Source organism: Brachycentrus maculatus, unplaced genomic scaffold (assembly GCF_059751285.1).
Source record: "Brachycentrus maculatus isolate JH-2025_06_01 unplaced genomic scaffold, ASM5975128v1 h1tg000175l, whole genome shotgun sequence".
NCBI classification, from domain to species: domain Eukaryota; kingdom Metazoa; phylum Arthropoda; class Insecta; order Trichoptera; family Brachycentridae; genus Brachycentrus; species Brachycentrus maculatus.
This window is the reverse complement of record NW_028280927.1, coordinates 1,335,615-1,401,264: the sequence shown is the minus strand read 5'-3', so window position 1 is coordinate 1,401,264 and position 65,650 is coordinate 1,335,615. Positions and strand designations below refer to the sequence as shown.

General features: G+C 35.6%; 3 protein-coding genes and 1 long non-coding RNA gene across 12 annotated transcripts; 2 read left to right on the top strand and 2 right to left on the bottom strand.

The window, feature by feature from the left end:
• Window positions 1-14,618: 14,618 nt before the first annotated feature.
• On the bottom strand, window positions 14,619-17,015 carry LOC148308161 (uncharacterized). Its single transcript, XR_015837708.1, has 3 exons — window positions 16,685-17,015; window positions 16,322-16,558; window positions 14,619-14,725 (listed from the first exon to the last, which is right to left on the bottom strand). It is a non-coding gene; the product is annotated as an uncharacterized LOC148308161 (long non-coding RNA).
• Window positions 17,016-17,096: 81 nt separating this feature from the next.
• Window positions 17,097-28,339, top strand: LOC148308160 (zonadhesin-like). Its single transcript, XM_088262224.1, has 4 exons — window positions 17,097-17,112; window positions 17,205-17,378; window positions 26,375-26,539; window positions 28,164-28,339. Exons 1-4 carry the CDS (start codon window positions 17,097-17,099, stop codon window positions 28,337-28,339), a joined length of 531 nt encoding a protein of 176 aa, XP_088118350.1.
• A 1,360-nt stretch (window positions 28,340-29,699) lies between these two features.
• Window positions 29,700-44,870, bottom strand: LOC148308159 (mucin-6-like). Of its 2 annotated transcripts, XM_088262196.1 has the most exons (6): window positions 44,703-44,870; window positions 43,427-43,618; window positions 40,582-40,755; window positions 38,821-38,988; window positions 36,520-36,687; window positions 29,700-29,956 (listed from the first exon to the last, which is right to left on the bottom strand). In XM_088262196.1, exons 1-6 carry the CDS (start codon window positions 44,854-44,856, stop codon window positions 29,769-29,771), a joined length of 1,044 nt encoding a protein of 347 aa, XP_088118322.1. In that variant the 5' UTR covers window positions 44,857-44,870; the 3' UTR covers window positions 29,700-29,768. The 2 variants fall into 2 exon arrangements, with proteins under 2 accessions (XP_088118322.1, XP_088118323.1); XM_088262197.1 differs by lacking the exon at window positions 38,821-38,988 and having other exon boundaries at window positions 44,703-44,860.
• Window positions 44,871-46,050: 1,180 nt separating this feature from the next.
• Window positions 46,051-52,503, top strand: LOC148308158 (uncharacterized). Of its 8 annotated transcripts, none has more exons than XM_088262191.1 (4): window positions 46,051-46,480; window positions 48,360-48,528; window positions 50,312-50,506; window positions 51,886-52,503. In XM_088262191.1, the coding sequence occupies exons 1-2, from the start codon at window positions 46,116-46,118 to the stop codon at window positions 48,421-48,423; spliced, it is 429 nt and encodes a 142-aa protein (XP_088118317.1). In that variant the 5' UTR covers window positions 46,051-46,115; the 3' UTR covers window positions 48,424-48,528; window positions 50,312-50,506; window positions 51,886-52,503. The 8 variants fall into 8 exon arrangements, 5 of the variants coding, with proteins under 5 accessions (XP_088118317.1, XP_088118321.1, XP_088118319.1 ...); XM_088262190.1 differs by having other exon boundaries at window positions 46,052-46,480; window positions 50,333-50,506; XR_015837713.1 differs by having other exon boundaries at window positions 46,057-46,471; window positions 48,313-48,528; window positions 50,333-50,506.
• Window positions 52,504-65,650: the final 13,147 nt, after the last annotated feature.

The window sequence follows — 65,650 nt, the reverse complement described above, 5'->3', positions numbered from 1 at the left end:
CCGCTTCCCCGCAGGGGTAGGCAGAGAGAATCGAACGCCACACCACTCTGTCTTTGCAAACATTCTTTGCCTCTTCTACATTCATGCATCTCCTCATACATACCCGACGATTATTACGACTCCTGACCCGGCCGCTTTCAAGTATTTGACATACCTGATTGTGCCAAGTTTTCCTCGGTCGTCCTCTGCTTCTTTTTCCAACTACATTCGCCTCATAAATTTGTTTAACCGTTCTTTCTTCACTCATACGCTCCACATGTCCAAACCATCTCAACACACCTTTCTTAATTTTATCGATAATGCTTATCTCAGCCTTACATTCTTTCCTTATTTCATCATTCGAACATCTATCAAACATCGTTTTGCCACACATTCGTCTGAGCGATCGCATTTCGACTGCATTCAGTCTGCTTTCATCCTTCTTTTGCCAACTCCATGCTTCGCTTCCATACATAAGGGTTGGAACCAGAACTCCATTGTGTACTGCCAGTTTAGCTTCCGCTGATAGATTTTTATTTGCTAAAACTGATTTTAGTGCACCATTCACTCTGTTCCCAGCACTCACTCTCCTTTCTGTCTTTTTTTTTGAGGATATTCTAGATTTAAGAAATAATTATAAATTACAATTATTAAATTTCATTAAAAAAGGCCCTTCATTATCAAAACCAAGAGAGTATATGTTCCTCATTGGACCTTATGGTAATCTTAAAAGGATCACGCTGATGGATGAGATTCAAATTCTTGCTGCTCTAAACGTTAGTACGCTGTGGAAGTTATTTTTAAAATTTCAATTGAAAACATAATAAATGCCAAAATAGTTATGAATCTTTTATATCGCCCACTCCTTTCAAGAACGTCATAAATCAAAAAAATTGATTTTTCAGGAGAACGTTTTTAAAGTTTAAAAATATAATACAATGTATTAAAAATAAATATCAAGCCACTTTTTGAACTTTTTACTGTGCAACAGATCTTTTTAGGTAAAAGCTGAAGGTTATTTCTCCATTTGAAAAATATTTAGTATATTTGAAAAAACAATTAAACAATACCATTTCTTCAAAATGCAAAAACAACACTTTCTGCCCTGTAGCGGGTAAATATTAAGTTGAAAATATGCCGCTTTTGCTGGGATATAGTACATTTTCTGAGCATTCCGAAAACATGTACAACTGAAAATTGTCGATTTTTGATTTATGACGTTCTTGAAAGGAGTGAGCGATATGATAAAGTTAGATTGGGGAAAATTTCTGTATAGAACGACACATGCAAAACAATGATGTGATGTTACAGGAGATGTTATCTTACCTTGTGCATTTTTAGTGTTGATATTAGCACCTTTGCTAATAAGGTACTTTACTATTTCTCGTTTTTGTCTTACTGTTGCCCAGTAAAGTGGAGTTCTGCCTGGAATTTAAAAACATGTATAGAAAAAACCAGTGATGGGACTCAAAATTTTCAAGAACTGGTTCGCCCTTTAGGAACTACACCTAACCCCCCCCCCCCCTATAAAAAAATGGTGTTTACATTTATTCATTTATTTGTTTTTTATTCTGCACATAAGCAGAACATTCACATACCAACTCAGAATGCTCAAATTAAAATAGTAGGTACAGATTTGAAAGTCGATTAAAAGTAATGTAACAATGGTGCAGTGATTTTCTCTCACAATTTTTTATGCACTAAATGTTTCTATCTCCTTTTGGCCCTGTGGGAGACCGGCAAGATGTCGAAAGGAAAGCATCGTTTACTTGTTCATTTTTTGAAGCGTATATCTTTCACAATATTCTTTTACTAAGTGTAATAACTGAGTGTGTGATTATACTCCAGGATTCGGACGTCGGAAGAGTTTCTGCTTAGTAAAAAGCTTCTTTACATCTCACCAATAGATATCGCTAGTGAAGTTCTAGTGATTCAAGAACAAGGTTTCTATATTGGTTGATATATATAGAACTTCCAAGAATTTGAGTAGTGTGGTTGTCTAAAGTGATCACTTAAACAAGCCTATGACGGTCGTCAGCCTCGTAAATGCCCAGACTTCCATATAATTCTTCATCTTTGATGAGATGTCAAAAAAAAAGCAATAAATTAACTGAATTTTTCCACTACTTTTTCATCTTTCCAATATTTTTTCTCTTTGTGAGGTTCAAATATTTGAACCTCATATAACGTGGCGGATCCAGTAAACCGAGCGTGCTCCGATACATGATCTCAATCGGAATATTGTAACAACAAAGGGTTAAGGACCGGTTAGGCGAACTCTAAAAATTTTAGGCACAAACCGGCTGAATCCCACCACTGGAAAAACATGAAGGGACCAAAATTTGAAAGAATTTAAAAATGATTTATTATTACTTATTTATTTCTATAAGCTGAGGCATGGTAAAGTACCTAAAGTAAATCTTGACCACGACTACTCTGTCAAGAGTCAACGATCGAGAAGTCGTCCTCTGATGAAACCTAATGTCTTAAAATTAATGCATGAAAAAAGAATTATTTTTTTAAATGTTTGTTTTAAGGAATAACCCGCAGAGCCTCTAATAGAGGCTTGTCTGCAGGTAGGATAATAAGGATGGGGAAGGTAAATGTGAAAAATACATCACAAACACCCAGACCAATTGAATATAAATCTTTCTTAAATTTATTTTGCAATTGGCGGGAATCGAACCCGCGACGCCAGTTTCGCAGTGGAGCGTCTAACCAATCCGACGTAATACTTCCATAATATAAGTTCCAAGACCGACTTCACAGAATATTCAACAAATTACAGCTCATGACAGTCAAACAACTGTATGCTAAAACAATCCTTACATAGGCACTTAAGAATTACACAAATAACAAGAAAGCACCTGCCAGCAAAACAACACACAAATCACCAATAATACACTTTATGAAAACATATATAGAACAACATCAAATACACAGAAACACATCAAACAATACCACATTTGGCCAACGGAACCTTGAATATTACACAATAAAGCTATATAACCTGGTTCCATGGTCCATAAAGTAATTAAATAATAAAACTGTCTATAAAAGAGATATTCATAATTAGGAAATGGAGGTCACAAGTTCATCAGTGGTCGGAGCGATGCGGATGCCGTTATGTCGGGAAAGGTGACGGATAACTATACAATTGAGGACAAGGAGAGAGGAAATGAGAATGACGATACAGAAGAAGATATAAAAATTACTAATTTAATAACTCAATGAAAGGGTATTGTAAAATGTGCCCTCAGCACGGGAAAGCCCTGTGAGGACACATTATTGTATTTTGAAATTGTAAATATGTGCATGATAAAAAATGAATACAAATATATTATTTAGAAGTATCAGTCTTTAACTGAAGTACAAATAACGCTAGATATTATTTACCTTCTGTATCTCTACCATTGATATCAGCTCCTTTATTAATAAGGAGTTTAGCTATGTCCAGTTGACCATTTAAGATTGCTGTGTGAAGTGCCGTGCTTTCTGTGAAACAATGTGTTTAGTGTCATTGAAGCATTAATGATAATTAATTCCAATAATATTTGATGCCTAAGCTCTGAAATAATTTTTCCACATTTTTATTATAACTTTAACTTGAAGAGAGTATGAAATTATTATTATTAAACGTCTTATACAGAACAAATATACATTGCCGGGCTTATTACTAAGTAACAATATAATCCAACCAACCAAAAACAGACTAGTGCTACTATTTAAAGTTTGAATCTTTTACGGCTATTTTTAATTAGTTTCCATGTTCTCAAACATGCTCGCTGCACACAAATCACTTCCAATTTGAATGGAGGATTCAGACATAATATGAAAGGGTTAATTTCAATTTTAGTTACGGTTTTCTTTAACAAAGCCTAAAAAACTTAATAAACCGTTTACATATCAAATGAATTATGAATCATATTGAAGTGTCGCTGATAAAGCGTAGAGCACCTATGCAGTCTGCCGAGATTGAGCTAATGTACATCTCAATCTTGTCATGGCAGTGGACAGTAAAGATTTACAATCTGTAATTCACGGTATGATGATTTAGAGATGATTGACCACTAACTCCTCATGGCTTTTTTTCCAACACCGAGGATTTCAGCACCCCAGAAGACCCATGACGACTATTCACTGTACTCAGTGGAACTTTGGGATGCTAGACTGACCTAGGACAAAGCCAAGGAAATGGCGCGTGCTTGGAGACGACTTGTAGTGACCATATGCTTCACCCTGGGAGTGAACACGGAAGAATAAGAAGAATTGTCTAAAGTGGCTTGTAGCCACTGCATAGGAATGACACAGACATCTCACCATTTATAAATCGAGCAAGGTCATGGCCGCCTTCTTCTTCTTCCTTACTCTGTTTAGGTCCCATCTGTAAATAATTCAAATCTGTAATACGGTAGACCATGGGTGGCCAACATTTTAAGTGCCCGGGCCACATATATATATATATATATATATATATATATATATATATATATATATATATATATATATATATATATATATATATATATATATATATATATATATATATATATATATATATATATATATACTTATTTGCATGTTTAGCCTCGTAATGCCGTTTAATGTTATATTTCAAGATGGAAACAGAATCAGTGCATATCAGGCATATTGGCTTTATTTTAAATTCCACAAAAAAATAGTTTATGGTCTATCTGTCTTAAAAAACTTCTCAGTTATTCTGTTACTCTTCACTTCTTTAGCCCAACGTCTTTCTACTTGACGCCATTATGGGTCTTGAAATTGCCAGGATAGTGAAATACTCCATATACGGGATATGATACGAACTACGCACGATGGAATGTTCGTTTGGTGCCTTTGTGTACACTAAAGAGAAAATGTGTGATTTGCTCCGCGGGCCGCAAGTAGGACTGCAGGTTGGCCACCCTTGCGGTAGACATTGAATATAAATAATTTATGAGGACTTATTGTACAGAAGGTAAGTACAAATGTTGACAAGCTTTATAAAGCAATATGTATCTTCCAATTGACCAAAAACGGACTTGTATGAATGGTCAAGATGTGTGCCTTTTAAAGCCGTTTGTAACTAAACTAACTAACTAACCATCACGCCGCTTCTCCGCAGGGGTAGGCAGAGAGAATAGAGCGCCACACCACTCTGTCCTTGCAAACATTCTTCGCCTCTTCCACGTTCATGCATCTCCTCATACATACCCGCCGATTGTTTCGACTCCTAACCTGACCACTTTCAAGTATTTGGCATACCTGATCGTGCCATGTTTTTCTCGGTCTTCCTCTGCTTCTTTTCCCACTAACATTCGCCTCATAAATTTGTTTTACCGTTCTTTCGTCACTCATTCGTTCCACATGTCCAAACCATCTCAACACACCTTTCTTAATTTTATCGATAATGCTTATCTCAGCTTTGCATTCCTTCCTTATTTCACTATTCGCACATCTATCATACATCGTTTTGTCGCATATTCTTCTGAGAGATCGCATTTCGACTGCATTCAGTCTACTCTAAGGTTTGTTTGTCAGTTTGTAAGGATTTCAAAATAAACCCTTTTCTTCTTCATCAAACCTGAGTCTCTTCAATATATTAATTTTACCATTCTTTACTCGCTCATTCTACATGACCAAATCATCTCAATACGCTTTTTCTTATTATATTGATAATGCTTAATGTCTCTGCTAATACACATAAGATACTAAGTTAAACTATAGATGATGCATATATACATTCCTTTTCTCTAAAAGTGGTTTTTTGGATGGGGTTTTGATTATTAATTTACAACAGAAAATTATGTTTCATAAAACAAAATTTTGAAACCACAAATTGATCGCAAGAGGCTTCACAATAGTGATAAAAAGAGCATATAAATTCCTTAAAATGAAAGACGTTTATTGGTTATTGAGTTCAATAGCTCGCTTGATAAGTATTTCTAAGTAATAATCAGAGATAAGGGCCTTGCTGTCTTTGGTTCTAAAAATAAAAGAATAAAAGTATACTTACATTATTTTTAACAATACTAGTAAATATATTTACATTGTTTGAACAATATATATTGCTCACTCCTTTCAAGAACGTCGTAAATCAAAAATTGTAAATTTTCAGTTGTGCGTGTTTTCGGAATGTCTAGAAAATGTACTATATCCCAGCAAAAGCGGCATATTTTTAACCTTATATTTAACCGCTACAGGGCAGGAAGTGTTGTTTTTGCATTTTGAAGAAAAGGCATTGTTTAATTATTTTTTTCAAAAAACTAAATATTTTTCAAATGGAGAAAAAAACTTCAGATTTTACCTAAAAAGTTCTGTTGCACAGTAAAAAGTTCAGTAAGTGGCTTGATATTTATTTTTAATACATTGTATTATATTCTTAAACTTTAAAAACGTTCTCCTGAAAAATCAAGTATTTTGATTTATGACGTTCTTGAAAGGAGTGAGCGATATGTATACCTACATTGTTAAAACATTGTTTCAACAACACTTATACTTATAATTTAAATGTAACTTTGTTTTAAAATCACATTTATTTACATAGATAAATAAAACACGGCATATTCAAATGCGATGTCGGTAAATAACTTTTAGAGATTTAAGATTTTGAACAAATGAAGATTTACAATTTTATTTAATAATGTAATTAAAAAATTAAGAAGCATTGATAATAATCAAAGTAAATAGATCTTAATCTTACCCTATGGTGCATAGGGCACTCCATCGTATTAAAGCCGAATTATCTTGATCGATGATAACATGAAAGTAAGGTGATCAGTCCTGCGCTTCAAGTACCAGTTTTTTATTAAATATTACGGTGAAAAATCACATTTATTTATTTGGCCCCCTTGGGAATCGAACCTGGGAACCAGCATGGTAGCCAAACGTGCTGACCATTACACTACGGAGGCGAACTGTAGGCATTGAAGCATTACACAAGGCAATATAATAACTGTATTTTGAATGCAGTGTCCTATGCATTCATCGATGGGGATGAGGTATAAGGAAGAAAAATGATCCTGGAGAAATAGCTTAATGGGTCTGATAAGATTCTTAATAAAAATATTGAATTACAACTTACAGTAAAGAATCAAACACAACTTCACACACTAAATGAAAATGATGGTATGTTAATAAAAAAAAATTAATGACGATAAAAGTGTTCCTTATCAAGACAACTTCCTTTTAAGTTTGAAGAAACGGTTCCTTAGAAATAGATTAATGCTAAAGATAATTTTCTTAAAGCATTCTTCAATTACTTTAGATAAGCATTTTAATACCATCCATTGTTATCATATGAATGGTTGATTTGCTATCTATATTGCGATATTACGAAGCAAATTATGTAGATGAGTCAGGCTGTAATCCCGTGGTTAGGTTTCGGGACTCTAGATTCAAAAGGGAACTAATGCCAGAGGACACCCACACCGCGAATATCTTTGAGATGAGTAGAAGGATTTTCAATGTATGAGGAGCTCAAGAGGGTGGCACATGACTGACCAGAATGGCAAAGGAGGTGTCATAATATGTTGCTGCAAACCAACCCACAACATTGAGACCATAGAGGAAGAAGATTCGACCACATTTACAACAAGTTGAATGCTATTTTCAAACACAAGCCAGTCAGACTCATCTGAAAATAGTATGGAATTGGAATATTTGTGCATATTGTAAGAATATAAATATTTATTATTATATGAGTCAGGTTGTAATCCTCTAGTTAGTTTTGGGGACTTTCTCTTGCAGGCTCTAGGTCCAACCTCAACTATTTTCAAACACAAACCGATTAGGCTCACCTGAAAATGGCTTGAATTGAATTGTTTAACAAATTTTGGACGGTGTTTTTTACGCCTGTGGACTGCTGGCAACGGGATTTGATAATTATGTACATATAGTTAAGACCTTAACAAAGAGATTGGTACATAATATTTATATAAAAACATTAAATATGTAATTACTTCTTTTCTGAGTTTGATATGAGGCCGGCGCAGAAGGTAAAAATAACCATCCCGTCCTTAACCAGTTATTACCAGCAGGTACATGTATGGCGGTACCCAGCACCCCGCGAATTTTACAACAAAAATAAAATCTTCTAAACATATTGTTTTTGAAAGTGTAATAAAGTTTATTTATAAAACTTACCAAATAAATGAAGAGCGCGCCAGTCGTGCAGTCATTTATCCATAATCATAAAATTAATTGTTCATGGTGCAGGGTTGTTATAAAATTTGTCAAAATGCGAAGTAACGATGTCAAAACACTTTGTTTTCTCTCATAAAATAATTATGATTAATTTTATTCAACAGAAATAATAATCAGAAAATTCGACTGCGAAATACATGAAACACGAAATAACACTACCTACTCTGTAGACGAAAAATTATCGATAGAAATTCGGGGATTATTAGACAACCCTGAGCGCCATCAGTTGTTCCGACGACAAAGCTCTCTTTAATTTACGTTTAAAGTGGTAAAAACAAATTCTGTTTCAATTCTAAGTATGTAAAGATATTCTCAATAGATGTCACTATGTGTTCAATATATTTGTACATTTTAAATAATTGATTTTCTTCAGTAAAAGCCCATTTAAAACGGCGCGTCTTGAGACGTAATTTTTGTACGAGCGGCGCTCCGTTCACAGAAAATTATGCATCTTAAGACCCTTTTGGCAGCTAACCGGCTGAGCATCAATCGACCGAACAGGTAGAAATTAAGGTGTCCGGTGGCAGAATTTCTATTTCAAAATTAAATAAAAAATAAACTACAAATGATATACATTTACCTCGCCACCATCCCTACACTAAAAAAAATATTGTTCGCGAAGTTAATGGCATCCCGATGTCACTTTTCTAGCTAATGGCACGGAACACTGAGGCCAGATTCCAAGAGTGTGTTTGATGCGACGGTCTACATTTAGACAAAATAGTGATCATTGAAATAAATGTTTATCGTTCGCAGTTTATTTTTTATTAAAATTATAAATCCTAATTCTGCCACCGGACACCCTTTACCTTTCCCGTCTATAGTGTGCCGTTAATATAAGTACATAAATATTTATTACTATTTAAGTACAAGTTGTCCGCCTCCGTAGTGTAATGGTCAGCACGCTCGGCTACCGTTCTGGAGGTCCCGGGTTCGATTCCCAAGGGGGGTAAAATTAAATATAAGTGATTTTTTCACTGTAATATTTAGTCAATATTACCATGGGCTGGTACCTGAAGCGGAGGGCTGATCACCTTTCCTTCATGTGTAAACGATCAAGATAACACTGCGTTTATATGACACAGTGCCCTATGCACCATTGGGGTGCGGATAAGGGTTTTATTATTATTATATTTAAGTATATTTATTTGATGGAAAACAGTGGATGGGGACGGCGCAGGATCGGGAGGAGTGGAGGCGGAAGGGGGAGGTCTTTGTCCAGCAGTGGACCTCAACGGGCTGATATGATGATATTTAAGTACAAATATCTACAAGGGGAAACGTGATACGGTTCTTTTTTCCGCACCATTGCGCTAACCCTGTCCCAAAAAATTTAATGCGAGACAGAAAGAGGGAACACACTAGCGCATAAGTACATCAGTTCCGTCCTAAAAGCACCTATTTTGGAAAAAAAATTCGGGTATAAATACAACAAACATTGTTTTCATAATTCTGTAGAAAAAAAGTTGATTTTTTTCTACAGAATTAACTCTGAAAATAACCTGAAAGTAGGGTGGGTAAACAGGATGCTCAATTATAAAACAAAAGAATTTCTGGTTAATTATAATACACATTTTTGAAAAAATAACATTTAAATTATGCTTTATTTTGCTTCTAACCACATAATATCACAATCACGACTCTATTGTTAAATGTTTAATAGTTCATGAAATAGATATAAATTTCCTAGTCACTTTAATGATTTCGTTACTTGTGTTTTGAATGTCGAAATGAAAAGGTTATTTATTGTATTTTTATTAACACTGCCAAGTAACTTAACTCAAAGTAAGTATATAAAAACGTCTGAAAGTATTTGGTCAGATCAAATAGTCTGAGTGTCACTTTAATAACACTGGCCAACAATGATTGTGTAACTGAAATTTTTATGACTGATTTGGACTAAGTTAATCGTTCTTATTCAATGTCTATATGGTGACAAGCTTGTATCACATCAAGTTTTGATGTTACAGTCATATTATTGTTTGAAACGGTAATAGTGGTTGGTATCTAGACATGTTTTAGTATAAGGTCTAAGGGATTAAAAAAAAGTATTGATTATGGAGTAACAGTGGAAATATTTTAACTTATTTATATTGAATAAAATTATATGTTTATATATATTAATACATAAATAATAAGATAAACTTTAGTCAGTATCAGAATTAAAAATATCCATAAATAAAGAATCTGGCGTGCTACATTTTTTTTGCTCGTTTTTTAATTCAGCTATGCAAAGTGCATAAAGGTATTTTCATGCTAGTTACAAAATAAAAGTTGTAAATTGTTGGCCAGTGTAATTGATAACTAAGAATATATATTTTTAAAGAGATAAATTTTGTTTCGGGTGTAAAATAGTAGTAAATGGAGAAATTTTGGAAAAGATATTTGTTTTCTTATATTTGAGGAAGTATTTTTTATATGAAAAAATTGATATAAATATACAAAAAGAGAGTAAATGCTGGAAACAGTGTTAATGGTGCAATGAAATCAGTTAGAGCAAGTAAAAGCCTTAAACCGACAGTATGCAACAGTCCTGGTAACCTGTTATCAACTCAAGTTGGCAAAAGGATGATGAAAATAGACTGAATGCAGTCGAAATGTGATTTTTTAGATAAGTGTGTGGAAAAACAACATAATACAGATGTTCAATGGTGAAATAAGGAAAGAATGCAAGGCTGAGATAAGCTTTATCTATAAAATTAAGAAAGATGTGTTGAGATGGTTTGGAAATGTGGAATGAACTGAGGAAAGAACAGTAAAATTGATGAGGCAAATAAAGTTGAAAACAAGATCAGAGGAAGACTGAGGAAAACTTGACATAATCAAGTATTTTAAATACTTGAAAGTGGTAGGGTCAGGAGTGTGGAAGAGAAGATTCTTTGCAAAGACAGAGTGGTCTGGAGTTCTATTCACTCTGACTACCCCAGCCCAGAAGTGGCGTGATGGTTAGTTAGTAAGTAAGGATGATTCATGATTATAAAGTGCCATTTTCATAAAATACTACCTAAAGGGCGTTCCGCTGTGATATTATATAATATATTGTATATTCTTGGACAAATCAATAATAAAAGTCAAGTCAAAGCTATACTTTCCCATGGGTATAGCGTCAGACTGCCTGGTCATATTTGTCACATCTTGCACATATGGCTCAGGTCCGTTAAGGTCGCATAGTTATGGAACACACTTTTAACATATTTAAATTTTAAAAATATTGTAAAGTAGGTACTAAATATTACGTTTATACTTCCTTTGAAACAAGCAAGTATAAATGAGTTGTTGAGGGGACTGAATCACACTTGCAAATTATACATTCATACTTGAAATTTCATTCCTTTTTAGTATTTTTTTAACTACACAGATTTAAAATAGTCAAGATTACAATACAAGCGTATACTTTCAATTGTCCAATGATACTTTTAAGGCAGTTGACTCATTGTTATCTTATCTATTACTTTTAAATATACGCGTCCAGAGCGTGTTTCGCACGTACACACCTAGCATCTATATTTTAGACCTATCCAAAGTGCTAAATTTTTACTGATTATGCGTACATTTATTTTGAGTAGATTTACTAAAACAAAACAATCTTCACCTTATTTGGTTTTACAATGTTTTACCGGGAAAGGGTTATTATAAGTTTGGTTTGACATTTCCAGAACTTCCATGTACCGGACCAAACGAACGTTATGTCAAGTGCAAGAATCCAAAGCCTACAACTTGCAAGAACTTGAGGCAACAACCTTACACTGTGTTCCCTTTCTGGGATAACTGCTCCCCAGGAAACGATGGATGCGAGTGTCAGCCTTACTATGCTAGAAATGACAAAAATGTGTGTGTTCCTTTAGGATCCTGCTTCAGTAAGTTTAGTAATAAACTATGATCAGATCAATATACTATGGTCAAATCATTGTACTACGGTTAGATAAATATACTATACTTAGATAATTATGCTATGATTAGATCAATAAAGAGGTACAAACATATTACATACCACTCTTACAAATTACTTGTAAAAGCTAGCATATCTTTTTCTTCTGTGCATGTCAAGTCAGGTCACCCTGACATCAACTGTCACTTGACAGTAACTATCCTTGTCTTGGGCAGCTTTAAACATATGAACAATATATGCTAGCTTGTACAAGTATGGATATGCAATAACACATACTAAAACAATATAACTGTAATTAAATTATTATTTTAAAATGAATTGAATTGAACAAAACAAAAGTTCTGCATTGAAGAATCTGGAGGGTTGGTCTGATTACTGATGCGGTGCCCTGTGCACCATTTGGGTGCTGATGAATGATGCTGAGGAATATCTGATTTAACATACCCTAAACACGGAGTTATTTTTAGATTCTCTTCTATAAAATCAATCATTTCAATTATCATTTTTTTATTTTTTATTTATTTATTGAACGGCTGAAGCCTTTAAAGTAATACATATAATACATATATACAGTATCTAATACAAAAAAAAATACACAAATGAATACACTAATAGAGAAACAAAAAATTTGTAACAAATAGTCTTATAACATAAAATCATAATTAAAAAAATAACAAGTAGTAAGCACTACTAAATACACGTCTCCTTCAAACACTATCGGTGAGCAGTAAGAGAGAGTGAAACACAACGTTTAAATTTATCCATTATAACATGGAGAAGAAATGCTGAGAAAGTACAGATTTCAAGGAGGATAATAATATATTGAATAAATCTATACTTTCAAAAGCATTGGCTAACATGTGAAGCCGCGGAATCGGAGAGAACATGGCATAGTTTGCATTACGTACAAATACTGCGAATACAGATTTTTGCCTAGTACCTCTTTGGCGCACGCTAAGCTTTATTTGGTTTAGGAGATCAGGGCTGTTCAAAAAATTGTTAATAATTTTATATAACAGAACCAGATCAGTGATTTCCCTTCTATCACTTAGATTTATCAATTTAAGCCGCTTCATTATGCAATTATAATCTAACTCAACAATGGGTACATTTAGTTTAAAATTAATATATCTAAGGAACTTGTGTTGCACTCTCTCTATGCTGTCAGCGTGTATAGCATAATGAGGAGACCAGACTGTGGAGCCGATTTTTGATTTTCATATAATATCAACTGGAGTTTTTTGAAATAAACAAATAAGTAAATTAGTGACAGTTTACAACCATTATGAGCATGGATGATTTTAGAAAATTGGTGACAATGCCGATAAAACTAGTCAATGCAAATAGATGGCGACATATGAACGCCTGAAACACAAGAATTACTCAATGAATTTTTCTCATGATGTGTTATTATTGGCTAATAAATTAATATGAATAATCACAGACTATTGGTGCAATTCTTATTGAAATCAGTAGATAAATAAGGGAGAAATGAAGGTTTAAATTTTAGATATTTGAATAAAACGAAAAACGGACACCGCTATATGTCATCAAATTTTACGTCATTGTTTGTGTTATGGGGCGTATCCTTTGTGTATCTGCTTTATAGAGCTGCAATAATAGTAGTGTGGATTCGTTTCTGTGACGTCATTTGTTGCCAACTTATGAAAACAACGTTTTTACGAAACCAAATTTTGCAAAAGAAAATTATGAATGAAAATATTTATTATATCGGCTGTTCTAAACATAAAACGAGTGTAAAACAATCCTCTATAGGATGAGTCTGTTAAATTAGATATTCCTTCCTTAAGAAAAATGATCCAATCTCAACTAAATTTATGGGTATGGTTTACTTCTGCCAAATGCACAAATGCGATAGAGGCATGATTTATGTCATTGACATGATTTATGTCCCAAATCAACACATGATTTTGGCTTGACAACAGTATGCTTTATTTCTAAGGTCCTCCATCTTGCGGGGTGAACTCGGCTTGGAAATGGTGCCCGAGCATCTGTGTGTATGACCACACTTGCGACTCCTACATGTCAGGGCAGGTGGAGACTTGTTCGTGGCCTCCCCCGCTCCCCGATGGGGTGGTATGCTTTGCCCGCTGTGTATGCTCACCGGGCTACATTCATGTTGATGGGGCCTGCAAGTTGCCAGAAAAATGTATGTACTCCTATCATTACACACTTACATTATTTTGTAATTTTTATATTCAATGATAATACTTCGACGGTCTTGATGGATTTAGAAAAATGTAAGAAATTTTAAAAAAATTAACACGAAGGATTTGAATGAGTGCATTTGCGGACGTTTGTAGCAGATAGGAGTTGGGAAGAAGGGTCAAGAAACATAACAGTCTGTGCGAGAAAGTCCAGCATGTCATAAAGCTTAGCATTCAAACACAACTACTCTGGCAAGAGTGAACATTCGAGAAGAACTGTAGTTACGATACAAAATAAGTTCTGTACTTTCTCATTCTTTAATTACTTACTTCAGCCTTCTACTTTTGTCCAGTACTGAACAAAGGCCTCCGTCTTGGACTTCCACAGTTCTCTGTTGGAGGCAAATCTCTTCCAGTGCAGGCCCGCCACTTTTATAATGTCATCGGACCATCTTGGGGCCAATAGATGGCGACACATGAATGCCTGAAACACAAAAAGTGTTTAGGCCCCACGGTTCTGCGTCTTTTGCATAAAGTCAATAATAAAGAAGACTGATCTATCCGTATTCTGCTTGTATAGGCTGTTTGGAAAACTCTCATCCGGTGGATGCCTCGGCACCATGTGACACGTCCTGTTCCGGAGACGTCTCTTGGGAGTGCCTTTTCATCTCTCCTAGGCCGATGCAGCTCATGTGCAGGTGCAAGCCTGGCTTCTTCAGGGAGAATGGAGAGTGCATTCCGAAGAGTGATTGCCGTGAGTTTAGTGTGTAAAGTGTTATTAGTGCATATGTATATAGAATTAAACATCCTGGTCTTAAGAGATTATTTGATGACATGTTTAAGTACATTACCACAGTGTTATGCGGTATGATGGTGGAAGATTATCAGTAAAAGATCGCTATTTCTTTGACTGTGGTTTATTCTATGTTTAAGTTACTACGTAGTTCTAAGTGAGTGACTGCTTTTATGTAGAGACTAATCTAGAATGCCACATGCCAGACAATGCGGGTACATACATGACTACGGGATGTTGTTGTCACAAACATATCCACATTCCTTACAATTAGCATGATGGGAAAAATTAAGTGTGGAAAGAAGAAAGCCGTGCCTCTGAAATATAAGAGAAATACTTTATAAACTATTTCTTTCTTTCGATCACACAGTCTGCGCTAAGAGACGTAGCAAGGAAATACAATTTTTTTGGTATATAACAAATTCTATTTTACATGTTCTTGTGTAGTATGTATATATATCGACCGACCCTTTCCAGGTCAAATATTGTAAATGTTTGATATGTAAGTTCGTTTTGTTTCGGTTAACCTGCTCAAAATAATTAAATGCAAAATTTGGAAATAACTGTAGATTTGGAAATATCCAAGTCATGCATTCTAGAATACACTATACATATTTTTTAAAAGCAGATTTTTAAACAAAACGATCTTTACCTAATGCACTTTTATAATGTTTAACCGAGAGAGGGTTGTCATGAGTTTGGTTTATATATTTCCAGAACCTCAATGTGTGGGACCGAATGAACATTACGTCAATTGCAAGAATCCAAATCCTACAACTTGCGAGAATTTGAGGCAAAAACCTTACACTGTGTTCCCTTTCTGGGATAACTGCTCCCCAGGAAATGAGGGCTGCGAGTGTCAGCCCTACTATGCCAGAAATGCCAAAAATATTTGCATTCCTTTAGAAGACTGCTTCAGTAAGTTCAGTAATATGCTATGATCATTTTAATATGGATAGATTAATATACTACGACCAATATCAATACACAATACTTGGGTCAGATCAATATACTATACTGGGACCAATAATGAGATCTAACCATATAACCACTCTCCCCCAAGGAACTCGTTTAAATTCCCAGTACTTTGTGTGTAAAATATGTAGAAGCTTGTACAAATAAATATGTGCAATTCTGAGTGTCCTAATTGCTCCTATTTTTCCTTCCCTCTAATACTTGTTTTAATGTATTAAAAAAATATATATTGCCAGATACATTAATAGGTTTGGTTCACGTTTGTCAATCACTAAAGTGTGAAGGACACCCCTCTCAAATATGATTTATGACCTGAATCTGCAGTTGATTTTGGTTTGAAAACAGTGTGGTTTATTTCCAAGGTCCTCCATCTTGCGGGCTGAACTCGGCTTGGAATTGGTGCCCGAGCATCTGTGTGTATGACCACACTTGCGAATCCTACATGTCAGGGCAGGTAGAGACTTGCCCGTGGCCTCCCCCGCTCCCCGATGGGGTGGTATGCTTTGCCCGCTGTGTATGCTCACCGGGCTACATTCATGTTGATGGGGCCTGCAAGTTGCCAGAAAAATGTAAGTACTCATATTATCAAACAGTTATTTCATTTTTATAATTACACATTATTTTTATTCTCGTTTGATGATAATACTTTGACAGTCATGATGAATGTTAATTTACCTTGCTTTTTATGTACATCATCATCAATTAGTGGATTTTTGTTTCTTCTAGCTAAAAAAATGTTTTATTTTAATCTGTGTTGGGAAAAGGAAGGATAAACTAGTGTGGGGTCAATCAGGAACTTCTCAGCACTTGCTTATTGCTGGTAGAAAACCACTTAAAAGGAGAAGCCGGACTGTTGGCTTTCATCAACAGGCCTTCCATTCCGCTAGAAGAGGGTTCGGCATTTTGTGTCCTAGCTTTATGGTACCAATGTCCTTTGCTATTTTTAACATGTATGATACGAGAGTTCCTTATAAACTAACACAGAGCCGATATCGGATAGGTCCTCACCCAGGCTCCTGCAACGCGCCTCCAGCTGTTGTCTTTGAAAGCTGTTATTATTTGAACAAGACTACTCTGGAAAGGGTTAATGGCTCAGAAGAACTGTAATCTATGTTCGGTGCTGTATTTTCTCATTTTTGAATTGTTTTAAGGTAATTTTGTAGAAACATGATCTGTTCTTATTCCCCTCATATAGGCTGTTTAGAAAACTCTCATCTGGTGGATGCTCCGGCACCATGTGATAAGACCTGTTCCGGAGAGGTTTCCCAGGAGTGCCCGTTCACCCCTCCGCAGTGGATGCAGCTTGTGTGCAGATGCAAGCCCGGCTTCGTCAGGGAGAGAGGAGAGTGCATTTTGAAGACTGATTGCCGTGAGTTTTAAGTGCAAAATATTGTAAAACTTCTTGGTCTCATTTAAAAAATATATATATAAAAAAATGTACTTATTATTTTAAATATGTTTCTATGTGTCACCTACTTTCAAAAGCCGCCAGATCCATATAAGTCGATTTTACAAAAAATGCTAAATTCTCCGGGTAACGTTTATGTTTCAAAGATTTTTCTATCTTTAGATAAAATATTATGAAATAGAGAATTTTCCCATTTTTAATTTTTTTTTCAGTATCAAAATAAAACACGAGACACAAACCAATAATGACGTCATCTTAATTTTTGACCTATCCCCGCTCTCTGATTGGCCGATACGGGTCAGAAAGCAAGTTCCATGAATATAGCGGCATTTGAAATACAATGCTGTTTTTAAGTATTTTTTAGCAGGGTTTTCAAGTATTTAAATATTTTAAACAATAAAACCCACAATTGGCATTTTGATAGAGTATTTATCTTAAAATCTTATAAAATTGGATCTGGCGGATTTTGAAAGTAAGCGACATCTATTAGCTAGGCTAGGACTATTGTGAAAAATAGTAAGCACTGGCCGTCATTATCTATAACAAAATGTCAATATATAGTTCACTTCATCACACTGATCTTAGCACGTTGTGGATATGTAGATCTAATGAACAGTTCCCAAGATGTCGAGACTTATATCCGGCAACTTGTGATTCCATCCTGTCTGTATACATAATGCCGCTATGTGAGGATATAGGGATTGTTTCACGAGGGCTACAGCTGTAAGGATACGTGCGAGATAGTAACAGAGTGTGTGTTCGGGTGGAGAATTGTCGTAAGTGTATCTTATCATTTCCACTTCTTATTCACTATGGGTTTTGAACACAGTTGAAGACAAGGGCAATCTGTATCTTTTTATATGGGAAAGCTATAGGTAAAGCTAATAACTATATGGATATGTACTGTATGAGGTACACCATATATAATGATTAAAAAGAGTTCTTTAGAGTGGTATTAACATGTAGAGCAAATGGATAACGAGAGAATGACACAGAAAGTATATTTGGCAAATGTGAGTGGGAGAACAGAAGGAGGATAGCTGAAAAAACTTGGCAAGATTAGATCAAACAGAACCTATCTGATTGACCAGTTGTATGGATGTGAAGAAAGCTAAGTATGTGCATGTCAGGACAGAACTTTTGTCACAAAAGTGCGAGAAGAGATATTAGATTACTATCTGTGCGGAGCCACTAATGGACCGCACACGAGACTGGTGTGTCAGTGGGGATATAACTATGTCAGACCACAGATACATCAGATTCAATGTTCTTTCTAATAAAGAAAGAGAAATTGAAACTTACCGGAACCCCAAGGCCACTAACTGGGACGGCTAAAGGCACCAGTTAGAGGAAAACATAATATATATATAACCATATCCGCTCCCTAGGTGGAGCATATGGAGTCCACAAACTGTCTCCAGGCTTTTCTGTCGGCTGCCAGCTCCCTTGCATCCTCCCAAGTCAGATCCGCGTCCCGAAGTTCTGACGAGAACTGCCGACGAATTGTCAGCAGTGGTCGTCCTGGGCGGCGCGAACCTGATGCCTTGTAAAAGAAAAGGAAAACATAATAATAATAATAAAACCCTTATCCGCACCCAATGGTGCATAGGGCACTGCTATATATAAACGCAGTGTTATCTTGATGACACAGTAATAATTAGGAATATAATAAATTCAGAAATAAGAAAAATAAAAAGGGACTACTGGACAAAATTCGAAAGACATGGAAAATGATCTATATGGAGCTCAGAAAAAAGTATGGAAAATGCTCAGAAATAAAAAGAAACCAATAAGCGAATATGTACAAACAAAAAAAATATCCTTGGAGGAATGGGAGAACTATTTCCAAAAGCTTTATCAAACAGATGGAGAAAATCAATCAGAATTCACAAGTGTTAACGAAGTGAGTGAAATTGAGTTAGGGGAAATTATGGCAGCAATAAAAAAACTTAAAAACCGAAAGGCAACCGGAGTTGACGATATTAACAATGAACTGTTGAAATACGCAGGGGAAATTTTGAGTCGAGAACTACATAAACTGTTCAAAAAGATACTAGCAATATCTCTTTTACCAGCCGATTGGAAGACTAGTATCACAACCCCTATATTAAAAAAAGGACAGAAAAGTAACCTGGATAACTACAGAGGAATATCATTGATATGTTTAACTCTTAAACTTTTCACACAGATCCTAACTAGAAGTGACCATACAAAATAGCGAAGAGCAACAAGGTTTCCGAAAAAATCGTTCCACCACAGATGCAGTATTTATAGTGAGGCAAATAAAAGAAAAAGCTATTGAATATAATAGGCCGGCATTCGTATGCTTTATTGACCTCACTAAGGCGTTTGGCCGAGCCAGACTTAATGATATAACGCAAATACTGGCTGAAAAAGGAGCGCTCCCAGAAATAGTCAACATAATCAGGCACAACTCAACTCACAGACTCAACTCAAACACCAGCATCAGAGTAGATGGTAAACTCTCAAATCCTATAAGAGTCGGTACTGGCATCAGGCAGGGCGACAGTCTTTTCATTCCATTCCTCTTCAATCTTATCATGGATGGGATTGTGGAGGATATTAAGATACAGTTTCTCCAGGGTATGCTTGGCTACAATAGTTTAGAGACCAAAAGGAATGTGTATTTGATTACGCATTTTTATCGATTGTTGCGCGGTATGATCGATAATCCTGAAATTATCCAGAGCATTGGTCTGTATGTTCCCGGTAGTTACCTAAGACAGCGTCGGCATAGATTGTTTCACATTCCTATACACAGGACCAACCTGCCAATGGTTATGCCTGTAGGAAGAGCTACCGCTATGTTGAACAATATCACATTGGATATTGATCTGTTCCATGTGTCCGAAGGAGTTTTCCGAAGTGGGATTCTTCTACACCTTTAAGTCTTATTGCTTACTTTTATTATAATATATACGCCTTGAATATTGTTTGTAATGTATATATTATTTTTTTATTAAATAAATTGAATTGAATTGAAAATTGAATTGAATTAAAGGACTACATAAAGGATACAGGCTGGGAGAGAAAACCATTGATGTTGTCTGCTATGCGGATGACGCTGTTGTATTCGCTGAGACTGAAGGGGACCTGCAACTACTCTTGCACGCATTCCACCTTGCTAGTCAAATGTTCAATATGGCTATATCCGCTACAAAGACCAAGAGCATGGTGTTCTCTCAGAACCCAGTGGGATGTAGCGTGACTGTGGATGGCGTCTTGGTAGAGCAGGTGGAAAAGTTTAAATACCTGGGTGTGGACCTGTGTGGTCAAACGGATCTGCGATGCGAAGTGATGGGGCAAGTGAACAAAGCCGCAGCCATCTCAGGATGCCTGAAAAATGCTATATGGAAAACCCTGAGATGAAGATCGGCAGCAAAATCAAGTTCTACAAAACTTGTGTCCGACCCATCATGACGTATGGAATCGAAAGTAGAGCGGACACCGTTGCCACAAAAAACGCGCTTAGAGTGTCAGAAATGAAGACTCTAAGAAGCATATCAGGCAAGAGTCTCCGAGATAGAATAAGAAATGCTAGGATCAGGGAAATATGAGAGATCGAAGATGTCGTTAGGTGGGGAAGGCAACAAAGGAGACAATGGTATGCGCGTGTGAGGAGAATGGAACCATCCAGACTCCCCCACATCGCACTGTACGGCCAACCCCATGGTAGACGACTCCCGGGCAGACCACCAAAGAGATGGGTCGATAGCTGGGAATCGACATCGCAGGAGGCTAATCCCTCTTAAAAACAGGCCGCAAGGCCTACAATAAGAAGAAGAAGGAGAAGCATGTCTACTCACAACGGGTGCTATGTCCTCTACACCCACAAATGCCTTAGAGGCGATATTGAGCCTGAGACCCTTACACATACACGTGCAAATGGAGGCTCGCATGGCATTGCTAAGGGCGGGAATGGATGGCAGGAGAAACTGGCGCTCCAGCGAAATAAGAGGATTACACTCAGATCTACACAAACTTCACATCATGGATATGCCATCAGATGCCATGAATGTGGGTTACTGCTTTGTCAAACACTACACAACAGACATACTCGAAAGGGAGACATGGCGAGAGAATGATCCCTACTCCTTTCGAAGTGGAGACATCGTATGGTATACGGATGGATGAAAAAAGACGGTCCGACAGGCTCTGGAATCTTTGGCGTCCACCCCAAACTGAAGAAATCAACTTGTCTGGGAGAATATGTCACTGTTTTTCAGGCTGAAATGAGTGCAATCATGGAGTGCGCCCGCATGGACCTATACCGATCATACTATAACAAATCTACATCCTACATCCTAGATCTACATCCTCTTGGACAGCCAGGCGGCGCTTAAGCCCCTAGGCTCCGCTTAGATAAGATCTAAACTAACCCATGAATGCATACAGGTTCTAAACCGTCTGGGCGAGAAAAACGCGGTAAGGTTGGTTTGGGTACCCGGACATTGTGGTGTTATGGGCAACGAAGCTGCCGATAAACTTGCAAGAACTGGTGCTGAGGCCACCAATGGGCCCTGAGCCCATATGCGGACTAACACTCAGCACTGTCAAGTTTAGCCTAAAAAACTGGGCCATGGACAAGTGCCAAAAAATCTGGTCCAACAGCTCAAGGATGAAACACGCAAAGGAACTGATCATGGGGTACTCGCGGAAATTCACCCCAGAAGCTCTAAAGCTTAGCAAAAATCAAATAAAGATCCTAACCAGGACCTTGACAGGACACTGCAGACTGAGGAAACACATGACAAAAATAGGACTACATGACTAGATACTATGGAGGATAACGAAACACCAATCCACATTTACTCGCTCGCAAACGAAGTCACATCCTTGGAGGACCATTACTGGACTTTGAGAAGGTGAAGCTCCTACCACCAAGACAGGTTGTGAGTTACATGACACATGTAGGTCTTGAGAGTGAGCTGTGATACAGAGGGAGGTCACAATATACCTAATATGGTCGCAGTGACATAAGGGATGCAAGATCCCTTGACCTCACAAAAAAAAAATTCAGGACAGTGACGTTCCTTTCTCTTTAAAATGGTGTGATAGTAGTAGTTGTATGTAACTTAATAGAGGCATATACAATCTTAGCATCAAGACTCAATTGACTTGAAATGAAATCGAAACCTATAAAAGCAATTCGCTTGCTTCGTGTGCCAGAGGGTCCAGTAAAAGCTATGCTGGATGGTGTAGTACGCTTTGTAAAATACGACACCAGGGCACCTTTAAGACCTCTGCATCCTGGGGGAGTCAACTGATTGATGCTTCACCCTGAGGTCTCTATCTCTTCAATCTACCCACAATAGTAAATTAGAGCTTCAAGTTCAGTGAGAGAACTTTCCAGGAGAAGGACCTATATTCTGGAATGTCCTCCCGCCAGCAATCTCAAAGATGAACAACAACAAAAATCCCAATATTGAAGTAGTATACAATTCTGCAACCCTGGTCATAACATTTTAATGTATTTTTGTTGTAAAATTTTCATGAAAATGGCGCTACAAAAATTATCACAGCAAAGAGTCGCTCGCCAATTTTAGTACTATAAATTACAAACTAGTTAGATCACTTTATCCATAGCCATTTCTGTATTAATCTTGAGGAAAAAGCGTTTGGTTACAGTGAAGTTTATGTTTTAAAAGAAATGTCATTTGAGGCGGGCGACATTAGATTGCATCAAAAGAATGATGACATAAAAACGTCGATAATATTTTTGTATTATAGTGATATTTATTCGCTATACAAAAAAGCAAGACAAAAAATTTGACATTTAATATGCGTTTTTTGTATATAAAGTTGAATTTTATTTTATTTTGCTTTGCGGGTGCAAAGCGTCCATTTAAGATGCTTGTCTGCAGGAAGGATAGTAAGGATAGTTAAGTTAAATGTGAAAAATACATCTCAAACACCTAGACTAATTGAAAATAGATCTTTCTTGAATGTATTTTGCAATTGGCGGGAATCGAACCCGCGACGCCAGTTTCGCAGTCGAGCATCTACCCAACTACGCCACGGCGCTTGTCAGTGACTGTAACCGAAATGAACAAAAATGTGCACTATACCGTGACATAAGGTTTCTGAAAAGATAATGTGCTCACATTGCTGCAATATAAAGTGTCTGAAATGCACAAAAATCTGGAGAGGGGCATTTAACAACATCATAAACTCAATAAAAGTAGTACAAAGAACAATTATTAAAGTAATATTGAAACAACGATCAACATTCTCAATACAAACCCTTTTTTGCTAATACATAGAATAATAGATTTATATTATCCACTAACACTTCGTGATGGAATTGCATTTTTAATATATTATTAGATTAAAACCAATATTTTTAGCTTTTCCACATTTTTTATTTGACCAGTGACCGGGTTTCGTCGTTACCGACATCATCAGACTGATAAGAACTGACAGAATATAAATTTCTCAGTAGGTACATAGAATAAAATATATCTACAAAAAACAATTATAGTAAATAAATCCCTTACCGCACCCCAATGGTGCATAGGGCACTGCTTCATATAAACGCGGTGTTATCTCGATCGATTACACATGAAGGAAAGGTGATCAGCCCTCCACTTCAGGTACCAGTCCAGTGTAATATTGAATAAATATTAGAGTGAAAAAATCACTTATATTTATTAAACCCCCCTGGGAATCAAACCCGGGACCTCCAGAACGGTAGCCGAGCATGCTGACCATTACACTACGGAGGCGGACTGGATAAAAACAATTATACGACTTCTTAATGAAAACCATCATCAAAACTAGAAACAAACATACCGCAATGATATGAAAATAATTTTAAAATACCCAAACGTAACATAAAACTAACTAACTAACCATCACGCCGCTTCTCCGCAGGGGTAGGCAGAGAGAATAGAGCGCCACACCACTCTGTCCTTGCAAACATTCTTCGCCTCTTCCACGTTCATGCATCTCCTCATACATACCCGCCGATTGTTACGACTCCTAACCTGACCACTTTCAAGTATTTGGCATACCTGATCGTGCCATGTTTTTCTCGGTCTTCCTCTGCTTCTTTTCCCGCTAACATTCGCCTCATAAATTTGTTTTACCGTTCTTTCCTCACTCATTCGTTCTACATGTCCAAACCATCTCAACACACCTTTCTTAATTTTATCGATAATGCTTATCTCAGCTTTGCATTCCTTCCTTATTTCACTATTCGCACATCTATCATACATCTTAACATAAAACAGTAACATAAAACAGTATCAACAAAATCACATATACTTAAATTCTAAATTAAAAATATAAACAGAGTAATAAACAGACATATACTAGTAATAAACAGAGTATACAGAGTAATAAACAGACATATACTAGTAATAAACAGAGTATACAATAGAAAACTAAACAAGATAACTCCTTCGTACCGCATAAAAATATATGTTCCTCAGTAATATTTAAAAAAAAAGTGAAATATAATACTATCAACAACAACAAAAAAGAAGAAAAAAGTCACTCTCCAATCACAAGAGCTCAGTCTCTTTTTTAGAGAGGCTCAGCGCAAATAAAATAATGAGATTGTATTAAGTAGAAATTTATAGAAATTGTATAAAAAAATATAAGTATATTAAATAAAATAAAATAAAAAAATCTTCGCACAGTAAACAATGTGTTATATTATTTTTTGACATCTCATCAAAGATGAAGAAGAATATGGAAGTCTGGGCATTTACGGGGCTGACGACCGTCATCGGCTGGTTTAAGTGATCAATTTACACACGTGTAACATTCACGAATTCTACCCATTATTGACAACCACACTACTAAATTGGTTCATATATAAAGAACTTCCAAGAATTTGAGTAGTGTGGTTGTCAATAATGGGTAGAATTGGTGAATGTTACACGTGTGTAAATTGATCACTTAAACCAGCCGATGACGGTCGTCAGCCCCGTAAATGCCCAGACTTCCATATTCTTCTTCATCTTTGATGAGATGTCAAAAAATAATATGAAAATAACTCCTGTAATTGGAGATAATCCAGATTTTGTGAACAAGTATTTGGACACACTCAAAATGTTGTAAACAATGTGTTAATATACCTTTTTGCATACATCTCTTCTTTTTCTAATGTCAATATATTCAGTTTTAGACAGTTATTAAAAGTTTTTAATTTGAGTTTTACTTAGTAAATACCATTATTTCTTAAAATTTATTGTGATACGTGTTTCGATGCATTCTACATCATTGTCAAACACGAAAATGATGCGAAATTCCTTCCAAACAAGTGTCAATAGATTTTAAGAAACAGTGGTATCTACTGAGTAAAACTTAATAAAAAATGGATACATTTTACCAAAAAGTGACTGCTGAATCAATTCTTTTAAAAAAAAATGAATAACCCGCAAAGCCTCTATTAGAGGCTTGTCTGCAGGTAGGATAATAAGGATAAGGAAAGTAAATGTGAAAAATACACTTCAAACACCCAGACCAATTGAAAATAAATATTTCTTGAATTTATTTTGCACTTGGTGGGAATCGAACCCGCGATACCAGTTTTGCAGTCGAGCGTCTACCCAGCTACGCCATGGCACCTGTCTTATTAACTTGTTAACTGGGCAGTCCGCTGTCCAATTACGCAACTTGTAACGGGCGCGGATACTGATTCACTCCGTGTCTTAAATTCATGTCGAGACATGTATGGACGACTAATACCTTTGTTGTTCAATAAATATACATAATATAATATATATAATATAATAAACATATATTTCAAGGACGTATTCATATGTCTTTCCCGTACCCGATATTGTTTGCGTTGGACGTATTTATGCGTCCCGCCCGGTTAACAGGTTAATAAAGTTATTATAAGATATGCAGTGATTTTACAATGCAGTTACTGTTGCTAGGTCTATAGTTAGGTCTGGTTTAACTTGTAATTATTTTCTGTACAGCTAAATGTCAAGAAGCAGGTATGGAGTATAACGCCTGTGGATCCGCATGTCCACCCTCTTGTGACGTGAGGGAACCAGTATGTCCCCCCGTCTGCGTGCCGGGCTGCTACTGCAAGCCAGGATCAGTTATGCACAAAGGAAAGTGCAGGAAAGTGGAGAATTGTCGTGAGTTTTGCACATTTAAAAAAATAAATCATATAATCCATCGATAAAATTTTCCAATCAACACATTGTTTGCGGGAAACACTTAAAGGCATATTTTTTATGTATTTTTTTCAAGGAATAACCCGCAAAGCCTCTATTAGTCTTCTCTGCAGGTAGGATAGTAAGGATAGAGAAGGCATAGTTAAAAATACATCACAAACACCCAGAACAATTGAAAATAAATCTTTCTTGAATTCATTTTGCACTTGGCGGGAATCGAACCCGCGATGCCAGTTTCGCAGTTGAGCAGCTACCTAACTACGCCACGGCGCCTGTCCGGTATTGTACATAATGTTGGCAGAAACCGGAAGACGCTTATAAGTTTTCTATTTGCTTACTTTTGGTAGAGTGCGAGAGATACACCAAAAATATTGTACAGATCGGAATTGGGTTTGTGGTTACTTGTGGTTAGTATACTGAGGGTCGGATGGCAGACTGTCCAAGTATAATTAGGGATGAAGTTGATAAAAAACCACCTGACAACAATGTGTTAACAACCTATTTCATTTCATTCAAACCCTTATCCACACCCTAATGGCGCATATGGAACTGCATCATATAAACACAGTGTTATCTTGATCATTAACACATAAAGGTTAGGTGATCAGCCCTTCGCTTCAGGTACCAGACCAGAGTAATATTATAACCACGTCTTTCACTAGGGCCCAAAAAACTCTATTTTATCGCTACAAAATGAACGACCAAAATCTGATGCGAGCGTCGAATGTTAGGGATCTGGGCGTTAGGTTTGTGAGCACCCTGACATTTCACCATCACATAGAGGCAGTCAGTGGTAATGCATTGAAAATGCTAGGATTTGTTCTGCGTACTGCCAGGGTTTTCGAAAATACCCGCGTGCTGAGAACTCTTTATAACTCCTTGGTGCGAAGTACTCGAGACTGGGTCGATGATTTGGGGGCCACACGAGCTTAAGTACTCTCTTATGGTAGAGAAAGTCCAAAAGAAGTTTTTGAGGTATCTCTACATGAGAGAGTACGGCTATAGTCCTTGGCTCTACCCGACCGAGTTTCTCCAGGGTATGCTTGGCTACAACAGTTTAGAGACTAGAAGGAATGTGTATTTGATTACGCATTTTTATCGATTGTTGCGCGATTATCCTGAAATTATCCGGAACATTGGTCTGTATGTTACCGATAGTTACCTAAGACAGCGTCGGCATAGATTGTTTCACATTCCTATACACAGGACCAACCTGCCGATGGTTATACCTGTAGGAAGAGCTACCGCTATGTTGAACAATATCTTATTGGATACTGATCTGTTCCATGTGTCTGAAGGAGTTTTCCGAAGTGGGATTATTCTACACTTTTAGCAATAGTTCTTGCATATTTTCGATTTTTGTATGTATTTTAATGTATACGCTTCAAATTTTTTAGTTTGTAATGTATATGTTAATTGAATATAAATGAATTGAAATTGAATATAAAATAAATTTGATTTTCTTGGGAATCAAACCCGGGATCTCCAGTATGGTAGCCTAGCGCGCTAACCACGACACTATGGAGGCGTATACCCTATTAACCTGTATGTAATTTGCTGATTTTCATTATGATGTAATTTTCAGCAAATTTCTGCTCCGACCCCAATATGGAGTTCCTGAATTGCGGTTCTGCTTGCCCTCCGACCTGTAAAGACAGGTATCCACTCTGCGTGGAGACTTGTGTTAAAGGGTGCTTCTGCAAAAAGGGGTATCTCCCCGACAGCCAATGCAAGTGCGTTTTACCCAAAGACTGCTCTTAAATGCTACACCACAATTACAAATTTGCCACCAGCAGTGTGACTATTATGTAAAATTAATCTATGAAAAATTAAATTAAACATTATTACCAACCTTGGTTTTTTATTATTTTGTACACTTGGGTCTGTTTTTATGCGATTTTTCCTTTCTCTTATTTTTGTATGTAGTTCAAGTCTTTTTTTATGTGAATTGGCATCAAAAAATAAAAAAATTAGACTAGTGCAGGTTACAACCGTTAAAGTGTGATTGTGTCACTGGCACAAAGTTAAGCTCAAATCTTACATCTTATTCAAGAGATGCTTTATTGGAAAAAAACAAAAAAAGCACTTGTAATTCGGATTGAAGATTTATCTCAAAAAACGATTTCCCATATATCGCTCACTCCTTTCAAGAACGTCATAAATCAAAAAACTTGATTTTTCAGGAGAACGTTTTTAAAGTTTAAAAATATAACACAATGTATTAAAAATAAATTTCAAGCCACTTATTGAACTTTTTACTGTGCAACACATCTTTTTAGGTAAACCTGAAGGTTTTTTCTCCATTTGAAAAATATTTAGTTTATTTAAAAAAATTATTGAACAATACCTTTTCTTCAAAATACAAAAAACACATCTTTCTGCCCTGTAGCGGGTAAATATTAAGTTAAAAATATGCCTCTTTTGCTCGGATATAGAACATTTTTTGGGCATTCCGAAAACATGCACAACTGAAAATTGACGATTTTTGATTTATGACGTTCTTGAAAGGAGTGGGCGATATATGTTTTCTTATTATTTACACAAATACTTTAATTTCATACTATTTCTGTGAGCCTAAGCGGCTCATTATTAGAAATAGGTATGAAATTGTGTTAGAGTGAAATACCTACATATTTTAATCATCGTCCCTCCTTAAAACAGTCACCTCTGATTCTATGAAAATAAGCGTCCTTCCTTTATATAAATCTATTGTGACACGTGTTTTGATGCACACTGCTAAATTTTTTAACACAGTATGTAAAGTTAAGTCTAAATTTAAGAGTTGTGTCTATGGGACGTCGAAGGATGAAGAGGGGGTAGGAACTGATTTTTTTTAATCAGTGGGAATATGGAAAGTAGGGGGCAGGCTTTAGTCATTGTAATATTGTTTAGGTTTGATTATTGGTCATATTTTAAAGAATATTTATTGTTTTAAAATGTCGCAGTTTATGACTTTTTGTATTAATAATTTTTTAGTATTATTGTTATATGTCTGATTATTATCTATTAACTGAGTAGAGAACTCTTAAGAAAAATTAAGAAAAAGTTTTGTTTAACAAGTGAAATTTAATTAAAAATGGAAAGAGATATTACCACTAAGTGACTGCCAAATAAACCAATAAAATCATTGTATTTTTATTTAGTAACACACATAAACTAATACAATGCATTTACATGTGTATATTAATAATTACAGGTTTTTTGGGCATTTGGAAGGCAATACACATTTGCCTTTATTGTCGAGTAAATAACCTTTCTTGCAGAAGCATCCTGCCTTGCACATTTTATTACACCGACGTTTCTTCTCCCTGCAAGATGGTGGACATGATGACCCGCACTCGAGGTACTCCATGTGTGGCTGCTTGCACAAAGGCTTGGCTGTAATCATGTTGAATTGCATTTATTTTTTACAATTAATTTTTAATAATTAAACCTTATCCACTCCCTAAGTGGAGCGTGTGGAGTTCACAAACTGTCTCCAGGCTTTTCTGTCGGCTGCCAGCTCTTTGCATCCTCCCAAGTCAGATCTGCATCAGCAGTGTTGTCGCAATTGTCAGCAGTGGTCGTCCTAGGCTGGATGTCTTTTAAAAGAGGCAAGCTTGATTAAGGCTCTCAGGAGACATGCGGAGTACATGGCCAAGCCAACTGAATCGCCTTTTCTTGACGACAGTTGTGACAAAGATTTGCTGGGTCCTACGTCTTATCTCTTCATTTCTCACAAATCCTGAAATTCTCCGCAGCCACCTATTCTCAAAGCTCAGTACACTGCTGCTCTGGGCCCTTGTAAGGTACCATGTTTCACAGCCGTATAAGATAACAGGAGCAATGCAGGCATTGTATAGTTGGCATTTGGTCTTCACTGAGTAAAACCGAGTATTTTTACAAAGTCATCAATATCTTTAAAATCATTAAAACAAACAGTTCTACATAAATTCACTTTAGTAGCTTAAATTGCTTGGTATTCCTCCTTAGGATTTTGGGCTTAGGGATGGGTATAGAGCATGGGGGGGTTAGCCTGTAAGTGAAGGTGGTTTGCTAATAGGGCTGGAGTCCCCTAGTAGGGTTACTAACATTCCTGCTGTTGTTACCCTGGTTATAAGAACATGGTGGTAAAATGTACACATTAATTAGTATTGACTTAGATGCCCCGCTGAAAGTGATAGGGACTTTGAAAGCATTAGCAATAATTTTTGTCTTTTATCGCAAAAAAAATTGGCGTGATTGATTTAACACCTATAAAGAGGTAATCCTTCCTTTCTTGTGATGTGTAACTAGTACACATTACTTGTAATATCTTTAATATCCCGATAAATGTAATTAATACTAGGTTCAGATTTTAGGTATTCCTCTATAATATATTTACACATTGAATATTTTTTTGGTAAAAAATTACCACTTACAAATCCGGCACATCATAGAGATATTTTGCGACAATTTGGGAAAAAATTGTTCGATAAAATCAAATATGTGTCAATGAAAGACATAGGTATATTCATCCTAAAAAAAATGCTTTCACATCTCGATGCGACGCTATTCACATCTCACTCTTACGAGTTGTGTTTCTATGTAGTGATGAGCAGAGTCGAGACTTGCATGCGCTACGCGTGTATGTAACATGCGCTGCAGTCAGCAGTAGCTTTTGGGCAGCCAACTGAGGTGGTTTCCTCGCTCGTTTGTGAACATAAGTCAATGATTTTTTTTATGTTTTGCATAAGTCAATGATTTTCATGTTTTCAGCAATCAATAAACATTACATTTGACTTTAAATAAAATAAATTTAGCCAATTATTTATAAACAGCTACGCAAGGATCAAATCAGATGGCGAACTCACAAGTTCAGTTCTCACTCCAGTCGGAATCAGACAAGGAGACAGCCTCAGCCCATTTCTTTTCAATTTGATTATGGATAAATTGATAGAAGAGCTACCGACTGGGCGGGAAAAGAACCAGCAATGTCTGTTACGCTGATGATGCCGTCATTATAGAAGAATCCGAAGACGACCTCCAAAGAATGTTTCTCAACTTCCACTTGACATCGGAAAAGTTCAACATGATGATATCCATTGACAAGACTAAAAACATTACCATATCAAAGAGTCCAGTTAGATGCAAATTAGTTGTAAATAACAGAATTGTTGAAGAGGTGATGAAATTCAAGTATCTTGGAGTAGCTACGGTGACCTCTATGGTGAGACCCAGAAACAAATTAATAAGGCTGCAGTTATATCCGGATGCCTCAGAAACTCGGTGTGGAGGAACAAACACATGAGAATAGAAAGTAAAATGAAAATAAACAAAACATGTGTTTGACCAATAGCCACTTATGGGATTGAGGCAAGAGCAGATACTTCTAGAAAAAAATCTCGACTTCGAACCTCTGAGATGAAGAGTCTCCAATCCATAACCGGAAACACATTGCGAGACCGAGTAAGAAATACCGACATCCGGAGCATGTGTAAGACGGAGGATATCATGAGGTGGGGACAACAACGAAGGCGATACTGGAATGATCATGTAAACAGAATATCAGATGACAAACTTCCACATATCGCCCTTCAAGGAATTCCTGAAGGACGCAGACCCCCAGGCAGACCTCCAAAAAGGTGGAAAGACAGCTGAGAATCAACATCCGAAGAGCCACAAGCGGAGGCTCAAACAGATCCTTAGGATCTAGAAAAAGATGAAGAAGAAGAAGATTTATAAACAAGAGCAGAGAGATAGTTGCTGACTGATATCAAGGTCCGGAAGGTGTCTAATCTAGGGCATGTGCTGAGAGGAGAGAAGTACGAGCTATTGCACCTAATCATAAAAGGCAAAATAGAGGGTCGATGAGGTGTGGGCAGAAGACAGATCTCCTGTGATACTCTTAAGTGATAGTCGACATAGGGGGACCTGACATGACACGAACAGAAGAAGAGATCTATAAATGCTATTTTTTTCATTTTTACATTTGTATTGATTTTTTAAGTACAGGAGATTTTTTAAGCACCATAGAAGCTCTAAAGCTTAGCAAGAAACAAATAAGAATCCAAACCAGGACCTTGACAGGACACAGCAGACTGAGGGAACACATGTCAAAAATCGGACTACATGACTCTTCAGTTCGCAGATTTTGTATGGAGGATAACAAAACACCAATCCATGGCGTATCCTTGGAGGACCACTTCTACACTCCGAGAAGGTGAAGCTTGTGACCAAGACAGGTTGTGAGCTACATGACTCACGTAGGTCTTGAGAGTGAGCTATGATGCAGAGAGAGGTCATAATAGACCTAATATGGTACAGAGAGAGGTCTATGTTCAGAGAGAGGTCATAATAGACCTAATATGGTACAGAGAGAGGTCTATGTTCAGAGAGAGGTCATAATAGACCTAATATGGTACAGAGAGAGGTCTATGTTCAGAGAGAGGTCATGATAGACCTAATATGGTACAGAGAGAGGTCTATGATACAGAGAGAGGTCATAAAAGACCTAATATGACAGTGACATATGATACATATATTTATAGATGGCGTTCACAGCACGTATTATTTTACCGTCCCGCAAAATCAATACATAAAAGTGATTTTTACGAGTAACAAAAACAATTCCACTAAAATGAACAACCAGACGTCGCGATGTTCTTGTGGAATTGTGGTGAATGAGGTTCTAGCCTTTATCCAGCAAAAGATGGATGTTATGGACGAAGTCAGTTTGGGCCAACTATGTGAATTCTTCAAGGAAGACGAAATAGATGCCGCAAAGGCAATCTTAATAACCTACGTGCCTGCTGCACAAACCAGAAGAGTGGGCGAAGGTAAAAAGAAACGTAATATTAACGATAATATTAAAATTTTGAGAGAGACAGACCCAGATACTCTGCTAAAATTTGCTGTGCTAAACATCAATAGATTGCCTCCCATCACGTTTGACTATATTGATGTTAGTTCTCTACTGAGAGAGTTGACATATCTAAAGAACGAAATCCATAAGTTGAACATTGAAACGCCAAAGAATTCGGAATCGATCCAATCTCTAAAATGTGAAGTAGCAGAAATTGAACAATGTTGATTAACAATGTAAAATTTGCAACGATAATGAAATTTTTCTCCTACAGAAACCTGGTTGATGAAGGACGATCTTAACTTCCTGAATAGTATCCACAAGGAGTTTTTGGCCACTGGAACATCAGCAATGAACTCATCCGAGGAAATAATTCAGGGAAGACCACATGGAGGCGTAGCTATACTGGTAAGGAAACAAATTGCTAATGTAAATATTATCGAATGTGGTGACGATCGGATGGCGGCAATAACCATACAACATAGCCATGGAGTCAATCTTTTAGTAAACGTCTACACGCCTGTTTTTATGGACATCTTGAGCCAAGTTACAGCCATCGTAGATGAAACTCAAGTGAATGAGTTAATTTTTATGGGAGATTTCAATGCGCCCATACACAGTAAGTTTATGGAGGAATTAGATGCCTTTTCCAAGGAAAACGAGTATAGTATTTATGACATGAAAAACTCGACATCAGCTCCTTTACGTTCTTCAGTGAGGCTCATAATACTACCTCTTGGTTGGATCATTGCATAATATCCAGTACGCTCGAACAGCGGATCACACATATCTATATTGACGACAGCCAACAGATGTCCGACCATTTTCCACTACATATACAAGTGGAAATGAAATGTAAATATACATCCAAAAGCAATACTCAAGTAAATGACGAAAAAATTCATTGGAACAAATACATTCAAATACAACTGAAGAAATACCACGATAAGACAGAGTCGCTCTTGAAGAAAATAAAAATTCCTTATGATGCTTTAACATGTAAACAGTGTATAAATCCACATCATAAATTCATTATTAAAGAATTTTACGAAAGTTCGAAAAAAGAGTTAAAAGCTATGCGAAATGCCACATAACTCGCATTTAAAGTGAATGCAGGGGGGCCCAAAAGCGGAAAACAAAAGACAGGAAACATTTCAGGATGGAATGAGCAAGTAAAACAAAGCCATATAAATGCCTTCAAAGCGTAGCTTATATGTAGAGGGAAAACCATCTACAGGACCAGTTGCCCAGAAGAGAGCGGAAACGCGAAGTATTTTCAAAACAAATCTACGTACGGTGGAGAATAATAGAAAACAGATACAAGCTGATATATTGGCAAAGAATATGCTAACTGCTGATTTCAAAATGTTTTGGAAACAAACAAATAAAATGAGATCGTCCAAAGACAAGACCCACAGAAATTGATAATATAATGAGTGATGATAATATAACAAACTGATAATATAACAAACTATGGAAAGCCCACTTTAGTTCAATGTATGAGAAAACAGGAAGTGCTGAAAATTGTAATATTTACAATAATAATGATAACAATATGCATGCACTGAGTCCTTGCATTATGCAAGTGAAGGAATAAAGCCGCCAGAGGAGACGAGATTTGTGCTGAGTACCTTAGATGCTAGCGCGAGAATACATGTACTGTGGACGCTAGCTTTCACAGCAATGTTCCGGCACTCGTTCCTACCCGAGTCTCTGTGTACGTCAATAATTATACCTATTGTAAAAAACCCTATGGGAAATTTAACAGAAAAAGAAAATTACAGGCCAATAGCAATTTCCACCATGCAAAAACGGCAAAAACCATAGAAAACATTATGATTGAGAAAGCTGTGGAAAACCTAAAAACGACCGACACCCAATTTGGTTTTAAAAGAGGATCGGGAACGGACACAGGTATCTTCGCTGTTAAAAATAATATAAATATATATGTGCGCCAAAATACGCCAGTATATGCCTGTTTTCTGGACCTCAGAAAAGCATATGATACAGTAGTACATCACACTTTGGAAGAAAAAATACAAAAGTCAATTGAATGTCCCACGACTAAATGTATTTTAAAAAATTGGAACGAAAATCTCATATATAGAGTAAAATGGGGGACTGAAACCTCAACTCCGTTTAAAGCTCAGCGAGGATTGAAACAAGGAATTAAATCCCCTAACCTATTTAACCTTTACGTGGATGCATTACATGATAGGTTAAATCAAGAGAATGCGGGATGCTCCATAGGAGGGGGGAGAGTGAATACCATCTCATACGCCGACGATATGGTCCTGATGGCACCATCAATAGCTGGCCTACGTAAACTAATTGCCGTTTGTGAATGTTATGCCATAGAAAACGGCCTAGAGTACAATGCCTAAAAATATGAGCTTGTGGTGTTTAAATCCAAAAATTACTCATTGAAGGTACCGCCCATATTTCAAAATGGACAAGAAGTTAAGCGGGTAAAGAGCTTCAAGTATTTAGGACATATCCTATAGGAGAATTGTGTGGATGATGAGGAATCGTGCTCATTGCGTGCGGTCCAATATGCTGACACGCCGCTTTGCCCACTGCTCCGCGCAGGTAAAAAATAGACTTAATCAAGTTTTGTGTACGCAGCAGTACGGCAGCAAGCTGTGGTGTAAGGTTACACAACAAAACTTAAAGAACATGAAAATATGCAATAATAACGGTTACAGAGCTTTAATGAAGTTACCCCGACACATATTACAGCGCATGTTTGCCACAGCATGCCTACCACATTGGGATGGCCTATTCCGGGAGAGGCTGATGAAGAGCTCCAACCTGATCATAAAGCGGCTTGTGGAGCACAAATCTCTCGAAATTTTCCTTTCGCCGTTTCTTTTCATTATTTTTAATTTTATTTGTTTATTATATTTATTTCATTTAAAAAAAAATGCTGTAAAACATATATGGCTGACTAAGTATTGCACCCACCACTTAGTCAAGCTGGAGTAAAGAATTATTATAATTATTATTATAAGGAATGCAAGATCTCTTGACCTTATAATAATTTTAAAAAGGGGACTGTTAAGATATAAGTTACAATAATAAGAATAAAAGGAAGCTTATGAACTGGTGTATATCTTACGGCACTTGTTGGGACTGATGCACTTTCCTTCGTGGAGAAGGAATCCCTTTTTGCAGAAGCAACCAGACTTGCACATCTTGTTACATCCGGGGGACCTGTTTTCACACGTGGCAGGACACCAAGACCCGCACTGATTGAATTCTTCATTCTCTTTTTTACATTTCATAGCTGTAAATAAAAGAAAAATGTCAGACCAAAACTTGCACAATGTGATAATTTTATAGATTTGTGAACAAAGCTTTAGACACACTCCAAATATTGTGAAACTGAAATATTGTATAATCCCTTTCACATGCTGGTATCGATTCAATTAATTAGGAAGTATGGCTGATTGTGGCGTCATCTGTTGCAAAATTCGTAAAGGGTACATATATATATTTAGCTTACTATATTTGAGCTATAAACATACTACATACTACTAAAAAAACGCGCTTGGAGTGTCAGAAATGAAGACTCTAAGAAGCATATCAGGCAAGAGTCTTCGAGATAGAATGAAATGCCAGGATCAGGGAAATATGCGAGTTCGAAGATGTCGTTTGATGAGGAAGGCAACGAAGGAGACAATGGTATGCGCATGTGATGAGAATGGAACCATCCAGACTCCCCCACATCGCACTGTACGGCCAACCCCATGGTGACGATTCCCGGGCAGACCACCAAAGAGATGGGTCGATAGCTAGGAATCGACATGGCAGGAGGCTAATCCTTATTAAAAACAGGCCGCAAGGCCTACAATAAGAAGAAGAAGAAGACATATTACCTTGATCAAAAAATTCCCAGAATCACCACCGTGTGGCGTTCTCAGTCACCCGATTTGAGTTTTCTTTTTTTCTTAGGTTGCCACATCTGTCATTAATATTATAGCTTGACATTTGTAAAAGTGACACCATATTGAATACATCTGCGATTGTGCGTGTTTTAGATTTTTAGCAATTTGTATTAAAATTTTGCGGTTTTAGTGGTGCGACGACATTGAAAATGCTAGAACAGTGTTTCGACAACGATATTCTGAAGAAAACGAACGTTTCAGAAGTGGCCATGAGTCCGTCAATAATGATGGACGCAATGGCAAGCCTTCGACATCAAAAAACGACGAAAACATTAACAAAATAAAAGAATGGATGACCGTAAGCGGCAAATTGACAATTAGAAAGATAGCAGAGGAGTTAGGCATCGGCTTTGGATTTGCTCAAGACGTTTGGGTGAAGCAATTTGCCAAAAATACCAGATTTGTGGGCAAACAGCTCGTGGATCATGCACCGCGATAACGCACCGTCACACAATGCCATCGTTATCAGTGACTATATGGCTAAAATCGGAACAAATACTGGCAACAAAAAAATAACTTGGCTCCCTGCGACTTTTTCCTATTCAGTCGACTCGAGAAACCGCTCCCGGAACGCGTTACAGCATCCGAGATGACATCATGGAAAAATCGAAGATGGCTCTGATGGTCATGCCGAAAACCGATTATAAAAAATGTTTCGAGGATTGATCAAGCGCTGGCATAAGTAAGTCGATGGGGAGTACTTTGAAGGGGACAATATCGATTTTGATGAATAATCTTGTATTTTTTATTTTCTGAAAATATTCCAGGAACTCTTTGATCAAGGTGGTATAAGTGGACAAACCCAGATTTGTAAACAAAGACTTAGACTAACTAAAAATATTGTGTATGATATTGTTAGTTAGTTAGCATACATTCTTCTTCAAACCCGATAGTGCATAGGGCACTGCATCATATAAATGCGGTGTTATTTTGATCATTAACACATGAAGGAAAGGTGATCAGCCCTCCGCTTCAGGTACCAGTCCTGGGTAATATTAAATAAATATTAGAGTGAAAAAATCACTTATATTTATCTGACCCCCCTCCCTGGGAATCGAACCTGGGACCTCAAGTATGGTAGCCGAGCGTACTGAGGGGGACAATATTTTTTAATAGGTTTATTAAAATTGATAAATAGGACCAATTTACAACATTTTGAGTGTGTCCAAATACTTGTTCACAAAATCTGGATTATCTCCAATTACAGGAGTTATTTTCATTTTTTTTTTTTTTTTTTGACATCTCATCAAAGATGAAGAAGAATATGGAAGTCTGGGCATTTACGGGGCTGACGACCGTCATCGGCGTAAATGCCCAGACTTCCATATTCTTCTTCATCTTTGATGAGATGTCAAAAAAAAAAAAAATAAATAATAGGATCAATTTAAAAGTGAACCATGCAGTACACCAGAATTGTAATCTGTTTTGTTCAGAGAAAGATATAGATTTGGCAAGTAAGCAATCACACTTACGACATTTATCGACAGAGATGCATTTCCCCGCATGGAGTACGTAGCCCTTCTTACAGTAGCAACCTGGTCGGCACATGTCCTTACACCGAGGTTTTCTGTCCTCACAAGTGCCCCGACACACGGACCCACACACTTGGAACTCTTCATTAGGTTTGTTGCATTTTACAGCTAAAAATATTTACAACATTTTGAGTGTGTCCAAATACTATTTTTAATACTAGTATTTGGACACACTCAAAATGTTGTAAATAAATTATCTGGTCTAATTATAAGCTTAAATAATAAAAATGAAAATGGTATTTTCTGGCGTTTCTTATGTGTGTGATTATAATCCAGGATTCGGACCTCACATACTAATATAAGAGTTTCTGCTTAGTAAAAAGCTTCTTTACATCTCACCAATAGATGTCTCTAGTGAAGTTCTAGTGATTCACGAACAAGGTTTCTAAATTGGTTCATGTATAAAGAACTTCCAAGAATTTGAGTAGTGTGGTTGTCAATAATGGGTAGAATTGGTGAATGTTACACGTGTGTAAAGTGATCACTTAAATCAGCCGATGACGGTCGTCAGCCCCGTAAATGCCCAGACTTCCATATTCTTCTTCATCTTTGATGAGATGTCAAAAAATAATATAAAAATATTTACATTTTTTTTATCACATTTTCAGTTTAATAATAATAATATTTGGCAAAGCACTATTTTACAACAAATCATCTGAAGGGTGCATTACATGCACTATTCAGATGATTTGTTACATCACTTAGATGAATGTGCGGCAAAATGATGTATGATAGATGCTCGAATGGCGAAATAAGGAAAAAATGCAAAACTGAGATAAGCATTATCGATAAAATTAAGAAAGGTGTGTTGAGATTGTTTGGACATGTGGAACGAATGAGTGAGGAAAGAATCGTAAAACAAATTAATAAAGCGAATGCAGTTGGAAAAAGGAGCAGAGTAAGACCGAGAAGGCAAAATCAGGTATGTCAAATACTTGAAAGCCGCCAGGTCAGGGGTCAAAATAATCGGCAGTTATGTATGAAGAGATGCAAGAATGTGGAAGAGGTGAAGAATGTTTGCAAAGACAGGGTGGTATGGCATTCTATTCTCTCTACCTACCCCTGCGGGAAAGCGGCGTAATTGTTAGTTAGTTTTCTTTTTCTTCCTCTAACCTTTATCCGCACCCTATGATGCATAGGGCACTGCGTCATATTGACAAAGTGTTTTCTTGATCGTTACTTACATGAAGGCAAGGTGATCACTCCTCCGCTTCACCAGCCCAGGGTAGTATTAAATATATATTGGAGTGTAAAATCACTAATTATTGAGTGGTTGGTTGGAAGATATTGCTTTTTAGCAATACGCCCGCCAATGTACTTATTTATTTTTTGTGCATGAAGTTTAAATAAATACATTTTTATTTTCACCCCCCCCTGGGAATTGAACCCGGGACCTCAAGCACGCACAGAGAATTACTTAGGGTAGGCAGTTGAGGTGGGTAGTAAGGTAAGTTAGGCACTACTTACTTGGGTAAGCAGTAGAGGTAGGTAGTAAAGTAAGCTAGGTAGTACTTAGTGATGTAGGGTATGTGCTGATTGCGTTTTTTGTCATGTGGGTAAGTTAGGATAGGCACTGCTTTTCTGCCTATATGAAAGGCACGCCCATGCCAGCACGGTAGCTAAACACGCTAACCATTACACCACGGAGGCGGACCAAGTGAAAACAGTTACTAATTTATAAAACTAATTTAAAATACTTACGGCACTGATCCTTGGGAATGCATGTCTTACTGGCATCCAAGAGGAATCCGTCCTTACAAATGCAACCTATAGCTAATCCCTCTACATTGCACGGTGTCTGTCCAGTCGGGAACTCACAAGTGGGAGGGCATCCCGGAGGCGCTATCGTGAAAACAGCGTTAGGATCCGTACAAGCTGAAAATATGGTAATTATTAAAAAAAAAGTCAATATTTTTAAAATACCACTTAATGAGTTTTATTCAATTACACACGACTAGTTTCGAAAACTACAGATGTTTTTATCTACAGGTTAAAAGTTAAACTAATGAGGAAAACATATTTAGTCATATATAGACGTTGGTAGAGTAATAAATAGAGGGAGGGTTAAGAAATGGGATTTTTGTAAAAGGAAACATAGACAATAATGGTGAAAAAGCATATTATTAATTATCGTTTTATCAGAATTTTTTTTTATGTATTTCTTAATTTTCTAAATTGTTCATGACTTGACCTATGTCTGTAACTGAGTGTAATAATTTAAGTGTATGTGAGTTAAATATAATAAACTAAAAATTATAATAAAACCCTTATCCGCACCCCAATGATGCATAGGGCACTGCGTCATATAAACGCAGTGTTATCTTGATCGTTTACACATGAAGAAAAGGTGATCAGCCCTCCGCTTCAGGTACCAGTCCAGGGTAATAATATTGAATAAATATTACAGTGAAAAAAACACTTATATTTATTTTACCCCCTTGGAAATCGAACCCGAGACCTCCAGAACGGTAGCCGAGCGTGCTGACCATTACAATACGGAGTTAAATAAAGTAAACAAAATAAACACATTAGTTACGAAAGTTGGTTTTAGAAATATGTTTTGACATGGGCGATATTAGATCGCATCGAAAGAATGGTGAAAGAAAAGAATCAATAATATTTTTGCATTGTCTGCTAGACAGCAAAGCAAACGTGACAAGAAATTATTTGTTTAAAGGTGGAGACTGACTGGAGCATTTCGTCCTAACATAACGTAGTAACATTGCTCGCGGAGAGCATCCGAAACTATGGATGGAGAGCTCGGCTCGCTGTACTGACTGCCTGATGCTCGCATCGTAACATGTTACGTTACGACGAAATGCTCCAGTCAGTCTCCACCTTAAGACGTGTTTTTTGTATATGATGTTGAAGGTGACTGAAATCCTCAAAAATGCATACCCTGCCGTAACATAAGGTTTCTGAAACGCACAAATATGTGCACGCCACAAACAATATGTTAAAAAAACATGCAGAATTGATTTTGTCAATAATACCATGCAAATGATATCTCTCTCAGAAAAGTGCGTCAAGTTGTGTCGGGTTGTGGTTCCACGGTTAGTGTCCTTGACTCTTGAGTCAGACTTTCTGGTTTTGAACCCACTCTACCACAATTTGATACCTATTTTAAATAATGAGCCGCTTAGGCTCACAGAAATAGTATGAAATTGAGGTCTTTTTGTAAAAAATAAAAAAAATAAAAATATATGTGTCCTTTACGTACGACTGAATTTCAAGCTGGATTTACATTGAGTCAAGTTCCTGACGTCATTACTGGCGCTGAGAATTGACTTAAACTATTCTCAATATTATTAATATGCTTTTAAGCATTTACTTTGTAAGTAATAAGTAAAAATGACTTACACTGTTTACACAGTCGAGAATATTGAAGACAGCACTGACGCGACAGTGCTGTACTGACGTGAAAACAATTTATACGATAGCAGTACCGAATCAGCACTGATTTGCCTTAAGTTTGAAGTCAGTTACTGTCTCAATGCATCCTGTCTTTAAGTCCGTTAGAAACACTGACTGCGGTTCCCAGTTTCAAGTGCGTTTCATTTACAAACAAGATAGTTAAAAGACGTTGTTCAACAGTCAGTTAAGCTCTACGAATTTTCATGAATTCATACTTAATAAAACACTTACACTTATAGGCCCAAGAAACGCCGCTTGAGGTCCGCTCCTGCAATTGCTTATGTGATATTTGTAATCAAATTGTCACTAGAAACTTATTATGAACGCTGATAAAATAATGTTTAAAGCCATTATTTTTATTGGGCTATGTAGTTTTTATCATGTATCTTTTTAAATACAATTTCTTTTGGTCAGTTTTACTGATTTAGATCCCCAAAACAAATAACTAAATACATTATAAGGCCGCCGAAACAAATAATTAAACTGTCATAAAATAAAATTGAAATAATAAAAAAACTCAGGAATGGCGCCAACAGCAGTGGCAGAAAAGATGTTGCCATATGAATAAATATTGCATAAATTTATTTGGGATGCCATAATAATAAAATAATGTTGCCAAAATTAAATTTTGTACAAAGAAAACTTTGGAGCTTGCTGTAGTTCAAAAACTAGCATTGGGCGCATAAATACGTATATAATACAATGTGAAAATTATAATTATATTATTTTTGGTTTTTTAACTCAATAAATTTAATATATACTAGTGTGTTTAAAAAAAATAGTCCAGTCCACACACTACACAATATAATCGGCAGTAAAAGGTAAATATATGTACTTCTAGCATTACCATACTAAGAAACACATAATTTAGGTACCTACCTTGTAAATCAAGCTGTAAAAAAGATTAGACAATTTTTCTATATTTTATAATAAATATTATTGTAATCTCATTGCTGAAAAAAATCTTGAACATCAGATCCTTTGTTTTATTAATTCCGTTTGTGAGGATATGAATTAATGTATAACCGATGGAATGTTCGGTGATCTGTTCTTAATAAACGGATCCACTGATGCAGATCTTTTGAATGACCGGTTCTTTTAATGTCTTTGATGAGATATTTATCTAACTTACGGCAGTTCTCTCTTTTGGTGCACTCGTTGTTCTGGTTCCTTACGTAACCAGAGATGCAGTCGCAGCCACCTGGGCACGGGAAGAAGGGGAGGCAGGCGATGGGAGGACCGGTACTCATAATGGAGTCACAAGAATCGGGGCAGGGGTTCTTACAAGAACTGTACACCTCGTTAGGACCAGGACAACTGTAATCTATTAATGGCAACATTGAATGGTAGCATAGATCACATAGAATAGCATTTAGAGAAGAAACTATAAAAGCATTTACGTATTTACATCAACCTATTTGTTGATTCAGTGAGTACAATTGCCAGTAATAAATATAAGTATGTAAGAACAGAAAGTCCTCTACTTACGTGATTAATTCGTATAAGTCGAAAAATCGTGTAAGTCGAAAAATAAATAGTTGCGATTTTTTTAGATATAAGTATGGTACGTAATAATATACGCTAGTTTCAAAGGATATGGTACATATCGCTCACTCCTTTCAACAACGTCATTTATAAAAAAAAGGTTTTTCAGGCGATCGTTTTTAAAGTTTAAAAATATTATAAAATGTATTAAAAATAAATTACTAGCCACTTATTGAACTTTTTACTGTGCAACAGATCTTTTAAAGTAAAACCTGAATGTTTTTACACCATTTGAAAAATATTTAGTACATTTAAAAAAATAATTAAACAATACCTTTACATCAAAATACAAAAACAACACTTTCTGCCCTGTAGCGGGTAAATATTATGTTAAAAATGTGTCGCTTTTGCTGGGTATAGTGCATTTTCTGGGCATTCCGAAAACATGCACAACTGGAAATTGACGATTTCTCCTTTCAACAACGTCATATATCTAATATATGACGTTGTTGAAAGGAGTGAGCGATATGTGAAAACAGAATAGATCTACAAGCATATATTAAATAAAAATATATTTTTAGAAGTTATTAATTAGATACGTACATAATTATTTATGTATCCAAAAAATACATAGTTACATTTATGTTCACACTACTGGTTTATTGTTTATATTCCTCTATTTTTGGTAATTGTCGTAGTTTGCATTGGCACTGTTTTTTACATAGTGTTTTAATTAAGTATCCTACCTTCAGACAAGCCTTTAAACATTAAAGGCTTTGTGGGTTAATTCTTTAAAAAAAATCTTTTTAAAAATGAAAACATGGAAACTAAATGTTTTTCAAGTCTCTTACATTTTTAAATTTAAAAGTACGAAGTCGAAATTGCGTAAGTAGAGGATTTACTGTACATGGATTGGATCTTACCACATTCAGTCCTGGGGATACATGCGCCATTCTCTCTGACATATTCGGGTTTGCAAATGCAAGTATTGGCTTTAGCATCACAATTTTCTGTGCAGTCTGGTAGCGGGGTTAGGTGACAAGATGGTTCACAAGGGGCTGGACACGGTACCATCATAGTATTGGCTTCCGTGCAACCTTAAATTATAAGCATAATAACATTTTGAGTGTGTCCAAATACTTGTTCACAAAATCTGGATTATCTCCAATTACAGGAGTTATTTTCATATTATTTTTGACATCTCATCAAAGATGAAGAAGAATATGGAAGTCTGGGCATTTACGGGGCTGACGACCGTCATAGGCTTGTTTAAGTGATCATAGCCATATTCTTCTTCATCTTTGATGAGATGTCAAAAATAATAAGCATAATATATTGCTTTCTATAAATATTTAAATACAACTTTATAAACATTAACCAACTGTTGGGTATGTTAGTATATGTGGAGGTCCTCACCAAAACGTAACATTTGCGAGTGTTTTTGCCTAGAATTTTCACTCATGAATTACATGAAATTATAGTAACTTTAAACATAAAGAGTAAATCCACTCACGAGTAGGCATAGGCTATGAAACTTATAAAGTTGAAGCCTGAGTAGGGACATGATAAACGGTGTTGCATAAGCTGTAGCTAGATTTCAGAGTCACTTGGACGTTAGGTAATTAAAAAAAAGTAACATTTCCATTATAAATGATTTTAAGTAATCAGGAATTCTAGCTTGGTGCGATTTAATGATTTCGTATTGGTTTAACACTGGATTAGTCACGTTTTGTCGAAAATTTAATTCAGATTTCGATAGAGTACAGTAAACAGAACAGCCTTTTGTCCGCCTCCGTGGTGTAACGGTCAGCGTGTTTAGCTACCGTGCTGGATGGAGGTCCCGGGTTCGATTCCCAGGGGGGGGTGAAAATAAAAATATTAGTGATTTAACACTGTAATATTTATTTAATATTACCCTGGACTGGTTCCTGAAGCGCAAGAGTAATCACCTTGCCTTCATGTAAGTAATGATCAAGATAACACTGCGTCAATTCGATGCAGTGCCCTATGCACCATCAGGTGCGGATAAGGGTTATAAGTAAGTAAGTAAACAGAACAGATTTGCATTTAAATGATTTTTTTGTACATTTTGGAAATGTAACTTTTTATGAGGTCTTCCACATATATTCTTTTACAGAGATTAAAAAAATACTACAATGGAAGATTATAATATCGCTAGAAATAAGCGCCCACATTTGCTTCCGCACTGGATTTATTTTTCAGGTATACGATGTAAAAAATATTGTGTTATCTTCTTCATACAAGTGTAGTGGTCAGCAAGCCAGTCAACCCTACTGATAATAAGAGCGAATTCTCAGAAGTCAATCACTGCAACTATGCAGAACAAAGGAGGCACTGACCGGGAACAATGGAGTGCACACGTCCCATTGCAATTTGTTTTGACTAGCATTTCAAGACAAAGGAACAAAGAGTTCCCAAACCATATAAAAGGGGAACAGCCTCGGCCTCCCCATCTCACTCCTCCACCGGGAGCTCGTCGAGTACCATCTCACCCCTACACTGGGAACTTAGCCGGTACCACCATACAACCGACGCCCGTCTACCGACGTCGTCACGAGAACACCGCATCAAGACCTCGCTACGATCTCCAGTCCAGCACCCTCGTCAACACCACGAAGACACTCCGTCCGTTGATCAGACCGTCGTTCCTTCTCACCACCTCCCCAAACAAGTATTTCACGTGCGTTTATCTCTTTTTTTTAGAACAATGTTTTATGTTGCTCAAAAAAATACAAAAAAAACATTGTGCACTAAAATAATTGGTTAATCCCGAAGAAAGGTCGAAAGGTATCTTCAAGTTTTTACGTCGGTACGATTATTATTATACTTGAAAATAATCCAAACTAAACAAACTGAAGCTAAACTGGCAGTGCACAACGGAGTCCTGGTTCCAACTCTAATGTATGGAAGTGAAACATGGAGTTGGCAAAAGAAAGATGAAAGTAGACTGAATGCAGTCGAAATGCGATCTCTCAGAAGAATGTGCGACAAAACGATGTATGATAGATGTGTGAATAGTGAAATAAGGAATGAATGCAAAGCTGAGATAAGCATTATCGATAAAATTAAGAAAGGTGTGTTGAGATGGTTTGGACACGTAGAACGAATGAGTGAGGAAAGAACGGTAAAACAAATTTATGAGGCGAATGTTAGTGGGAAAAGAAGCAGAGGAAGACCGAGAAAAACATGGCACGATCAGGTATGCCAAATACTTGAAAGTGGTCAGGTTAGGAGTCGTAACAATCGGCGGGTATGTATGAGGAGATGCATGAACGTGGAAGAGGCGAAAAATGTTTGCAAGGACAGAGTGGTGTGGCGCTCTATTCTCTCTGCCTACCCCTGCGGGGAAGCGGCGTGATGGTTAGTTAGTTAGTTAGAAAATAATCCAGTGCGGTAGCAAATGCAGGCGCCTATTTCTTAAGACATTATATTCGCATCTCAGGTTTCAAAACGTACCCATCTCTTCGTCAGGACAATCACCACACCTGCATGTATGTGACACTACCATAACATTATTCACAAACATACATTATAGGGAGATATGGAAAATTCCTCTGTTTGATTTGAATATGGTTGAAAATTAAAACTTGTCACTTTACACTTTCATCTTTCACCTTACATTTTGACATCCTTTTGTCAAACACTCTTAGAGCATATTGGTTTTCGGCCTGACTAACAACGCGTGCGATGAATATTTTAATTTTTATGTAGGTGTTGGTGTGTGAATAGTATTATGGTATGGTGTTTAGTGTTACTTGCATGCTGTAATGATTATCTTGACAAAGAGATGGGTACCGTAGAACGGGGCTTCTTGAACTTTGATGTGTTACTTGAGCCCAGTACAAAAAAAATCTGTATTTGGTCTACAATAATGAACGTATAAGTGTCACATATCAGGGAAACAATGAATCATGTCGGTACGTTCATTATTGTAGACCAAATACAGATCTAATTTTTTTGTACTGGGCTCAAGTAACACATTAAACAAGTAGCCCCGTTCTACGGTACGTCTCGAAACCAGCAGACTAACATCTCAGTAAGTGGTTATATCGCTCACACCTTTCAAGAACGTCATAAATAAAAAAAACTTGATTTTTCAGGAGAACGTTTCTAAAGTTTAAAAATATAATTCAATGTTTTAAAAATAAATATCAAGCCACTTATTGAACTTTTTACTGTGCAACAGATCTTTTTAGGTAAAACCTGAAGGTTTTTTCTCCATTTGAAAAATATAAAGTATATTTAAAAAAAATAATACAACAATACCCTTTCTTCAAAATGGAAAAACAACACTTTCTGCCCTGTAGCGGGTAAATATTAAGTTAAAAATATGCCTTTTTTGCTGGGATACAGTACATTTTCTGGGCATTCCGAAAACATGCACAACTGAAAATTGACGATTTTTGATTTATGACGTTCTTGAAAGGAGTGAGCGATATACCAAACATTTTGTTATACTATTTTTATTCAAACTTTTAATGAACATAAAAGAAAATCAAAACATAATTGCAGTATTACAATTATCTGATGGCTGACATGTCCCGTTAATCCTTACAAAGTTGGGAGCACATTTGCATGCAGGGATGCAACTCATGCCTGGTGACAAAGCACACGGTTTCATGATGCCGGTCATGTATGAAGGGCAGTCCCATTCTTCTCGACAGTCATGGGGGGAGCAGTCAACGAGGATCTCATTTTCTCCACATATGGGCACTGCAAAAGAAAGAGGTATCTATAGTGAACTTTGATTGTAAATGTTTGCATGTGCCATTATAGTGGCTATGCGCTTTTTTTTTATTTTTAGATGGGGGTTGCATTTTTTTTTGAATTACCTAACGTCCAAGTGACTCTGAAATCTAGCTACGGCTTATGCAACACCGTTTATCATGTCCCTACTCAGACTTCAACTTTATAAGTTTCATAGCCTATGCCTACTTGTGAGTGGATTTACTCTTTATGTTTAAAGTTACTATAATTTCATGTAATTCATGAGTGAAAATTCTAGGCAAAAACACTCGCTGGGGGTTGCATTTATTATGTACAAGGTTTATAGATCATTTACTGGATTTTTGTTTCTTCCAGCTAATTTAATATGTTTTTATTTGAATCTGTGTTGGGAACAGGAGGGATAATCTAGTGTGGGCCAAACAGGAACTTCTCAGCATTTGCTCATTGCTGAGAGGAAACTACGTAAAACTCCTCAGGAGAAGTCGGATTGTTGACTGTCATCAGCAGACCTTCCGTTCCACTAGAAGAGGGTTCGGCATTTTGTGTCCTACTTTGGCTATGCGCTACCACCACACTATGGAGGCGGACAAACATATTCTACTCTTATATCTACGAATCTTATCACAACTGTAATCATCATAAATCGGATAGCATTAAATATAAACTATGTTGGCCCATCCGTTAAAACAAGGTTTCCCCAAAAAACCTTTTAATTCCTTGCGACAAAGATTTTTAATTTCCTGTCCGTAACCATTAAGAATTCCAGTAGTGATCGTGTCTTTAAAAACAGTGTCCGTCGATGGTTGCTTCTCGTTGGAAGGGACAAGGTAGAAAGTGAATTAATTAAAGTCCAGGTGTAATTATTTTATCGTAAGAACTTTATACTGTAAATTGTTATTGTATCTATTGTATGTAATGTATATTATCTAATAATAATATATATTTTTTGTAATAACATGCAAGTATTTCGACTCAACACAGGCCATGCCTAAAGAGCCGTAATACACATAGTAAAAAAAATGTATGTATCTATGAAATAAATAAATTAAATAAAAAATAAAAGAGATCTTCCTCGAAAGACATCTTGAGGAAGACTAGAGAATTCATGGTTGCTACAGAAATATAACATGTTTCCAAGGCATGGCCTAGGTGACGTTGTCGATATTAGAAGGACCTACAACTTGAGGATTAGGAGAGCTGACCCCAACAGTCTGCAAAGACGATAAGTTGCGATGGAGTCATGAAGAAGAGGATCCACGAATCTAATCACCCTGCTTTCATATACCAGTATATAATTACAATTCAGTCAAAATATTGTCAATATACTCGTACTCGTGTGTATATTATAGGTATTTTATTTATTGTTTCGGCATTAACTTTGTGGTAAGACATGTTACAATGATTAAAGAAAACACTTCGTTTTTACCACTTGAGTTTTATTATAAACTACATGTTTCAGAAGTTAAACTTCCATCATTCAGGTCTGTATAATAACATATTTATTATATATGTTATTATACAGACCTGAATGATGGAAGTTTAACTTCTGTAACATGTAGTCTAAAATAAAACTCAAGTGGTAAAAAACGAAGTGTTTTCTTTAATCATTATATTATAGGTGTTTCAATTTGAGACGAGGCATCTATCTGCATCCGTCTGAGCATCCTAGGGCTTATAACCGGGCTTTTGTTTTTCTAATATTCATTAACGGCATTATAGCGAAACAGTGTAAATAGGGGTGGCGTTAAGCGGGGTATAATTGTACATGTATTCATACTTACAGCAAGATTCTCTTGGCACACAGATGTTTGCGTCATTCCTCACGTATCCTGGAAGGCAGTTGCAGCCGGGAGTGCAAGGCTCGCGGGTGCATGGCTCTCGAGGGTACGGGCTAGTAATGAGGGTGCATGTTTCCATGCAAGTTTCCCTGCACGTTGAAAAAACTTCATTCGGTCCGGTACAGGAGACTGGAATAAAAGTATGCATACTGTAGACACCCTTGCGAGTGTTGTAAAAATACTACTGACCCTAATATGCTATCAATGATGCATAAGACACTGGATCTAATCAATGCAATACTACTACTGGTGCTACTACTAGCATTTCTCCGAAGGGTTAGACAGAGAGGATGGAACGCCACTCTCTTCTGTCCTGATATGCACTCCTCGCCTCCTTCACATCCATACATCAAGTCATGCATGCCCTCCGATTACGCAGACTTTTGACACCACCAAATTTTAGGTTCTGATTGATCAGTATTATTATAATTAATAAGTATGTATACTGTAGACACCCTTGCGAGTGTTGTAAATAGTGTGGGTCTGAAAGATATTTTTTTAAAGCGGTTGTCGTAAATAGTGAAGATCTGAAGGTTGTTCTTTGAGGCGGTTGTAATAAATAGTGTTGCTCTGAAGGTTGGTCTTTAGGCGGTTGTAGTAAATAGTGTAGGTCTGAAGGTTGTTCTTTAAGGCAGTTGTAGTACATAGTGTAGGTCTGAAGGTTGTTCTTTAAGGCGGTTGCCGTAAATAGTGTAGGTTAGAAGGTTGTTCTTTGGCCGTTGTTGTAAATAGTGAAGGTATGAAGTGTGTTCTTTAAGGCGATTGTCGTAAATAGTGTATGTTAGAAGGTGTTTTTTTGGCGGTTGTTGTAAATAGCGAGGGTCTGAAGGTTGTTCTTTAAGGCGGTTGTTGTAAATAGTGAATGTTTAAACCTTGTTCTTTAAGATGATTGTCGTATAAGGTAGGTAAATTTAATATTCTTAAGTATACTTATAATCAAACAACATGGTTCCTGAGTCATGAAAGTGTGGTGGCAATATCTGGATGTAACCAATATTTAACACTCTTCTTATCATTTATCGTTCTCTTGGTATAGTAATACCACTAAAAAACTCTACTACGAGGGTCACAACCCTCAGTAATGAGGAGTAAGACAGAGAAAAATATATTACCATACCACAAAGTTAACAATGCTTTTGATATACAAAATCGGTAGTGTAAAGGTAAAGGGGTATATCAGTCAAATTTTTCATTTTCTAAGTTTGTTCCACAAAATGTCTAAAATAGTGTATTCCATAATCTGGAAAAAAGATATAGCTGTAGTTGCAATACTTATTTAGTTTTATTGAGATATGTTTATATAAAAATACATAAAACAAATGAGTTATTTAATTTCACAAGTTGGTTTTTGCTCTCCTGTAAAATTTGGTCCGAGACAGATATATCCCTTTGCCTTTACACTACCGATTTTGTATATTAAAAGAATTGTTAACTTTGTGGTGTGGTAATATCTTCTTCTCTGTCACACTCCTCATTACTGAGGGTTGTGACCCTTATCGAAGTAATAACTCTTCTCCAGTTATCTCTTGACTGCACTGCACGTAGCGCTTCAACCACCGAGGTGCCTGCTGCTGTCTTAACTTGATCGGTCCAATATTTTAATAATAATGTAGCGGCCAATAAACCGCTAAACATTAGTAAATTCTCAGAATGCAATCACTGCAACTATGCAAAACAAAAGAGGCAGTGACCGGGAACAATGGATTGCACACGTCCCATTGCAATTCGTTTTGACTAACATGTCAATGGACTTTGATCATCAACCAAGACAAAGGAACAAAGAGTTCTCAAACCATATAAAAGGTGAACAGCCTCTGCCCCCATATCTCATTCCTCCGCCGGGAGCGCGACTACGAAGATCGACATCTCATTCCTCCACCTGGAGCGCGACTACGAAGTTCCACATCTCATTCCTCCGCCGGTAACCCGACAAGTAACACCGACGCCGTCACGAGACCACCGCATCAAGACCTCGTTACGATCTCCAGTCCAGCACCCTCATCAACATCACGAAGATACTCCGGCCAGCCCGACAGCCCATCTACGCCGCTACAACACCCCTACGACGCAGCCACGTCATCGCTACACAGCACCACCTCATGTAGCCTCTCTCGACCAATAAATACCTACTCAATAAGACCGTCTTCTTCGTCTTCACCACATACCCCAAAATAATAATAATTTTTTTTAATTACCAGTAGGTGTGAACCAGGATCAACACGAAATGGATAGTAAAATGGCTATTGGTATACTCACCACATTCTTCCATTCTGACGCATTTCCCAGTATTTTTGTCTCTAACATATTCAGGAGTGCAGGCGCACCAATATGCTGATGGATTACTGCATACAGCACTGCAATGCTGGACCCCATCGCAGCTTGTCTCACATGCCGCTGATAAACAACTAATCATTCGGGTGTTGGGTTCCGCACACGCTATGAAGAAAAAAAATGTTTTTGGTTCAACAGACCAGCATTTACCGTTAACAGTCCAAAAACTATATTTCGTATCTCATCGATTGAATTTACTTGCAAGAATAAAGGGAAGATATGTGTCTAAAACTGAATATATAGGCCTAAAAAAATTAGGTTATGTATTAGAAAATGTACATTAACACATTGTTCACGGCGTGAACATATTATATTTGTGCGTTTCAGAAACCATATGTTGCGGCGTTGTGCACATTTTTGTACATTTCAGTGCACTTTCAACATATCGCTCACTCCTTTCAACAACGTCATATATAAAAAATCTTCAATTTTCAGTTGTGCATGTTTTCGGAATGCCCAGAAAATGTACTATATCCCAGCAAAAGCGGCATATTTTAAACTTAATATTTGCCCGCTACAGAGCAGAATGTATTGTTTTTGCATTTTGAAGAAAAGTTATGTTTTAATTTTTTTTAATGTACTATACCATATATTTTTCAAATGGAGAAAAAACCTTCAGGTTTTACCTAAAAATATCTGTTGCACAATAAAAAATTCAATAAGTGGCTTGGTATTTATTTTTAATACATTGTATTATATTTTTAAACTTTAAAAACGTTCTCCTGAAAAATCAATTTTTTTGATTTATGACGTTCTTGAAAGGAGTGAGCGATTTGTGCGTTTCTGAAACCATATGTGGCGGCGTTTGCACATTTTTGTACATTTCAGTGCACTTTCAATATAAACAATTACCACATCTTACAAGTCTAATTTCTTGTCATGTTTGCTTTAAAGTGTAGCGAATAGGTGTCGCTATAATACAAAAATATTATAGATTTTTTCATGTGATTTTCTTTCATTGCGATCTTATATCGCCCGCGTCAAAATGCATTTGCAACATGACCAAATTCAGGGTAAAAATGGCAAAAACTGCTTCTTTAAAAAGTATGACCTCCTAGTTATAAAAAAAGTTTCAATTTTCAATCATAAGCGCATGAGAATTGTACAATGTCACATATTTTTAGAGCTTCTCTATGGTGTCAAGCTATCACAAAGAAGATTGAAGTATGTAAGTAGTGGAATGCTAGACGATGTATTTAGATGTAAAACCTTCTTTAAGCAACTATGTAGAAACTGCTGGAATGCGAATGCTTAGATGGTCAGCTGGAGTGTCCCTTAAAGACAATATAAAAAGTTCACGTATTCGTGGGTGTAACAGATATCAACAGTACGGTAGAGGAAAGGCAATTAAGATGTTTTGGGCACATAGGATGCAGAGAACCTGATCATATTGTAAACCAGGCTATCACCGTGGATCCTTCTCAAATAACATCTAGAGGATGACCAAAGAACTCTTAGATACTGAGTAAAGAAACGCATCTTATGAGCAGCAACAAGTGGTGGTTTGTAAGCGCGCCATAATCTGTGATTCACCTCCACAACATGATTCGAAGGCATGGCCTAGGTGACGTTGCCCAAGATAGAAGGACTTACAACCTAAGGACAAAGAGAGCTGACTCCAACAGTCTATGAAGACGATAAGTTGGGATGCAGTCAGGAATATGAAGAAGAAGCCACCCTTCGGTTCACATTACATAGACCGAGTTTTCGGGATTCTACTGACTTGAGAGTTTGGTTTTACTGTAGCGCTGAGCCGCTGTTAAGAGCTGTTGGAGAAAAAAAAGTTTGACATGACCTTGATGTGGCACAAAGAGAAGAAAATATACTCACTGCATTCCTTTTGCAAGATGCAATTTCCAGAAATGTTGTCTCTCACGTATCCAGGTTTACAAGTGCACCAGTGTCCATAGCATTCCGCCTCACAATACTGCGTACCATCGCAGTATGTATCACATGTCATTGTATTACAGCTGATTGCTCGTGAGTTAGAATCCGGACAGCCTAATGAAAAAATGTTATTTTTTATCATTTATATTTGCAATGTTCCATGTCTGTTTGCTGTGCTGGTCGGCGTATACGGCGGCATACTTCCTACCGGAAGATGTTATATTTTGCAAAAAATACATCTTCCGGTAGGAAGATTAATTTCGTGCCACCCGTATATCATCGGATGAACTATCAGAAAACCGTCTGTGGTTTTGTTTTATGTTTTACTTTATAGCAAGGTACACTGTATTGTTGGGTAATATATGCAAAATTAAACACAGTTATTGGATTGAATTCTAGTTTTATTTACTGCCACTGGCAGTGTTTAATAATGTCTCAATAAGACGAAACGCGTCACATATAATATATGTAAATGAAATTAGAACTCAATCCTATAACCGTGTTTAATTTTGGATATATCGCTCACTCCTTTCAATAACGTCATAAATAAAAAATCGTCAATTTTCAGTTGTGCATGTTTTCGGAATGCCCAGAAAATGTACTATATCCCAGCAAAAGAGGCATATTTTTAACTTAATATTTTCCCGCTACAGGGCAGAAAGTGTTGTTTTTACATTTTTAAGAAAAGGTATGGTTTAATTATTTATTTTTTTAAATATATTAAATATTTTTCAAATGGAGAAAAAACTTTCAGGTTCTACCTAAAAAGATCTGTTGCACAGTAAAAAGTTCAATAAGTAGCTTGATATTTATTTTTAATACATTGTGTTATATTTTTAAACTTTAAAAACGTTCTCCTGAAGAATCAAGTTTTTTGATATTTGACGTTCTTGAAAGGAGTGGGCGATATACTACCCAACAATTCAATATGTAATTCTACCAACTGTCTGCAGCTACAATAAATAAGGTACACTGTCATTTTGTACCTGATTCCAATGTCGTAATTCTGGTTGACTGTCTAAGGTCGTTCATTTTCAAGACCACTTACATATTTTAAAATTGTGTCACTAGATTTCTACTCACATGCATCATAAGGGACACATTGATTGATTTCGTTTCTCAGGAAGCCAGGTTTACACTCGCAACGCGGAAAGCACTCATGCGTATGGAACCAATCTACAGTATCTACTCAATGAATTAGGGCCACGCAGAATTTCGAGCAATTTCTCAATTCAAACAGGAATAACTCAGAGAAAACCTTGAATAAAACAACATTGAATTTTATTTACACATGAACACTTTATTACGCTTAAATTATGCATATATTTTCATATAAATATAGTTAGTATTTAGTATTTCCACCTTTGGCAGAAATAACTGCCTCAATTCTTTTTGGCATACTTAAAATGCACTGTTTTATCATGTTTTTTATTTCTTCGTCTTCTGACCAAATTTTTTGAATATTTTTTTTAGACAGTCTACTGTCGGATTTGGAAATGAGTATACCTTATTTTTTAACATGCTCCATACGTATTTTATAGGATTAAGGTCCGGAGAATTTCCAGGCCAGGGGAGCAAAGGCAGATTTTTGTTAGATAAAAATTTTATTATTGATTTAGCCCGGTGGCAAGGTGCCCCATCCTGCATGAAGGTGTATGGACCTTCTGTTGGGTCGAGTGTATGGTAGAAGGGCAATAAAATTCGTTTGAGGACCTGCTTATAGGAATTTTGGTTCATTGTTCCTTCCACGAAAAACAACGGCCCAGGTAAATTGTTAATAATACATGACCATATCATTGTTGCAGGGGGGTGTTTGATAACTTTTACCACACAGGCCTCATTGTAACGTTCCATTGGTGTTCTCTTGACGAATCGACGGCTCTCTGTCACGGCTTCTAACCGGCACTCATCACTAAAGATGACCTGAAAAATAATGAAAATTTAAGTTTAATTCAAATATATAAGTTTATTTACTAAAATGATATGTTGAAAATTCAATTTAAATAAATACCCTTTTCCAATCATCTACCGAGTAATTTCGATGTAGCCTGGCCCATTTTAATCGATCCGCTTTCATTCGTGGTGTCAATTTTGGTACTTTTACAGGGCGCCTGCATTTCAGATTTACTTCGTAAAGACGTCGCCTCAGTGTTGATACCGATATATTTATACCCTCTTCTTCCAATTTTATTTTTAATGTTTTTGCTGATGCACTACGGTTTTCTAAGGCACTTTGAACGATTTTTCGATCAGTCCTCGGTGTTGTTTTTCTAATCCTACGACAGTTTTTTCACCGATTGCTGGTGGCGGGTGACTGATTTCTTATTGATTTTGAAATTCTGTCCACTGTTTGACGAGAAACGTTTTCTTTTTTTGAAATTTCTCTATTAGATAGTATTCCTAATTTCAGTATCACTATAACACTAGACTTTTTTTCCTCAGAAATGTCTTTACTTTTTCCCATTTTGTCCTTTTCAAAAAAAACACTTGTGTTTACAAAAAAAAATTATACTTTATGAACTAAAATTAAAAATTTAGTTTTTTTCACAAGACACGATAACTATATAACCTCTCTGAACAAAACAACAACCAGAACTCAAGAAACTTCACTAATAAATGAGATAGGACTATTTTTTGAACTTTCAACTATCTGTCTACCTGTGCTAATTAGGGACCTTTCTCAGAAAAAGGGTTTGAAATTTTGTAAAGGCTTAAATAATCCAGGTATATTTTACATATTATTGAAGGTAACATACATGATATTAGATGTCAATAGAAAACTTAAAGTATTTATGTAAAATAAATATAATAATCCAAAAGATTTCAGAGTATTCAAAAAAATAATGGGTGGCCCTAATTCATTGAGTAGATACTGTATATTTGGCGGTGGCCCACACGGTATTTCCCATCCCTTCATATACGAGAGACAATCCTTATCAATATTACAGTAATGCGGGCATCTGTTCCACTTTTCATTTTTTCCGCATCTTTGGGCTACTGAAAAAAATCAATTCATCATTTTTAGGGCTCCCAAGGTTAAGAAAGAAGAGATAATAAAGAAGAGTGTGAATAAATTATGACTTGTATATGTGAATAATCTATGTGTCGGGTTGTGGTCCCGTGGTTAGTGTCATGGATTCTTAAGTCAGAGTTTCTCGGTTCGAACCCACTCTACCAAAATTTGATACCTATTTCTAATAGTGAGCCGCTTAGGCGCACAGAAACAGTATGAAAATGAAATAATTGTGTAAATAATAAATAAAAAAACGCTGGTCAAATTAAAAAAAGTGGAAAAGCTAAAAATATTGGTTTTAATCTAATAATAAATTAAAAATGCAATTCCATCACGAAGTGTCAGTGGATAATATAAATCTATTAAAAAAAACACAATTATTTATCTTTTTTTAAGTGATAAAAACGATTTAACATTAGAATATACATAGGTATAGTAAATGCAGGCAGATGCACATGCAGAAAAAGCTAAACTGGCAGTACACATAGGCGTCATGGTTTCTACCCTAATTTAAGATTTAGTTGGCAAAAGAAGGTTGAAATTAAACTAAACGCAGTCGAAGTGTAATATAGTCAACAGTCCACCTTCTCCTGAGGAGTTTAACGTGGTTTCCTCCCAGCAATGAGCAAATGCTGAGAAGTTCCTGATTGGCCCACACTAGATTATCCCTCCTGTTCCCGACACAGAGTCAAATAAAACATTTTCTTTGTCATCTCATCAAAGATGAAGAAGAATATGGAAATCTGGGCATTTACGGGGCTGACGACCGTCATAGTCTGGTTTAAGTGATCACTTTACACACGTGTAACATTCAATAATTCTACCCATTATTGACAACCACACTACTTAAATTCTTGGAAGTTCTATATAAATGAACCAATTTTGAAACATTGCTCTTGAATCACTAGAACTTCACTAAAGACATCCATTGGTGAGATGAAAGGATATTTTACAGCCCCGTAAATGCCCAGACTTCCATATTCTTCTTCATCTTTGATGAGATGTAAAAAAAAGCGAAAATAACTCCTGTAATTGGAGATAATCCAGATTTTGTGAACTAGTATTTGGATACACTCAAAATGTTGTTAACATATTTTTTTGGTTAGAAGAAACAAAAATCCACTAAATGAACTAATAAACCTTGTACATAATCAGCAAGGTAAAAAATAAATTCAATTCCCATTAAAAAAATAAAGTCGAAATACAATATGTTCGTGTGGTAAAACGATGTATTAAAGATGTTTAAATGGTGAAATAGGGAAATGATGCAAGTCTGAGATATGCATTATCGATAAAATTAAGAATGATGCGTTGGGATGGTTTGGGCATGTGAATCGAATGAGTGAAGATAGAACAATAAACGATTTATGAGACGATCGTATTTAAAAATAGAAGTAGAGAAAGACCGAAGAAAACTTGGCATAATCAAGTCTTTCAAATACTTGAATATGAATGGAATATTCGCAATTATGAGGAGATGCATGAATGTGGAAGAGGCGAATATTTTTGAAAAGACAGATTAGTGTAGAGTCAATACTCTCTGCCTACCTCAGAATTTGTGAAACAAAATTTTGGACACATTTAAAATATTGCGAATAAATAACTGGTAAAATTACAAGTTTGATAAAAGTTTCAAAGATTTAAGGTTAACGTCTGTAACGGTAAGAGCGCTTGTGCAGTACACGGAATTTTACCGTCCGGCAGTCCGGTTTTAAAAATAAAACGACTACGACAGTTTAGCGTGATCGAATTTACGCACAACATGTTCACGCACCGATCCGAAGAAAGAAAGACAAAAGCACAAGCCAATCCAAGCCAATCATCGTTTTAAAACGTTAACTGAAGTGCCGGACGGTAAAATTCCGTGTCCTTAGGGCGTTTGTGCACTACACGGACTTTTACGTGAACACGATGCGCGTAAATTCGATCACGCTAAACTGTCGTAGTCGCTTATATTCTTCAAAACCGGACTGCCGAACGGTCAAATTCCGGGTAGTGCACAAGCCCCCTAAGAACCGGTTTAACAGAAAATTTCCCCTAAGAACCGGTTTAAACGAAATAAAATTTAACATGGGCAACCCTGGACAAAATGAACGATACATAACATAATGTGAAATAGTAAAAAATAATATTCGTCGGTCACGAAAAGACATAAAAGAAGATATCCTTAGGTCCGTGTCATTGCATTTTTATTATTTCATTATGATTCGTGAAATTTTATTTCGATAAACAAACAATATCGCGATTGTATTTTTATAAAATATAATAGATTTTTCGAATTTTTTTTTAAATAATAGATTAACTTTAAGGTTTAAGGGGATACAACGCAACACATAACTCAACCACCGGCCGACCGCCGTAGACGTGACACGTGTTTCCGTGCTCAATTTTTTTAAATAATTTATTTTGGATAGTTTTTTGTTTTTTATAACAAATGTAGAAAACATTTTTTCATTTATTTTTTTAAATTATACCTTTTAATGACTCTTTTAAACAATGTAATTATGTCCAAGAAAAACTATTTTTTTCAGTGCAAAATCGGTGTTTTGAGAAAAAAATCAATTGCGTAAAATGTCACCTGGATTTAGAGAAAATTAAGTTGCGATTTAACGAATACTGGGTCTTTTGAGGACGCTTAAGAGGTGTCCTGAATCAGTGTTTATATTTTTTTCATTATTATAAATTGATATATTAACTGTCTTTGAATATGTGGTATTGTAAAGTAAAAAACATGACTGTACAATACCAAAATGCAATTCCAATAGAATTTAAGTATTTGGGAACCATGTACTTCATCAACCTTCCTACAGACATAAAAAAATTGATGACTAAAAATGATAAAAAATATTTAAATGAATAAATATATTTAAAAATAAATAATCAAATATATATTTATATATATATACATATATATATATATATATATATATATATATATATATATATATATATATATATATATATATATATATATATATATATATATATATATATATATATACATATATATATATTTATGTATATGTATATATATATATATATATATATATATATATATATATATATATATATATATATATATATATATATATATTTATATATGTATATAAATATATATATATATATATATATATATATATATATATATATATATATATATATATATATATATATATATATATATATATATATATATATATATATATATATATATATATATATATATATATATATATGTGTGTGTGTGTTAATCTAAGAAAGGAAAAAAATACATGTAAAAATATTATTTCAATTAAAAATAAACTGTATTACCAATAAACATAACTAACAAGTAAGTCCCTTTTCAAGCACAAGAGCTGTCTCTTTATTGGAGAGAACTACGTTTTTAATTTTAATATTGTAAGTGTAAATGTTTAGAAAATGAAAAATTTTATAACTAGTGAAAATGACTGTAATGAGTCATTTAAAATTGAAATACAATTTTAAAATATTATCTTCCCTATAACGCCCCCTCCGATAAAGTGGCATCTATCTCAGCGTTAAAGGGTGTTTACTGTTTTTATTATTTTCATTATTTGGCTAACTGTATTTTTTCCCTTAAATATGTAAAAAAGCGATAGATATAAATATTTTATATTCATTAAAATGTTATATACACTACAAGGCAGGGGCTGTTGTATATATATAAAACAAAAATTTTGTCTAGCCTCCCACCAGTTTGATGATTTCGGTAACGACGAAACCTGGTCACCGGCAAATAAAATAAAAATTAAAAAAACTTTATCGTTGTTAATTTATAATATAAAATGCAGTTCCACCAAGAAATATCAGTACAAATCTAAAAAAGTATTCATTGGGTATTTTTTTAGTAACATATCTTACGTTATAACTTAAACATTACGACGCTCTGGTTTTTCATTAATGCAAGTATTTTTCTTAAAAACTTTAGCTTTAATTTTAGTGGAAAAAACATGCTTGTAAAATCTGTAACTAAAAACGCATTTGTTTATTTGTTTGAAACATCATTTCGACTATCTTTTTTCCCCAATCAAATCACAGTGAAGAGCTTTTGGGGTAGTATTTTACGAAAATTACGTCATACAAATTATCCAAAAGTACCTAATAATAATATGAGGAGTAAAGATGTATTTTGCATTTTGTAGAATAATTTCAGTAAATTTTCAATAATGTTTTTTAGTTTAATACAGATATATGTTAGTAAATAAATGGCTGGGTAATTTACCTTGTGCTTGAAAATCTTTAATTCCTAAAGATATAAGAAAAAGTACGAAGAAAATTTTTAGAAAAGCACCCATTCTGCCGATGGAATATTGCAAAGGATATAACAATTGTATGTACAATGAACACTCCGCGACAGTTATTATAAACACTTTATATATATCTGGAAAAATAGGTGCGAAATAGATATGAAAAAAATGCATCACGATTTTTTTTTATTACTAAATAAATAATTATATTGGTCACGCCTTTTCTGCACAAGTAATATGTTGAAATTAAATAATAAAAATTGAATCCTCGTCTGCTATTTCCTATTCTCATCCATTTAAAAATAATCAATTTTCTAAAAAATTAACGTCGTTCTGTACTATTAAACCCTTTCGTACCTACATATTAAAAAAAAATAAAAATGAAATTCATGTTACAATTAGACACAGAAGGAAAATAGTTTTTTTCAGGTATTAAAGATTTTCAATGATAATTTATTTTTTATTAAATAAAACTAAAACATTATTCAACCGGTTTCGGTAGGAACCTAGTCATCTTCTTGGATGGACATGTACTACCAAAAATACCAAAAATAAAGGTGGTCAAAAGTTTTTCTACACAGAAAACTTCTTCGCAAATATGAGGTGTCAATAAAATCTTTATATGATCATTAGATTCTACTCATTTCCTATATTTATTACGATACATTTACTATATTTATTACCAGCAAGACTTATGAGATCGAAACCGAAGCGGACACCGTAGTCAGAAAATACGCACTGAGAGTGCCAGAAATGAAGACTCTTAGGAGAATCTACGAGACAGAATAAGGAACACCAGGATAAGGGAAACATGCGAGATCGAAGATGTCGTTACGCATGGAAAGCAATGAAGACATCTTTGATGAAATCCGTGCCAAAACGTATTGAAGCTGTAATAAAAAAAACGAGGAACAACAAAATAGGTACTGATTTTCTTGGTTTTTGATAATTGTTAGTGTTATGTTCCTATGTAATTTTATTTGAATCAAATATGTGGTTTTTAAAATTATATGAGCATTTTTGTTTCGTTGTGTGGAAAAATAAAATATTTACAAATTAACTATAAAATTAAGAAAAAAAAAGGTAACTAAATAGGCACTTTTTTTCATACATCATCTTTAAACAGTGTTGTTAAATAATTTGAAATGAAAATCTATCAAGAAATCACAACAATTTATTTAAAAAAAAAACTGATATCTTCAGTCTGGAAAAATTTGAGTAATCGCTATTGTATATATATGTATATATATATGTATATATATATATATATATATATATATATATATATATATATATATATATATATATATATATATATATATATATATATATATATATATATATATATATATATATATATATATATATATATATATATATATATATATATATATATATATATATTTATATACATATTGAAACTCAGTATTTAAGTTTGATTGCAAACAAGGTTTAATCTTGAATTTAATCGATATATTATACATATAAAGTACAATGTTTATTAATGTAATATAAAAACAGAAAACGAGATTACTAGATAGTTAAACTATGGAATTGAATTAAAACTTTCTATATTACTTACGATATGACGCAAGAAGCTCTTAATGTTACAACGAATATATTAATATTTTTGTTATAAATACACTCGAATCAGCATGACATTTTTTGACGGGGGGGGGGATATTTAACCCATTAAGCATTGAACCCTTTCAAAATAGTTGAGAAAATTATTACTAAAGTATTTTTTTTAAAGAAAAAAAATGTCCAACAAAATTATTATTTTTAACACTCCAACTTCCTTATTTAGAAACAATTAAAAAACAGCAGTTCTTCATTATTAAAGGGTAATAAATATTTGAATGTAAAGAGAAGTTCATCTTTGAGATTCCAAAACGATTTAAGGTACAAAAGCAAAATGGAATATCAATCAATTCCATCAGAACTTCAAATATTTGGCAGCCATTAACATATTTTAATGACCTAATAAAAATAAATTAAATGCCTTTTATACCTGTTAATCGAATAAAAAAACAACACTCAAAATAAAAATACAATAAAATACTATTGTATCACTCATAAGCAGGGTTTTTTTTTTATAAACAAAAAAGCTGCCGGGACTCACTTATCAACTCCCGTGAATGGTCTTGGAATTCACTAAAAAATATTTAAATATTCATTACAATATCATATTTCATAATTTTGACGAATTATATAAACATTGATTGTAATTACGTAAGGACAAACATTATTGATTTTGAAAATTTAAAAAAATATAAATATCTGTGAATAAGGGTACCGGAACGCCGTTCCACCGCGTTACATGAAAAAAAGCCCTGCTCATAAGTAAAAATAATAAACAATGAGCGTAAGTCCCTCTATAAGCACAAGAGCTTAGATTTTTTGTGGAGAGAAAAAACGTAACTAGATATAACTATATTGAGATATGATAAAAGAAGACATATCTAGCAAATGAATCCAATTGTGATATTTTTCGTTTCTAAATCAAATAAAAAAAAACGATATTTGACATTGCACTCGATCAAATGGCAGTGACAATAGATTTAGTAATCAGAAAAAGGTATCTTATCATAAAAAATGTAAGCACAAAAATATTTTAATTAATATACATAAATGAATAAATAATATAATATGGATACAAGAATTTGTGACTGAGAAGAAAGTAATATGTATATTAGTTTAATCTGATTTCAGTGTAACATTAATCTTCTAATCATTATATCTTGCTAATGACGCCTATAAAATAGAATGCAGTGTTTTATTACGCATGATTTGATAAATGATTTATTTTAACAATCTCAACGTAATAACTTCACTACTACTCGTGGGTGATATAAGATATTTCCAAATAACCTCTAAGTAGGGCATGAAGCAATTAAAATATGCACAGTATTATTCCTACAGTTCGTCCAATAGTTAAACCGATATTCAATTGTAGTTATGTTATATTATCGGAAGAAAGGCCTAAATTGGGTGAGAAATTCATAAAAAATCGTTCGCACGATTCTTGTGTGGTTTGAGACATTTCGTATGTCTGGGTTTAATTCAATACAGATAATCCCACGGTTCAAGAAGCGTTGCGTTTTTATCCGGGTGAGGAATAAGATTCTGACCGATAGTGTTTGTTCACTCTTCTCAATCTTAGTCCTCATTACTGAGGGTTGGTGACCCTTGTCGAGGCAATGACTCTTCTCCAATTATTCCTTGACTGCGCTCCAACCACCGAGGTGCCTGCTGCTGCCTTGACTTGATCGGTCCATTGTGTGTGGATCATCCTTTTCCTCTGGTCCCCTCCAGGCTACCGATCACAATCAGTTGTTCCAGGCTATCCTCGTTGCCACGAGCAACGTGTCCAAAGAACTGAAGAATTCGTCGTGTACAGACACTGGACAGAGTCAAGCCATCCAACGATAAAGTGTAAGAAACTTCAAAATAAGATGGTGAAAAATAGAACTCCGGTGACCTTCGAAAGATGATCGGTAGAAAATAAATCAAAGCACGTCATTCTCCAATAATTCATTTTCTTCACAGCATTTTAAGTGTTTCCAAATACTTTCCGAAATGAAGATTCTACGACCCATTGCAGGCCTATCACTTCGCGACAGAGTTAGAAACTCAGAAATAAGAAAAATTTTTTGAAGATGTTATGCTATGGGGAAGAGAAAGAAGACGTTTCTGGAGAAATCATGTGGGAAGAGCGAGTTCGGATCGAGTGGTGAGGATAGCAGCAAACAGTAGCATAAGCGGGATCAGACCCCCAGGAAGAC

What these genes read in the sequence shown, in the direction of transcription:
- LOC148308159 (XM_088262196.1), bottom strand. Translation starts at nt 44,856, where the DNA reads ATGATGGTACCGTGTCCAGCCCCTTGTGAACCATCTTGTCACCTAACC. An exon ending in TATCCCCAGGACTGAATGTG is followed by an intron (nt 43,619 to 44,702) that starts GTAAGATCCAAT and finishes TGCCATTAATAG; the next exon opens with ATTACAGTTGTCCTGGTCCT. An exon ending in CATCAGTCCCAACAAGTGCC is followed by an intron (nt 29,957 to 36,519) that starts GTAAGATATACA and finishes ACATGATTACAG; the next exon opens with CCAAGCCTTTGTGCAAGCAG.
- LOC148308158 (XM_088262191.1), top strand. Translation starts at nt 46,116, where the DNA reads ATGCAGAACAAAGGAGGCACTGACCGGGAACAATGGAGTGCACACGTC. An exon ending in TCCCCAAACAAGTATTTCAC is followed by an intron (nt 46,481 to 48,359) that starts GTGCGTTTATCT and finishes ATCCTTACAAAG; the next exon opens with TTGGGAGCACATTTGCATGC.
- LOC148308160 (XM_088262224.1), top strand. An exon ending in CATTTTGAAGACTGATTGCC is followed by an intron (nt 17,379 to 26,374) that starts GTGAGTTTTAAG and finishes TTTTCTGTACAG; the next exon opens with CTAAATGTCAAGAAGCAGGT. An exon ending in CAGGAAAGTGGAGAATTGTC is followed by an intron (nt 26,540 to 28,163) that starts GTGAGTTTTGCA and finishes TGTAATTTTCAG; the next exon opens with CAAATTTCTGCTCCGACCCC.